The sequence below is a fragment of the Spodoptera frugiperda genome, chromosome 4, assembly GCF_023101765.2.
Source record: "Spodoptera frugiperda isolate SF20-4 chromosome 4, AGI-APGP_CSIRO_Sfru_2.0, whole genome shotgun sequence".
NCBI lineage: Eukaryota > Metazoa > Arthropoda > Insecta > Lepidoptera > Noctuidae > Spodoptera > Spodoptera frugiperda.
Window position 1 is genome coordinate 7620985 of NC_064215.1, and position 71160 is coordinate 7692144.

At 35.9% G+C, this 71160-nt stretch overlaps 9 protein-coding genes and 1 long non-coding RNA gene across 13 annotated transcripts in view; 5 read left to right on the forward strand and 5 right to left on the reverse strand.

The window, feature by feature from the left end:
* Positions 1–1177: 1177 nt before the first annotated feature.
* LOC126910647 (uncharacterized) lies at positions 1178–5860 on the reverse strand. Its single transcript, XR_007705282.1, has 3 exons — positions 5520–5860; positions 2797–2914; positions 1178–1684 (listed from the first exon to the last, which is right to left on the reverse strand). It is a non-coding gene; the product is annotated as an uncharacterized LOC126910647 (long non-coding RNA).
* LOC118272377 (juvenile hormone esterase-like) lies at positions 3461–25294 on the forward strand. 2 transcript variants are annotated; one of them, XM_050693308.1, is made up of 4 exons: positions 3461–3931; positions 21821–22006; positions 22640–23940; positions 24276–25294. In XM_050693308.1, exons 2-4 carry the CDS (start codon positions 21875–21877, stop codon positions 24439–24441), a joined length of 1599 nt encoding a protein of 532 aa, XP_050549265.1. In that variant the 5' UTR covers positions 3461–3931; positions 21821–21874; the 3' UTR covers positions 24442–25294. The 2 variants fall into 2 exon arrangements, with proteins under 2 accessions (XP_050549265.1, XP_050549264.1); XM_050693307.1 differs by lacking the exon at positions 3461–3931 and adding an exon at positions 17295–17582.
* LOC126910673 (uncharacterized) lies at positions 9422–10627 on the reverse strand. The gene is made up of 2 exons (XM_050693555.1): positions 9778–10627; positions 9422–9444 (listed from the first exon to the last, which is right to left on the reverse strand). The coding sequence occupies exons 1-2, from the start codon at positions 10625–10627 to the stop codon at positions 9422–9424; spliced, it is 873 nt and encodes a 290-aa protein (XP_050549512.1).
* Positions 15059–18194, reverse strand: LOC118272376 (juvenile hormone esterase). The gene is made up of 3 exons (XM_035588825.2): positions 17882–18194; positions 15607–16895; positions 15059–15331 (listed from the first exon to the last, which is right to left on the reverse strand). Exons 1-3 carry the CDS (start codon positions 18014–18016, stop codon positions 15157–15159), a joined length of 1599 nt encoding a protein of 532 aa, XP_035444718.2. The 5' UTR covers positions 18017–18194; the 3' UTR covers positions 15059–15156.
* Positions 25295–25476: 182 nt separating the features above from the next.
* LOC118272378 (juvenile hormone esterase) lies at positions 25477–28483 on the forward strand. The gene is made up of 3 exons (XM_035588827.2): positions 25477–25668; positions 26240–27546; positions 28177–28483. Exons 1-3 carry the CDS (start codon positions 25537–25539, stop codon positions 28340–28342), a joined length of 1605 nt encoding a protein of 534 aa, XP_035444720.2. The 5' UTR covers positions 25477–25536; the 3' UTR covers positions 28343–28483.
* Positions 28484–28863: 380 nt separating this feature from the next.
* LOC118272609 (10 kDa heat shock protein, mitochondrial) lies at positions 28864–29776 on the forward strand. Its single transcript, XM_050693312.1, has one exon. The coding sequence runs from the start codon at positions 29003–29005 to the stop codon at positions 29312–29314; it is 312 nt and encodes a 103-aa protein (XP_050549269.1). The 5' UTR covers positions 28864–29002; the 3' UTR covers positions 29315–29776.
* Positions 29777–29940: 164 nt separating this feature from the next.
* LOC118272379 (glucose-fructose oxidoreductase domain-containing protein 1) lies at positions 29941–32026 on the reverse strand. The gene has a single exon (XM_035588828.2). The coding sequence runs from the start codon at positions 31608–31610 to the stop codon at positions 30408–30410; it is 1203 nt and encodes a 400-aa protein (XP_035444721.2). The 5' UTR covers positions 31611–32026; the 3' UTR covers positions 29941–30407.
* Positions 32027–34834: 2808 nt separating this feature from the next.
* Positions 34835–40641, forward strand: LOC118272846 (neurogenic differentiation factor 1). Its single transcript, XM_050693311.1, has 4 exons — positions 34835–35162; positions 35454–35541; positions 36447–36594; positions 40009–40641. Exons 1-4 carry the CDS (start codon positions 35063–35065, stop codon positions 40327–40329), a joined length of 657 nt encoding a protein of 218 aa, XP_050549268.1. The 5' UTR covers positions 34835–35062; the 3' UTR covers positions 40330–40641.
* Positions 40642–45748: 5107 nt separating this feature from the next.
* LOC118272474 (arf-GAP with dual PH domain-containing protein 1) lies at positions 45749–67871 on the reverse strand. Of its 3 annotated transcripts, XM_050693309.1 has the most exons (9): positions 67657–67871; positions 62125–62270; positions 60507–60586; positions 58476–58649; positions 56307–56399; positions 54413–54589; positions 52080–52315; positions 50764–50958; positions 45749–46227 (listed from the first exon to the last, which is right to left on the reverse strand). In XM_050693309.1, the coding sequence occupies exons 1-9, from the start codon at positions 67736–67738 to the stop codon at positions 46163–46165; spliced, it is 1248 nt and encodes a 415-aa protein (XP_050549266.1). In that variant the 5' UTR covers positions 67739–67871; the 3' UTR covers positions 45749–46162. The 3 variants fall into 3 exon arrangements, with proteins under 3 accessions (XP_050549266.1, XP_035444903.1, XP_050549267.1); XM_035589010.2 differs by lacking the exon at positions 60507–60586 and having other exon boundaries at positions 62045–62270; positions 67657–67866; XM_050693310.1 differs by lacking the exons at positions 56307–56399; positions 60507–60586 and having other exon boundaries at positions 62045–62270; positions 67657–67859.
* Positions 67872–69466: 1595 nt separating this feature from the next.
* LOC118272806 (WW domain-binding protein 11) overlaps positions 69467–71160 on the forward strand; it is a 9207-nt gene continuing 7513 nt past the window's right edge. The window contains exons 1-3 of the mRNA XM_050708007.1: positions 69467–69678; positions 70145–70270; positions 70895–70992. Coding sequence (XP_050563964.1) covers positions 69615–69678; positions 70145–70270; positions 70895–70992 — 288 coding nt within the window. The 5' untranslated portion in view covers positions 69467–69614. The remainder of the gene's footprint in view (positions 69679–70144; positions 70271–70894; positions 70993–71160) is intronic.

The window sequence follows — 71160 nt, forward strand, 5'->3', positions numbered from 1 at the left end:
ATAATTATTTTAATACTATTTAAAACAATGTTATCTATATTATGTAAGTGGTTCCTAATACCTATAGTACCTAACAATTTATGACTAACAGTGAAGTGTTGCAAGTGATACGCAATAAGTGAGTGATACTCAAAAAGACTTACGAAAGTGCTGACCGTGCGCGCATACCGTTCTCATGGGACAATCGATCGAGAATCAATGGAGGATCTCGCTCGATCGCGTTGTTACGCAGTAAGCAACTCAAATGGTTTAAAAATATATTTATTACTTATTAACACAATTATAATTAATAATAATCTTACAATAGAACTAGTCTAAGATATATGGATTTACGATGATGTCGAGAGTTCGGAATAGAATGACTTCCAGTGCCACAGGCCGGGTTTATATATGGAACAATTCAAATAAACACTTGCAAGTCCGTGGGAACAAAGAAAGTTTGTAAATCAATCGTACATACTTATACAAAATTAAGGGTCTTAAGGATAGAGTAAACAATATAAATCAACTTACAAAATTAAGTGTTTTTAAGATAGGCTAAACAATATTGAAATCTGTGATTACTATTATGATTTATGACATAACAGCCGAAGCTTGAGGTCGTCTTTAGTTTAATTAGTCATAAGTACTTAATGTAACCTTTATTTTAATTAAATATATATAAAAGGACAAAATCGCCTTTTTTAAAAGCTCCCACCAACGGCCAGCAACGTAATTAAGTAGAGTACTTTTGTTTTAAGCGGGGAAACGGCGCTCCTGTCCCTCTCGCTTCGCATCATGGTCTGAACCAATGCCGGACGCGAGAGGTCGCCGTTCCCTACCATATCTTAGTGCTCGTAGTTGGAACATATTAGTGTATTATAATTTTATTGTAGACCACACTGTACACTATCCACCACCACACTGTATGCATCCCATCAAAGTGTAAACACTAATGTTAATTTAGGGAATAAAACAATGAGTAACTCTTAATCTTTTATTTCAATCAATACCTTATACGTTTTTATATTGGTGTCATATGAGAGCAATTAAGTAACTATTAGTGAAATCTTTACCTATTCATAAAATCAGTTTTACACTCATTTCGATTCATTATAAATATATACATATAATAAATCTGTAGAAGAGTCAATTCTGTACATTGAAAATATTGAAAAAATAAATAGCAGGGGATACCAAACCCAAATATGTGATTAAAAAAATTTTTGTTAACCTGGGCATAAAATAGGATACTTTTCATCACGCTACGATCAATAGGAGCCGAGCAGTGAAGGGAAATGTTGGAAAAACAGGAGAACTTACTTCATTTTTTAAGCTTCCGTCGCGTATGCAGCCTTAATGGTTAAAGCTACACAGAAATAATGTATGACAAAAATGTTAAACGATAGTCATGGTGTCTGATCATAGGCCGTTGGTCAGACACCATGACTATCGTGTGGCATATGGGTTTGCTTTTGCACGACATGAGAGGCACAATGTGTTTACCAGTATTAGACCCGGAAGATGAAATCGTAACATTAAATGATGACTAGAAGACTGAAATTGTCCGAGGATGAAGGTAGATCGTCAAATAGGTACCGAGGCCCCAGCACGGAGCAGGAGTTGGAACGAGGTGGTTTTCAGTCAGTAACGTTCTGGCATTCCCTCCCATTTCTCTCAGGTAATAGAGCGACTTGAGCTGTTCCTGCAAAATAATATTTTTCGCATTACAATCACAATTGCCTCAGATACTTTATTCTAGCAATATCGATCATTATTTTGCGTTTCCTAGCACCTTTAGAAAGCAATAAATGTATGAAAATGATGAATCTTCAAACTTGTATAGCTTCTACATCTTGGATCCTACAACTTTAGTGCCTTATTAACTATTGCTCCAAATGTAGTTCTATCAATACGTCCCACTTTTTTCCGTTGGGCGGCACTTTCAGAAAAGGCCCAAAAATGTATGGAGTCGTAATAATCTCCGTAACGAAACAATCATCACAATAACGCCAGCGGTGACGGTGCAGCTAGCGGGTGTTACCAGCTAGCTATGAGTACGAGACGGGCCCAGCACTTTACTCCATATTTTTTTTCAGCGCCTTTGATGTAAATCCTATGATTTCCCAATTTAATGGTGGTAAAAGTTCAAATCACATAATTGTTCGGCATTTAACTAATAAGGGTTGGTAAATCTTAGGTCTTACTGAAAAATATTAGAATTTACCGCAGTTCGCGCTTTTACAGCAACATATCCAAAACCAAATCCAAACTAATATTATAAATGCGAAAGTAACTCTGTCTGTCTGTCTATCTGTCTTTTCTTCACGCCTAAACTACTGAACCGATTTGTGTGAAATTTGGTACAGACATAGTTTGGAACTTGAGAAAGGACATAGGATACTTTTAGTTGCAAAAAAATAGGGGAGAGGGGTTAAAAATGGGAGATGAATGGTCACATTGAAATTCGTCATTTTTAAAGCTGTAACACACTTAATGGGGAACGAAAGACATAGGCTACTTTTTATTATATAGGAAATTAAAGGTTAGTAATATAGATAACCTTGGCTACTTTTCATCATGATTATAAAATAATGAATCAGCGGTCGTGGTTTCTATGGAATACATGTCTTCAAAATTGCTAACAGTATCATATTCTCAAGAAATTTACATTTTACATGACATGCGGCAGCACTTTGACCACCAACCACTGACACAACCACGCGGACGAAGTCGCGGGCAAAAGCTAGTACATATATATAAAAAAGTGTACACAGTTTCATGAGTGGCTCTTGGGAACTGCATTATATACATTACCTCGATCCCAAAGACAAGGATGAATCGGCACAAGCAAACATGCTACACTCGATTACTCGGCCTCCAACGATACTCTGAACGGCTAAACAACGCAGCGGGCTGCCATCACTTAAATTATCTGAAATCGTAAATATGTAAACTGTATTATTTATTATCCTTTTAAATATCATTCAAGTTCTAGCTCCGTTCTGTTGCATATTCGGTATCATGATATTAACATAAAGTACTAATGCAAAGAGGTTGACAGCAGTATAGAGCTAAAAAGAGAAATCCATGAAAAAATATTTACAGTTAACTTGAATTTTTATTTTTTAAGCTTCCGCCCGCGACTCCGTCCGCGCGGATGTCGGTCTCGCGTGGAAGTTTTATTTCTCCATTTTGAGTAACTCTGACAATGACATCTTATAAATATCTATTGATTGGACCCAAATACGGCGAAGCCCATAATAATTAAGGAGATCCCTCTATTGAGCTACTGCTGTTGAGCTCGCGTTCTGTAGAATAAAACTAAAAAATAAAGATTTTTAACTACGTATTTTTCAAGGATAAAAAGTGTTCTATTTTATGCCCAGGATAGTAAGGTATAATTTTCATCGAAATCGCACCGTTAATTTTCACGTGACGCCTGAACATACAGACAGACAAAAAGAATCACATATTTGGGTTTGGTATCGATCCAGTAACACCCCCTGCTATTTATTCTTTCAATATTTTCAATGTACAGAATTGACCCTTCTACAGATTTATTCTAATATGAATGAATGAATGAATGTGTTATAAACGTAAGAGTAGACAAATATTATCAGAAAGCTCCGAACTGCTAAGCTATCGGGAGTTATACCTACGTGTTATTGTGAGTCAACCATAAGAGATATACATTTGCTGTCGTGGAATATTTTTTAAACAATTTTAAGGAGAACATTTCCGTCATACATTATTTCTGTGTAGCTTTAACCTTTATATTGTTGTCTATGCACGATTGTTTTCTTCCGTTCACCGCGGGACGTGAATTGTGACAATGTCTCAACAGTTACGTTGTATTAATTGTGGTATAAATGTGTTCCGAATGCAACGGCATTTAGTTGAATCTGACGATGTCCGTTCATTGTTACGGCAATGGACTTCACTTTCTGAGGTAAAGTACGATTCATATTACCAGAATGTAAACATAACCTCCAATTAAAAATATTTGAATAACTTCTTTTGTAGATGTTCAATGTAAAAGTGGAAATCACAGAAATGCTTTTGACATTAAACAACACTAGGAAACGACGATAGGTTTGTTATTTACCTATTATCACAACAAAACATTACAGTTTTATACCAGTTGTAAGTAGGTACTTAACCACCACTCCGCCCGTGCCGTGCCCGTGCCGTGCTAGTTGTTGGCGTTTCCTAGGCTGACACCGACTCCAAAAATAACAATAATTGTACCTACTTACATTATAATGTGTGTGATGAGTTAGTAAAGTTAGTTGATCTATTAAGTTGTTGAAAAATACGCAATTATTTCTTTTACTTTTTAGTGCATATTAATTTGTTTTGGAATATTTATTTTTTGAAGGCGGTTTTTTTTTGTTAAAATTTTTTTTGTTGTTTTTTATTTCTTGATTTTTAGTGAATAACTTATTTGAGTATGGGTCGACCTATTAAACGCGCTGCTCATATGAGACAGCGCCGTATAAATGAATAATATTAATATCTATCCATATTGACGCATAATTACATTATTTTCAAATGTATATTAACCTGATACCCTTACTTATGATCTGCTGAGCCGACAGCTAACAGTAACCTGTTCATAAGCTACATACATAGTCAGTTGTCAAACACACAAACAGATTAGATACCCACATAGGTATACAGTCATGTAACTCAGACAGCACATCAAGCTACCCATCATTCTATACCAGATATGCTACTATCTGTCCTGAATTTTATGGCTACTGAGAAAGATAAGCTAGTATGCATCACTTCAACGTAAACGCAGAGCTCATTCTGCTCATTTTTAAGGAGTTCCCTGGATTATCTTCCACATTTATGGTCAGACTTTAAAAACAATTAATGGAACCACACTGCCATCGTACTCTTTCAAACACAAAAATAATTTCTCAAATCGGACTATAACTGCCAGAGATATGCATTTGTCAAACACAAATAGATTAGGTACCTACATACACATGTAAATCAGACAGCACATCAAGCTAACCATCATTCTATACCAGATATGCTACTATCTGTCCTGAATTGTATGGTTACTCAGAAAGATAAGCTAATATACATCACTTAAACTTAAACGCAGAGCACATTCTGTTCATTTTTGAGGAGTTCCCTGGATTATCTTCCACATTTATGGTCAGACTTTAAAAAAATTATATCGGACCACACTGACATCATACTCTTTCAAACACAAAAAGAATTTCTCAAATCGGTCTATAACTGCCGGAGATATCGATTAACAAACATAAAAAAAAATACGGTAGAATTGAGAACCTCCTCTTTTTTTTTGAAGTCGGTTAAAAAATGAAATAAGAAAGAAAAAGACTAGCTCTTTCTCTTTCTTATTTCTAGCGGCTAGCAGCCGAACCACCCTTTTGGAGGGGGGAAAGGAACGCTACGCGCCATACACACGAGTCGGTCTGGATCTGCTCGGGCGCCGAGCAACTCTATCCTATCCTGGATTGAGATACTACTGACGATATGGCTTCTGATGACTAACTTACGTACGATTTCAGACGGATTTCGGTGCGGCGGCCAATCACTTCAAGGACAACTAGTACCACAGGTGTAATTAAAACTTGAAACACGACTTTAAGTAATTCAATACTTTCAATAAATAACTATGAAATTAAAGAATGTACGCTATTAATATTATGTGATTACTAATTGCAAAGTGATTCTTTACATGATACAGCCGTGAATCGATAAGTGCAATGGCTAAAGATATGAATTTTGTTGATGATTAGGGGTTATCCTAATCACATACCTTAGAAATTATAAACAGCAGTATCGAAGAAACGATAACACAAAATAATATACCTACCTGTAGGGGAAAGTCCCCTAGTGCACTTAAGGTTTTTAGAAAATAAAATGAAAACTGCTTTGAGAATCGTAACTGTATTAATTTATGGATAAGTCAACAAATTATTAAATCAATATTAATTTCCTAATTAATCATTTATAACGATTTAAGTTATATATGTTCAAAGTAAATTATTATGATTACTTACATATTATTTACTTACTTAACTTAAAAATACCTAAAAAAAAATCTAAAAAAGTTTTGCTAACGAAAAACAGAATTGGCCAACACAGTCATTGGCCTCTAGTAGGGGTCAGATTAATATTTCAATATTCATCATTAAAACTTCGTGTATCGGTCAAATATGTATGTTTCTCCACATTCTGGTATGTCAGCACCTTCTTCCTCTTCCTGAGCCCACCCCTGGCAGCTGACACACTGTATTCAGTCTTCATCACGGTCTTCCAAACATATTACACATGAGGTTTTTTTCTAGATGTTTCAGTCAACGGATTATTACGCTTTGACAAAAAAATTAATAATTACAGGCATGCCAAATGTAGCATCCTGTTGCTACTCTATTAGTAATAACTAAAAACATGTTTAAAAAGCCTTTAGAACTTGCGATTTTTATCTAAATCTAAGAGCAATATATTACACTTAGGTTAGGTACTAGTTAAGGTTAATTACAGTTATAATGGTAGAAATAATTAAATTAAGTGCTTTATATTATTACAATGCTATCCTAGGGTGTTTAGCTATGAAAGAAAAGAATGTCAACGCCAATATCAACTTTAGTAATACCACTTTTAATTTAGGCCATAACGAAACAAACAACAATGTAAACAGAACAAAGCGAATGTCAAAGAATGACTTTTTGACATAACTGACCAAAGGGTATAATAAGAAACAAAAACAAAAACAAAAAACTCTATTTCCATAGGGAAATAGAGTTTTTTTTTCATTAATTGTCATTAAGCAAAAAGTATTTAGTTACATACCAGTATTAAAGTATTTAATTATTACCAAATAGTATGCATAGGTACTATTTTTACGAAAATAAAGGAAAAACAAAAATATTTTGTAAAAATTGTAATACAGTACTGGATTAATGTGTTTAATATTTTTTTACTATTTTAAAAAAAAATATTATTTTAAGAATAAATATTAAAATAATTTTGAACTGCGTGGCCAAAGAAAATGTTCATTTTGACAGCATTTATTAACGGTAAGGGGATTTACCTAGATGGAGTTACGGTAGACGGTACGATTTTGTTGTCATGCTAAGTGTTGTCTGTACGCAGTTGTCCCACTGGCAACGATGAACGAGTAACGAGTAGAGCTAGAACTAGAAACGAGTGAAAACGAGTGAAAACAAAAACAAACAAGTGAAGCGAGCACTCGCCGGCAGTGTGAACAGTCAGCGATCGACTATTTGTATATGCATCTCTTTTGTTTACACGGAAAGTATATCTATTGTACGTTTCTTGAGCGAGTAAATAGCCGATAGTTAGTCGTTTTCTCGCCGTTGGTGGGACAACTGCCTGACGGGCCAGTAACTGACGCACGCATGCCAATGACGTTTCATTACATCTGATTCTAATCCTATACTTATTATACTCTTTGATCTAATCACAAACGTTCAAACACGAAATTATAATTACAATATGCATTTATTATATAGGTAAATAGGCCCACCCCTTTGAGGATTAATGGGCATGACGTTATGTTTACGTTAAACTAGTTCTAAGTAAATTTAACCTTAAAGGCATTACAGACACATTATCAGACTTCCAACCAATCATAATTCTTTATCAGTTTGTAACACTTTATATTTATTTAAAATTCTCTAAATTTACATTTTTAAATACTATACATACAAAATAAAATAATATTTAAAAATATAAAAATAGGAGCCGACCAGTAGCGGGAGCATGGTCCAAGCCACCGGTGGTTAGGGCTCCAGAGACAGAAACCTCCTCACAATACGTGCCGTTTCGAGGAGTACTGCCTTCTGCATCAGGCCCTTGATCCATCCGCCCAACCTCAGCCTCCTAAGGTGGTTGTCGAGGCTGTTGGGTATTAATCCGTTGGCCGACACGACTATCGGCACAACAATAGCCGAATCCACATTCCACATGTCGACAACCTCGTGAGCCAAGTCAAGATATTTTATTTGTTTATCTTTTTCAGCTTTCACGAGGTTCTCGTCATGAGGGATGGTGATATCGATTATCATCGTGCGGCGCGCTTGTCGGTCTATCACCACTATATCAGGTTTATTGGCTACAATAGTCCTGTCAGTGATGATAGATCGATCCCAGTACAACGTGATCCCGATTTCCCGATCCCGTTTTCAAGAACTGGATCGGGCGCATACTTGTAGTATGGAACCTCGAACTCAACAACTTGGTAGTGCAAAGCAAGTTGCTGGTGGATAATCTTGGCCACCTGATTATGTCTATGCAAATATTCACCATTAGCCAAACGACCACAACCAGAAATTATATGTCTTATGAATTCACCAGGACTATGACATGCCCGACATATGTCAACGGTCCCATCCTTAATAATATATTTCCGGTAGTTATTCGTAAGGATAACTTCGTCCATAATTGCACAGACAAATCCTTCAGTTTCTCCAAAGAGATTACTGAATCGTATCCAAGATACGGACGCCAGAAAATCTACACTGGGTCCATGAAGGGCCCGGAAGAAGCGTCCGTGGAGCTCCTTGCGATGCCATACCTCCTTGCGGTCATTGATGCTTAATACCACAGGTTTGCGCCAGTTCTCTTTTGCTAAAGATAGTGGAGTGAATCCATTGTCCACTGCTGCTACTTCTCGATGCATACCCTCGTTTACTTTCAGGAAATATTCCCTGAAGTTGCACACCTCACGGTTATGAAGGGTCTTAGCATTTAATAAGCCTCGACCCCCTCACTTCCGCGGGATGTACAACCTCATGATCGATGAACGAGGGTGATGCATACGATTTGCAGTCAGCAGTGTTCGGACTCGCCTATCCAGGGTGTCAAGTTCAGTCTGAGTCCACTTGAGTATACCAAAAGAATACATCAGAACCGGCATGACCCAACCGTTATAGGCTCGCACCTTGTTTCCGCCTGATAATGAACTTTTCAGCACTTTATTCAGGCGGCCAAAGAAGCGTTCCCGTAACGATTGTTTCATGTCCGGTCCATTAATGCCTAATCCCTCTGACATACCCAGGTACTTGTAAGTATCATTTGCGGAGAGCGCTCTTAGTTTTGTGAAATCTGAGAGTTCTAAACCCTCAGATTCCACAATCCCTCCTCGCTTCACATGCATGACAGCACATTTATCTACTCCAATTTCCATTCTGATGGAACTACTAAATTTTTCAGTTATTTTCAGTAGTTCCATCAGTTGTTTGTTATTTGGAGCAGACCCCTTCTCCGCAAAGGATAGCCTAGCCCTGAAACCTCCAATAAAGTACTGAGAGGATTCAACGCCATGCAGAACCATAGTGGGCTCAGACTGTCACCCTGGAATATTCCTCGCACTATCCTTACAGGTTCTTCACTCCCTTGGATTTGTCTACATCCCGGTTAGCAAAGCACATTACTCCATTACCTCATACATGACTGCAAGAAGGCGCGTAGAGTTGCATCTATTTTATACAACTCCAGCACCCTCATGAGCCATGTATGTGGCACAGAGTCATATGCCTTTTTATAATCTATCCAGCATGTAGACAAATTCTTTCGGGACCGACGAACCTGTTGGCTTACAACCATATCAATGAGGAGTAGCTCCTTAGTTCCACGAGCCCCTTCCTACATCCATTTTGAGATATAATATAATGGAATGTTTTTCAATATGTTTTGTTATTTTTGTTCTCAAAATAGATGTAAGAAGTTTATAGACCGTTGGTAAACATGTAATTGGTCTATAATTTTTGGGTTCAGTGGAACTACCTGATTTATGGAGCAGATGGGTAACGCCTGTTGTTAGAAATTGGGGCAACGATCCAGCTTCTAAAGCTGCCTGGAACTGCGATGCTAAGCGAGCGTGTGAACTGGTGAACCATTTGAGCCAGAAGTTGTGCAGCCCGTCTGGCCCCGGTGATTTCCAATTTGGGACCGAACAGGCTGCACTGCTCACATCAGAGGAGGTGATTATCACCTCCTCCATCTCTGGCACAGTTTCACACCTTCGCTCAACATCACAGATCCAGTCATCCTCTGTGTGGCTAACAGGCACCGACCAGATGTTGCGCCAAAATGTGTTAGTGGCTTCATCATCCGGTCGCCGCCCATCAGTCACATCTTGGTTGGATCGTTCCCAATTTCTATATACCCATCTCTGATCTCTTTGGAACATGCGATTCTGAGTATATCGCTCAACTCGTTTTTCGTACCGCCTGATACGATTTGCCCATGCGTAGACTTTCTGCTTCAGGAAGTCGATCCGCTCTGTAACACGTGACATGTATTCATGAGGACTGGTTTCAGTACCCACAAATGCACGTCTTACAAAGCGCATCACTCTAGGACGAGTATTGCCCTCCCTGAAGCAGGATAGTTTGCCGATAAGCACCCTGGCCTCACTGATACGACGCTCAATCCTGCACTGCCAGGCTGGTACTGCTGGTTTTGGTCGGACTGCTGCGTCAAGATTCGAGAATCTGACGTTAGCCACTCGACAAGCTGCTACCGCCCCACAGTACAGGATCGAGTGTGTATCATAGAGGTTTTCGCTACTTTCAAAATATGTTTTAAGTAGCGAATCCAGGGCGCTTACCAGCGCCCTATTTCTTCCACACATGGGCAAACGTGGCAGTTTTGGTTTTAAAGGAGCAAATCTATACTCACAAATTGCATCCTCCAAAGCACTCCTCAGTCGTTCATTGCACTGAGTACTTACTTGTTCAACCCTGTCGTCCTCCACTCCAGCGGTAGGAGTGGTCGGTATCACATTTTGTGACACTTATCAGTTATCAGTTTTATCTTGTGTTGCTAACTGTACCGAACATTGATAAAGTTTAAAGATCCATACAAAAAAAGTGGGACGAGTTGACCACTAAAAACTTAATTTATTTTTAATTTCCCCAACTCGTCCCAAATGGGCCGTAGGTATGTGGTCCGAGTTGATTACTTACTTATTTTTGCACACGTTTTTTAATTAAAGCATTTTCTCATTTTATCGTTACAACGAGAATCATATCTGAACTTTATCGTTCCTCTGATAAGATTTGATTTGTTTTATCCATGGAATGAACTCATTCTTACTATGGAGGTTTCTGATTATTTTGTAGATAGTGGAAATTCGTGTGCAAAATGTAAGAATCTTTTTTTTTTGTTTCTGAACTGAAACCTCACTTCTTTTGGTGGAGAATGCAAACTTTAAAAATATATGACACGTAATTTATGTCGTTCAAATAAGCAGAACAAATCTGGATGTTTTTAATGATCCAGATAACATTTAAAGTGCATTTCACTATGTAATACACGTTTTTAAACTGACATGGTCACTAACACTAGGTATCTTTAGAACTTAAGACGGGTACTCATAGACACTCATAGACATAAATAAACATGGTAAATATCCAGTCTTAATCTTATGATAGTATGTAATACACATTAGGTATTATTATGAGACTCTTTTAATAGTGAGCGAGCCTACTAAAAATCATGCAAAGCCAAATAATATTCCATTTGATGGAATTCCCCTGAAGTTCCGGGCAACAGATCTACTAAAATAAAACACGAGACGTTTTTTATCCATACATATCTATAACTCAACTTACCTACACATATTTATATCATAAGTAAGATGACGATAGCTCTAAAGATTCGCTAGCGGTGTGCAAATTTGCACAAAAACCAGCTTGCTTTGCCCACGGCTTAGCGTTTGCACACGAGTTTTTGCGCGTAAAGCAAAAAAGATAACGATAACGAAAAAGTTCTATTCCGTGACGATAGCCGTTGTTAATGTAATGTTGTTGTTTAAACTGAGGTCAAGTGGACCTCTTGATAATATTGATCCTTTGGGACGACGGATCAATGTGTCCGTTACGTCATTGTGTGGATGTAAACAGATAATTTGGACTTAGACACTGCTGGTCTTTTGTCTTTTATCATCATCATTATCATCAGTCTATAAGTGACCACTGCTGACCAAAGGCCTCTTCTCACGGGGAAGGGTTGAGCTTTAATCACCACGCTTGCTCGCTTTTTACTGGGTAAGGTATCATGAATACGTGAGTGCAATCAACAGAACGAGTGGTCTAAGGTTTTACAGGTAACCACAATGAAATAAATAAATACTATCAACATAATACAAAAATATTAAACACATTTCTGACTTCGTATAAAAAATCGACATCTTCAGATAGAGAAAAAAAAAGTATTTTCACTTTTTTTATTGAAGACAAATGATATTGACATTTAAAAGACAACAATAAGTGGAACGCACGCCGAAAAGAAAAAGAGGCTAATGTTGGTCTCGCTCTGTGGGAATCAAATCACGACTCACGCGCACCGCACCGCACCGCTGTGAAAGGATACCGGGACCACGGGCCTCATACAGCGTGATCAATTTTGTTGTATTTAGAATCAACGAAAACTAATAAATTAAAGGAGTAAGAGATGAAGCATCAACAACACGACAAGGATTACGTAAATAATAATAAAATAATGGTTGATGGGGATTGCAGAATTTTGTACATGACAAAAGTCAGCAGATTTTTTTCTTGGAAACAACGTATGTTTTCGTCTGTTCAGATATGGTTCAGATAACCCACGTGTACGAAATTAAAAATTTTGAGTAAAGGGAATGCAAAATAAAAATGTACTAAAATCAGTACGTAGACACAGTAAAATCGGATAAATTTCATTGTATAAGAAATCTATGTAGAACAATCGAGTACAGCACAGATCTTAGACAACACAAGGCCTTAACAGCAAAATAATTAAAACCATCCATAAGAAGAAAGTTAACAAAACAAAGAGAACAGAACAAAACAAGAACACAGCTAGACTTGCTTTGCGCTGTCCTCGTACTCTGACCAATAAATTACGAACGGCCTATTTAGAACATAAAAAGAGCATGCTGTAGAAAATCCGTGGGCAGGTTCGGATGCACCTGAGTATTTCACACCGCGACTCACTGGCGCCGACGGCCAGTCTACTATAGTCTGTGACCCAGCCGCGTAGACACATGAACGCGTAGACGCTACAGGTAATTTCGACACCAATGATGATATAGAAATTGTTAAAGATAGTGAAGTCAGAGTTATGGATTTGAATATTAAACTAAAAACAACTGTTTTGGAAGTTATAGAAGAAGTATTATTATTAATTATGTCACGCCTTTTATCCCTGAGGTAGGCAGAGGTGCACATTAAGGCACGTAATGCCGCTATACAATGTACAAGCACTTTTCACCATTTGTATTACAAATACCTTGTAAGAAGGGGTGAGCCTAATGCCATATACTGAGCACAATTCCAGACTCCGTGCTACTACTGAGAAATTTTCGAAAAACCGAATAAAACCCAAAAATACTTTGCCCAACCCGGAAATCTAACCCATTTACGACCACTCGACCAACGAGGCAGTATTATTACTATATAGTATTAAAGATCTACATATTTTTACTATTGCAAATGACGCTAATGAAACAGTCAATACCAATGAAGTTCATAATAAGGAAAAACAAAACAGAAGTTATAAATAGCAACTGGTACTGGTTTACAGACAATTCGGAAACGAGCGCAATGTAAGAAGTTGAATACTTCCGAAACCTTGCTAAAGGTTGCTTGTTGTTTTTATATGTCATGTTTTGAACAGGCAGTTGTAAAAATGGCGTGAGGGTCAACATTTATAACTCTCTCATTACCAAAGATACTCAAGGAGTAATATATAATTAATTTAAGAAATCACTGACATAGTTACTCTAAACGAGGTTGTCTGGTCAAGCAATAAAATATTAGTAGCAGCTACATATACGCGTTATAATTAAAATCTGGTTACCAGATACCTACTATAAATCAGATTTTGGTCGTGCCGCAAAATCTGGTTAAACACTGAATCCAACTGTTTTCATGCATTTTACCAAGAGAATAGATTTAGCTTTAATAAGTTTCTCACTTAGAATTGCCCACACAACATTCACTCATAATTAATTTGAACGGTCAAACAGTTACTTACGTGAGTAAACATCTACATATTAATACGTGATGCAAAAACTTTGGACCACTTTTTATGAAAATTGCGCGGACGTAGGAGCATATTTGGTACACTTATAGTTTATGTGCAGGAGAAGTTGCGAACGCTAATATTTTTCAAAAATAATGCTTATAAAGTACATTAAATCAATAAATAAAACATTACACACACTACCATGCATAGTGTCTGATCGTATTTGACAAATCGACAGACATTGCGATGATATTCTCACGTTTCATATGAATAGATTTTTCCTGTTCATGATGCGCCGGAATATACGAGTATTATTTGAATTTTACAAAACTAATAGCAATTCGTTAAATAAAAATTATCCTTGAACGTATGTTAAATGGTATTGTAAATTAAATCGTATATGGTCGAATTTCGACCACTAGTAATAATAAATTTGAAAAGTTTTTTTAATCAATAAACACAACAACATAACTCTCTTATATTTAGAGATTTTTCTAAGGCCTTTGCATAGATCCATAGATTTTTTATTTTGAACCCGGGTCTAAACATTACGAAGCATAGCCACCCACTCACAGCGAGTGGTGTCGTGGTCCATAATGGTATTAGTGCATTCCGAGCGGCACTGTGGCTGCGATGAATGCTGGACCGAGCATTACTGCCCCCGCACCCGACTCCAGTTACATCCACTATATTACACAATAAATGGACACTGGAAATGATTTGATATTGCATCATGAAATACCTCTAAATTACATTTAAGCAACTAGTCACCATATTCTATGCGATTTATGTTTTCAATTGAAACTGCAATGTTTGTCTTATAAACTAAGAAATTAACTCTATAACTATGAAAATATCTTCAGTTACTTTAGTTTTAATATAGATTTCAGTAAATATTCGTCTTCATAATTTTTGTTGCTATCGGTATCGTCCCTCTCTCGTGTCATTTGATGTCTAAATATTTCATAATAACACAGGTATTTCCACTACACTAGGTGCAGTTCATCATGAAGAATCGCTACAAGATATATCGCCAAAAATAATTATACAAATATTGAATATACGTATAAAATATTTATCATTTATTCATTCAAGAACAACATTAAAATCTGATTCCAATATGAAGGTAACAATGATTTAATAATTACTGATTTAATTGTAAGTTTTGCGTTTCTTTTCATAGAGTTCTTCGTAAACTTTCATTCTCTGAGGATAGACTTCGTATTTCATTCTCATCTCCTTGTCTATCACGAGGCAGGCCATACCCGTGTCAGCAATAGGTTCCCACTTCGTCGTCAGCACAGAGTCCACACTTGGAGTTGGATCCCTGAAATCATATAAAAATTATATTAATTATGACTGCCTCGTTGGTCGAGTGGTCAAAAGTGTGACTGCCGGAGAAGGGGTCAAGGTTCGATTTCCCGGGTCGGGCAAAGTATTACTGGGCTTTTTTCGGTTTTTTGAAATTTTCTCAGTAGTAGCAAGGAATTGTGCCCAGTATATGGCAGACAACGCTCATATTTCTATTGAAATGGCATTTAAACTTATACTTTGCATTAGTTAACTTCTAACTTGATACATTTCGTAAACAAAGCAACTCACCCGTAACGTGCAAAGTTTGCCCACATTTGATTCATAGAGTTCCGGACAAGTACGTCTAAATCGGAGATGGGTCCATCCAATTTAGCGCTCTTTACAATATAACCGCCATCGTCGCCGTGACAAGCCCCCAGTCTATCAATATTGGAGGACTTTTTAATATAGTTTAAGTTTCCATCGTAAGCAAACTCGTAGAAAAAGACGGGTGCATTATTTTTGGAAATCAATTTAGCAGCGGTGTAAATACCAGCGATGAAGTCGACATCTGAAAAGAAATCTATTGCGTATTCGTCCTCATCTTGGTACTTTTTCTCAGCTTCCAGATAATTTCTCTTCAGCTTCAATTCTGTGTCAATTTTTTCCGAGACATCCAGTTCAAACGGTAAATAATCCACAAAAACTTTCTCCTGAATAAATTTATCTAAAGTCTGTTTGAAATGCGAAACCATTATGAGTCCTTCTCTTGAACAAAATCCAGACATGTATGGAACTTTATGGAAATCACCCCTTGCTAATAATTCATAGGGTGGTGTACTTAAAAATGGTTCCCAATCGCCAGGTTTTTCGACAGTGGGTACGAAACCGAAATGAAGGCCTCCTCGTGTCTTTTCCGTTGCCAAAACGGCCATAGATGCCTTAACCAGCTCATTCGTGGGCATATCTTTTAAGTACTGCAACAGTTGATCGTCGTCGGTGATTACTTTACCTTGCAGTACCGGTATCTTGTAAGCAAGTGTTTTAATGTCTACTTTATGAGCCCAATGCAATAAAGAAGACCCAGACTGGGCAATGGCTTTATGGAATAGACCTTTAGACAAAGGCGACAAGAGGAGTAATTCCACGCTCGAGGCACCGGCACTGATACCAAAGATAGTAACACTGTTGGGGTCTCCACCAAAATGAGAGATATTTTTCTGAATCCACTTTAGTGCTGCCACTTGATCCCTCAATCCCATGTTACCTGGAGCCTCCTTTCGGTCCAACGAGAGGAAACCGAGTATTCCCAGTCGGTAGTTAATACTGACAATGACGACTTCTTTTTGGATTAGGTAGTCGGGGCCATGCGCTGCATCATCCGTTCCATTGCCGAACAGAAAACCGCCTCCATGAAGGAAGACCATGACAGGATATTTCTTATTGCCATCAGTGAAAGATTTGGGCGTATAGACATTTAAGTACAAGCAATCTTCATGTCCCTTAACCCCTTGTAGTTCCCTGTCGAACTGTGCGCATATGTTACAGTCTTTGGTGCCATCTCTGATACCTTCCCAGGATTCCGGTGGTTGGGGTACCTAGAAACAACAATAACCTCTTATAACGTATATGATAAATAAGATATACAAAAAATCATTGGTTTACTTCTCAAAGCCTAATTTTGCTTATTCACTTATATCTAAACGACATGTCATCTTAGTTGAACAATTTTTAAAACATGGTAAGTGACATGCATATTTTTGTTTATGAGTATAAAGAAGAGTTAATTCTCTGATATTGACGATAAAATAATTGATTATTATAAATAATGACGAGACAATATACGTTATCAATGATAATAACGTACCTATATTGTGTTGTCATTTTCACACGACTGCGAAATACAAAGATAGATAGGTTTAAAAAATGCATGTCACTAAAATCAAGCATGACAACATTAAATTTGATACAGAAAAGTTCTAGAATCGACAAATTCGTCTCTAACTACCCCAATGAGAGACATGCGTGATGTGTTAGACAATGCATTGTAATCTCAGCGTTATGTTGTTCTACATAACGATCAGTTTTCATTCACCGATTTCATTGAAACTTAGGACCAAGGTAAGTTAGTTTCATTGACCCAAGATCCATTCCTAGGTACGTACCTAAGTATCTATTGTAGATGGAAGGCAAATATTATATTCAATACTTGCATTCACTTCGCCTTGGACGTGGAACTCATTTGTTTAAATAAGTTTTAAAGAAGTCTAGGACATATATCCTAGGTAAGAACCTATTACTTGAACATTTTATAACAAGATTACTAACTTGAACCTGAGTTCAGTAATTTCATACAATCGATGGTTACAAGGCTAATTGATCTAAGCAACATAATTTTTTGCGATATTATTTTCAATAGGTACATACCTATTAAGAATCACCGAATTTTTCTCCATCGAATATTGTACAATAACTCAATATCGCAAAAAAAAACTCTTAGACCAATTAGCCTCTCAACCATCGAATGGAAAATAAAAATGCGCTAGATAGATGTAATATCTAACATAAACTGTAGTATACTTACAGTAAATCTCAGTTCACCAATAGGCGGCTTCGCATACGGGATACCCTTGAAACTACAATACTCGAAGTTGTCAAAATTCTTTAGCACCTGCCCCTTTATTTTACCCTGTTCAATTTCCACAATCGTTTCACCCATGATTTTAAAAAGTAAATATACACAACAACTTATAAAACACTACTGTTTGCACAATATTGTTGCCGACAATAATAACCTAACCTCAAAAGTGACTTTTCACTGACACCGCAGCGATAACAGTGCTCCTTCACTTGCGAACTTGGAATAGTTGTAGTAGTTCGTCGTCTCCAAGGTAGATGGCGCGTGGCTAAAGTTTACGTCGATATTAAATACGAAAATTATGTCAAATCATGATCACATTTTATATTATAGCACATCACATTACAAGCTTTTTTTACATAAAGCTTGTAATCTTCAAGGACTACACATGATCACGCAAAATAAATTGTCATATCACACACAGATTCTATATAAATAAAAATGAATCGCCAAAATGTATCTTCCCGCTAATCTTCGGAACTATTGGTTCAAATTGAATAATTCTTTTTTGTGTTGGATGGCTCATTTATTGAGGAAGGTTTTTGGCAATAAATCATTGCGCTAAGATCAGAGCAGAGCGGGTGAAACCGCGCGGAAATAGCTAGTTTGTAATAAAGGGTAGATAATAATGTAGTTACTGCAGTTAACAGGTACGAAATTGTAATTTTATTTAACAAAAAATATGCTAGGACTCAGAAAAAATACCAACTATCCTCATGCATTTCCAAAAAATACTTATGAAAGGATTTTAAAGTTAATGAGATAAGTATACATACACATACAATTAACGTTTTATCTCAACTAGCTAACAGAGTCATTAGAAGGCGTATCATTAAACTAATTATTTTAAACCAGTTATCGGAGTCTTCCAACGAACATTTGCTCGAATCATTGATCTTTGTTTCGGCACTACAATTAGAACGCTTCACTAAACTGATTCGAATCCCGCGCAGGCGAGATAGCCGGATGCGCACCTGTGTTCCGTCGCCGTGTCGTGAGAACCGACCACGATCTCTGCCACAAACCTCTTCATAATCCTCATCTCAATCAAATCACTGTACTTTAAACCTTATCTCCTTGTAATAAGGATTTCACATTTTTCTTATCCGCAAATACATGATGGTTAAGTTCATATAAGGCCATACAGAGTTCCCTGTTGTGCCATGTTTGTTGTGTTATTTTGTACGCTTTTAACATCCGCGCTATTATCGCAACTTTTTATCGTAGATTAACCACGATTGAGGAAGAATTTCATAATTCATATTGTGTATACTCTATCTTATAAGCTATGGTAGAAAGAAATGCACTTTTATAAAGAAATTGTTGACTGTTATCTGGGGCCATGTGAGAATGTCCGTACTACTTCTATCCTTATACTTGTTAAGTAAAAAGTCGCATGACTTGCTAAAAACTTTAGGTAGAAGATCCGAAATTACTTTCTCAATCTAAATACTTTTTATGACAAGCAAAACACTGTTATAATAAGTAGTTACAGTTTAATACTATCCATATTATATTCCAATAAAATCTTATAAATTTCGACAAAGCAAGGCGGGACACCCTACACGCACACGTGAATAGTTTGCGAAATGCTGTGTTGTTCGTGTGAACCCGATCACGATCTTTTTACGGTTTTCCAGACCGACAAAAAGTATTTGAATTATAATTCATTGAATCAGCCTCCATGCCCGGATTCCTTTGAGCCAATTTTATCTATTTGTTGTCGATATCAATACAATTAATACGTGTGTGAAAATATCGGCGCCTTTTATATTTTTTTACAGAAAAATACGTAAAGAGTTGTAAACATCGTCCGATGAATTGAATAGAAAATTGAAGGGATTTGTTTACAGTTTACCTATGTTTACTAAAATGTCTATATGTATTATTCGAAACCAATCAAGTTTGGTTATTCTGACAAAAAGTAAGTACTTCGATGTAAACAAGATCTTTGTGTACTATTCCAACTACTGGTGATTTATTGTTACCTCTAATAAAGTTATGAGAACACGTCGTTATTATTTTAAAAACACATATGATGTTTTCCTATAATTAATAAAAAGGATCACTTCAGCCTATCGTTTTCATATTAAACATTTAGTTCTGGTCAACATTAGTGGTAAGGTATCAAGCAGACTGTAAACCCATGGCCGTATTCTGGGCATACAATTTACTCTGAGACATCGGCAAACATCAATTGGTATTGTTTCTGGCAAGTTAAGGTCAATGCGAGTTTCTTCAGTAATTCATACCGTATCGTACGTGTTGCGTGATTAAGTGTCAATTAAGTATTCAAGAGCCGTCAGGCTGTATTCGCGCTGGACAATGGTGGCTGGGCCGGTCTGCTTTCATGTGACCGCGCAAGTGCGGAGGCGGCCATAAATCGCGATGCGCGAGCGCAGCTCAGCTTCTTTTGTGTGGAGTAAGTTTGTTCGGTGTGCGGACAAGGAATAGTAGACGTGTGTGGGTGGTGCGGCGTACAATTGGTGCGCGCGCAGGTGTGTCCGAGACTGGCCGGCGCCGGCGCACATTCCTTCGGCGGTCACGGCGCCGCAGACCGAGTGCGTACTTGATGATTGCGGACACGACTCATACGCGTTCCCAAACGACACTAACGTCTAAAGTATTCAATATAAATTCTGTGCGTAATCGCTGAGACTCGTTGTCAATCAAACATGTCGTTCAATAAACATTAATATTAATTTTAATAAACAAATCAAATCTGTATTGTCGTCTTGATTTATTCATTTATTCTCTCTTTATAAGGCATTGCAGGTAGGTAACTCAAGTACATACTTGCATAGAAGGAAAGAAGAACATGCTCTGTATTTTAACGACTTAATGATTGCAAGATTGTTAGATAAACTGCATTTTCAGCAGTCTTTGGCAATCACGTCATAATATTTTAAATCGTCATATATAAATATTATTGCTGAAACACAAAAGAAAATAATTACCAATTTGACCATAGTAAAACTTAACTAAAGATACACCACAATTTTATTTACTAGTAACATAATTTTACTGAAAAAAGAATTTCAGGTAAATTCATAATATCATCAAGAACACAGAGTTCAAACAATAATACTACTAGAGCCACCTATGAAACCTAGAGTACACTACTCTCATTTGCTACAGTTTGTTAATAAACCCAGCTTACCAACATAGATGGCGTTAGCTGTCTTTATTTATATGTAACAATAACAATAATAAACTTACTACATTACTCTACATAATTTTTTATACGAGTTCCGTGTTTTTTGCACATACAATAGTAAAGCGTTACTCAAACTTAATAACCAATAGCTTTAAATAGTTACTAGTTTAAGAATAGAACTTACAAACTAGCTTTGAAGTACTTAATATTTAACTTAAATTATAACTTAAGTTTATTTAATATCGAAGTAAAGAGCTCAAATTAATTAAGAGCATGAAAAGACTGACTGTTAATGAAGCGATAGAGGTATGTACGAATCGTAGCAATTGGCGGTCTATTGTCTCTGCCTACCCCCATGAGAGACAAAGACAATAGGATGAAGAGCTTAAAGTAAAAAAATACCTACAAATTAGAACCGTAGGTATATAAAGAAACGTCACAGCATCATTTTGAACAATCCTAGAGGTTGGTTTAAAGTTAGTAGGTACCTCACTTAGGTACTACACGATCATCCACTGTTTTCTACGATTTACCACATATTACAACAACCCAAAAACATGTCCCAATCATACTGTACAAAAGACAAAATCACACAGTCATATCTCAAGGGTATTGTGTAAGTTGTGTAGAAAATAAATTAGATCAAAGTTTGAGTAAAGCTGAACAAGTTTTATATAAGGAACTTAAATCACTCACGAGACTAAGTACTCTTCCGTCTTTGACTGCAGACGTTGGTGAGGAAAGAATAATATAATTTTAATAATAAGTAATACAAAGTTGAAATGACAACAAGAGTGAGAACGAAACAAGGTGTGCTAGTTGGTGCAAGAAGAAAAACTCAAAATGGATTCGAATACGATGACTTTCTAAACATCCCATACGCTAAGCCTCCTGTTGGAGCGCTACGATTTAAGGTGAGAGTTTTATATTTACTTATTTATTTATTACTTACCAACTAAGATACATACAATCTTAAAAATATGGGGAAACAACAGTTAGTGTTTGCTCTTAAATTAAAGGTAGGCTCAACATTCATCTTATAACTAACGCTAGAATCTAATATGGTCTGTCACCGGACATCGGATTCGTGATATAACTGGCGAAACCTTGATGATTTAAATTGTATCATCAATAGCCTGACCACTGCTGACCAAAGGCCTCCCCTCACACAGAGAAGGATTTCGGATTAATCACCACGCTTGCTCATAATGGGTTGGCAATTTAAAACTTATATATAATTATTAGAGTTTATAAGCTCAGATTTCCTCACGATGTTTTCCTTCACCGTTTATGAATGATGACGATGATGATGATGTGATGTCTAAGTAATCTTAGAAAGTTCAAATAACTTGGAAAAAGTCACATTGATACTTGCCGTTGATAGGTTTCAATCCCGCACGTCCATGCAAGCACGAGAAGCAGGCGTCTTAAACCTTCGAGCCACCACGACAAGACCACTTTTTAATATGTTGAAGAAATATGTGACGTGATATTATGTTGTATGTTAAGAAATATGTTATACATAAATATTATTTTTTTTATTCCAGAGTCCTCAACCACCAGAGCCGTGGCTGGGAGAACGAGATGCCACAGTTTACAACGAATCGAATCTCTGTATACAGTACGACATATTTAAACAAAAAAATCGAGGCAGTGAGGATTGCCTTTACGTGAACGTCTCCACACCGAAGGTACCTGCAGCAGGACTACTAGCCTTACTTCCAGTAATGGTGTTCATTCATGGTGGAGGTTTTGTGTTCGGTAATGGACTTGCGAAATTTGAAAATGGACCAGATTACCTAATCGAGCAAAACGTTGTTGTCGTTACTATGAACTATAGACTCAACGCCTACGGATTCCTGTCTCTAGATATACCTGAAGCCTCAGGAAATATGGGACTCAAGGACCAAGTCATGGCATTGAAATGGGTTCAAGAAAATATCGAGCATTTTGGAGGTAACAAGAATGACGTCACAATTTTCGGCATCAGTGCTGGTGCGGCCTCCGTAGAATTTCTAATGATTTCTCCATTAGCTCGAGGTCTGTTTCATAAAGCTATCTTGCAATCTGGATCAGCTCTGAATCCCTGGGCATTAGACAGTCCAGAAAATATAAGGAATCACACTTTAAAACTGGCACAAGAGCTGCACTATCAAGGACCCTTAGATGACTACCAGGCTATACATAATCATTTGATGAATGTTCCTGCTGAGTACATAAAATTAGCAGCCAACAAAGCCACAAACCCTGCACAAGTAAAAGGAGTTTACTTTGGATTTGGACCAACGATTGAAAAAGATTTTGGAAACGGTGAAGCATTTTTGACAGAAAACCCATACGAATTATTGCAATCAGGAAGATTCGTTAAAGTGCCAGTAATGAGAGGATTCACTGATTCTGAGGGGTTCATTGAAGCTGGTACTAAGCCACAAGATGTTAAAGAAGTTACTACGTTTAAAAATTATATTGATTTTTGGAGGTATCCTTTAAATGCTAGCGATGCGGCCTACTACAATGAAAGATTACGACAAGTTTACGATAGTTATACAGGGGATGACATCGAAAGACCAGCTATCGACTTTTTTGGAGAATTTGACTTCGTTAGTGGTGTTATCGCTAGTTCGAAACTATTGGTGAAGCATGGTGTACCTCTCTACTTATACGAGTTTACGTACGACGGTAGCCTCAACTTGCTTAAAGCTTTGAATGGAGTAAATAAGACCGGTGCAGCACATGGCGATGATACAGCTTACACGATACAGATCGAGCCTGTCCCGATGTTGACACAGGATGATGTTATTGTTCGAGACAGAATCTCCAAGTTGTGGACTAACTTTGCTAAAACTGCGTAAGTTCCTATTCATATACTTACTTACTTACTTACTTAATTAACATAACATAACATAACATTTAATGAATAGGTTATTACATAATGTGAAGTAGTTTAATATCACATTAACTGATAAATAAATAAATAATTTATAACAGCTTGCCTATTGATCTGTATTGGGCCCTGAAGATATAGTTAGAGTTGCATGGTCCTTTGGGCCCATTTCACCATTCTTATGTTACAATATTTTTTCACTATTTTAATTAAGAATGCCTTCTACATAATGTATTAACTTCACGCATCGGGTAGAATTCCAGAAACTACGCTATTATTTGAAATTTGTATTTTTCTAGAAATCCAACTCCGAACACAAGTCCCTTGCTGCCGCTACTGTGGCCGCCGTACAGCAGCAGCGAACAATTCTACATGGTCATCGACAAGGATATGTCCATCAGAGCCAAATATGCTGACGACAGGATGCAGATCTTTGAAGAGATCTTGAACAAATACCATCGATAGACGAATAAAACTGGGATAAAATTGCAATGTAATTGACTCCAAGTTTGCTATTACTCGCAATAAAATTTCGTGTATTGAAAGGAAGAATCGTGAATATCCACCTTTTAATCTATAATTATTATCTTTAAGTAAATATATAACTTAGTTAAGCACCATACAACTCACACACGTATAAGAAAATCTAACTCACAATTTCAGTTTCTTAACTGTTCTGTGATACAAAGTAGTACTGCTACGTACGGTAGGTACAACTATTTGGTCAACGAGCTTGTCTTATTTTAAAGAGTCAATCGATCTTTAAGATAAATGATACATAGGTGTAAAAATATTATTTCATGATCTTTCCTTGTATTTAGGAATTAAGTCTAAATTATCAAGTGTTTGTTCAATTTGTAATAAGTAAATTTTAATAAACTACAAGTCATTGTCGGAAGTATGGGGCAATATCACACAAAAACCTATTTGCTTTATGTGTTTTTTATTAAGAAATCTAAGTACCTACGGATTTTACCAATATGTAATCCGTTGGCTATTGTATGTGTGTATAGAAAAACTTGGTCCATTATGTGTTACTCTGTGCCGACATAAGTTAGTTACATCATAACAATACCATTACAGCTGTGTTCTACTCATCTTTTTGTTACTTCACCGTTTCTCAAAGTTCTCATGAGAAGCGAGATTTATGTAGTTTTTCCTTGTACTTATAAGTTAGACAAAATCATTTTTTTATTAAACAAAATTATGTATAAATAAAACTGTGTTTATAATATGATGACGATCGAATCTGATGATGCTTTAACTTACTTTATTTAACTTTTTTATATTTTTACATAAATAAATCAAATTGATTTTATTTCTTTGTTTCATTCTTTAATTAGATTTAATAGATATCATTTTACTAATTAAAACACTAATGTTGTAAGTAGTAGCAATAGTACTTTACTTGACGTTTCTTACCTTACTCTGTGATGTCTATCAAAGCAAACTTTGAGAATTTCTGACCATGTTACACATAATATAAAGTCCAAATTCAAGCAGAGGCACATCACTTCGTCCATGGACTTATAAATAAATAGTGTGGCACAACAAAAACCCATGACGACCAAAGTAAAAACCAAACTAGGCGTCCTTGTGGGGGCAAAAAGAAAAACTCAAAACGGCTTCGAATATGATGACTTCCTCAATATACCTTACGCCAAACCTCCTGTTGGATACCTACGATTTAAGGTAAAAATAGTTAAAATTATAAATTATAATTATATGTACATAAATAATATTAACTTGACATTAACTAATTTGTATATTTTATTCAAAAGCTATTTGGTAAGCTTATCTTTTTGCATCTGACTACTCTAGTGGAACGGTTATAGTCTATGAAGAAAGATAACATTACGCTACGATATTCAGGAAATTAACTTGGCCTAGCAATAGAGGTATTTTCTATGTTGTGGTTGTATTTACAAACATACAAATTAACCTACACATCACACCTAGACCTGCAACAACAATTTACCGATCATACAAACAGTTTTTCCTTGCGGATATCAATCCAGCGCCATGTTGTACAGCAGCCAGTACCCTTAGTACGAGTTTCGGCGCTCTGATTGGCCGGTGCAAATGAACCAACCAATCAGAGCACTGAGCAATGAGCTTCGATTTCGTTAAACGTAAAAGAAACTCCTACTAAGGGAACAGATCATGCGATTTGAAACCAGGAAGGTATCTAAGTTACATAGTATAAAACAGTTTTAGCGAATAATGTATCTCTTTATTATTAATGATTTTAAATTAATTTCAGAGTCCTCAGCCACCAGATCCATGGCAAGGTGAAAGAAACAGCACGGTATACAATGAGTCCAACCTTTGCATACAGTATGATCTGTTTAAGAGAATACCTCGCGGCAGTGAGGACTGCCTTTACATAAATGTCTCCACACCGAAGGTCCCTACAGCAGGCCTGTTAATGCATCTCCTACCAGTCATGGTCTTCATCCACGGTGGAGGATTCTTCTTTGGAAACGGTCTGGCAAAATTCGAGAATGGTCCCGACTACCTGATAGAACATAATGTCGTTGTAGTCACTATGAATTACAGACTCAGTGCGTTAGGATTCCTTGCCTTAGACATACCTGAAGCTTCTGGTAACATGGGACTGAAAGACCAAGCGCTAGCATTGAAATGGGTTCAAGAGAACATAGCAGACTTTGGAGGAAACAAGGATGACGTCACAATTTTCGGTATTGGCGCTGGAGCGGCTTCCGTAGAGTATCACGTTATATCTCCTTTAAGTACGGGTCTGTTCCATAAAGCTATAATGCAATCAGGATCAGTTCTGAACCCGTGGGCTATAGAAACATCAAATAAAATCAAAGATCTTGCTTATAAATTGGCACAAAATTTAAACTATCAAGGGGCACATAACGATTATCACGCAATTTATGAACATCTGATGAGTACACCTGCTGAGCAAATAGTTGCAGCAACCTATCAAATCCAAGAACTTCTAACAGCAAAAGGACTGTACTACGGGTTTGTTCCAACAATAGAACAAGACTTTGGATACGGAGAAGCATTTTTGACAGAAATACCGTACGACTTATTGAGTTCTGGACGATTTAACAAAGTACCAGTTATGAGAGGCTTTACTGATTCAGAAGGATTCATTATCAGTGGTCTAAAACCTCAAGATATAAAAGAAATAACTATGCTTCAGAATTATGTTGATTATTGGAGATTTCCTTTTAATGCTACTGCTGATGCATACTACTATAATGAAAGACTACGAAATGTCTACAACAGTTATAATGGAAATGACACGGAGAGACCTGCTATAGATTTCTTTGGTGACTTTGAATTTGTCAGTGGTATCATAATCAGCTCGAAGTTAATGGTGAAGAACGCAGTGCCAGTATATTTATATGAGTTCTCGTATGATGGTACATTGAATCTTATAAAGGCAGCGAGCCGTGTCACCAAGAAAGGGGCGGGTCACGCAGACGACACCGCGTACACAATACTCATAGAACCGCGAAGGAATCTCACAGAGAGTGATGTTACGGTTCGAGATAGAATTTCGACTATGTGGACTAATTTTGCTAAATTCTCGTAAGTATAACAACAATAAGTAAACCTTTATTCAATAAAAATCACAGTTTACTCACGTAAATTAATGGAGAAAAGCTCTACTAGTTTTGAGTCACAGATGGACTTTTTATCATGAGCAGAGGACGCGGCGACGCTGATTAATTTACTTGAGTAAACCGTGATTTTTAGTTAACTTACTCGCGCACTCAGAATCATTTAATGGTTACTTAACCCAGTCCTTAGCAATTGTTTTCCATACAAAATCATTACTAAAGAATAGCTTAAGTAAGCATTAAATAACTCTGAGTGTGGTAGTTAGTATGTCTCACGATAGATATTGTAAAAATTAACCTTTATTCGTCAAAATCATGGACAGATTGATCTAGACATGGTAGATTGCATAGAAAAAAAATACCTGGGAACTTACTTCCACATTTTACTGTGAAGTTTACGTTTATTGTATCGTAGGTCGAGTGGGTGTAAAGTACAATTGAGCGAAGGATCTCGGGTTCGATTCCCTTGTCGAGCAAAGTAGGTATTACGAGACTTTATCCATTTCAATACCTATACTATGTTTACTCTACCTACCTTGTCAAGTATAAAAATGCGATATAATGTTATAAAATTAAATTAATTATCTTTTTATTCCAGGAATCCTACGCCGAACATTAGTAATTTAATACCCATCTACTGGCCGCCCTACAGCACCGGTGAACAATTCCTAATGGTGATCAACAAGGATCTCTCTACGTGTTCCAAGTACGCTGAAGAACGAATACAGATCTTCGAAGATATTATGAAGAAATATCATAGATAGTTAGGCTCAGTAATGACTTTCGACTTTTTTATTTTTGTTTTGTTATAGGTACCTTCCAAAGTATATAAGCGATATTGTATTGTAAACATAATTAAGGTTGTAAATAAATGAATTCAGTTATTGACACAGGTTAAGATGAAATGTTGTCTATATCGCCAGATAATTTCATTATACAATTTTACATTCTCAATAATTGCAAAACCGTAAATATTGTTATATTCTGCGTGAACAAGTTTATTAGTAGCGACACCTATTTTCAGAATGAGTATTCTTTTCAAATTCGTATTGCTACTCACTGCTAGATGGCGTTATAATATACACTTTCAGTAGATTTTTTAATTAATGAAATTTTGAACCATGGCTTCTAAAAATATATTTTTATTGAAATATATTATGTATAAATAATACCTAATGTTTGTTATGGCAATTGACTTATCCTAGTTATTAAGAAAAGTAAAATCAATCGAAATTCAAAAATGATGCTGAAACCAGGCAACACCATAAACACATGGGTAAAATGAGATGAATGAACAATTGTCAAAATCGTACAATTGCCGGTCGGTACGGAGCTCGAATATTCTAGACAGACTTCTAGATTAAAAAATCGGCTCACAGTCAGTTTCTTCACTTGTTTCGAGGAAAACTTTGACAAAAGACAACATGTCCAACGTAGTGAAGCGCCTTATTCCCCTGCTCGACCGAGTTCTCATCAAAAGGGCTGAAGCAGTAACCAAAACTGCTGGAGGCATCGTAATCCCTGAGAAGGCTCAGGGCAAAGTCCTGCACGGAGAAGTTGTGGCCGTAGGACCTGGTTCGAGAAAAGACAACGGTGACTTCATTCCTGTACTAGTGAAAGTTGGCGACAAAGTTCTCCTTCCTGAATACGGAGGTACCAAAGTGTCACTAGAAAACGACGAGAAGGAGTACCACCTATTCCGAGAGAGCGACATCCTGGCGAAGATCGACAACTGAATTGTGCTAGTTTTAGTTTTATTGATTCTGATTCTGTTTAGTTTAAATTAGTACATATTGTAGTGAATGAACATTTGTGATTGTGTAATACGCTGCTATGTTGTGAGATGGGGTTACTGATGTTAGCTATGCATTTCTTATTATAAATTTGTTACAGAAAAATTGTGTTCTTCATTTATAAATCCCAGTTTTGTTCAAATATTTCATCATTCACACATAACCTAAAAATGTCACTATGCTGTGCTTGTTCTCTTTAACATAACCTATTTTCATATCTAAAACCATTTGACACAGTTATATACCAGGAACAATGTAGAAATTACCTCATACTGAATAACTGATATGTACCTAATTAGAATCTGATAAGCAATAGTTAACATCAAGTGATAACCTTGGAATCCAATTGGAATTCATTTTACTAAGTTCATTAACCTCTTGATTGAGTAAAATTACTTAACTGCACTTTTTGTGTATTATTTTATAGAACACAGGCTTCAATGAATTGAGTTTTTATTCATTTCAGTTTGATGGCCACGCCCAGCCAAAAATGTTTGTGATAACTTACATAACTTGGTTTTTTACTACTGGTGCCTCACTCAATGTCTTGATAAGAAATAAAATAAATATTATTAGGCAGTACATAATTAAATATATTTCAAACAAGTCACATCTTTTGTACAACCTGAATACATTCATTAAACTTAAATCACAGTAAATACAGTATCTTTAGAGATACGGCCGGTTTACATATAAAAATTATTCATATACATATTTTCTGTAAATAGTATTCATATTCATTTGATGTATAAATCCATGTGCAGCATGAGAACTTTGAGTGAAAACATACATTTACATAATCATGGCAAGCTTTAAAATAAAATAAAAAAATTAAGTACATTGCTAAGCATACTAACATTGTTTCCTAATTGTTTTTGTGACTAAACTTTACTGAGAATATTAACATTTAATACTGAGTTAATTTCAGTTATCAAAACTTATGAGCTAGGTACTTATGACTTATTTATATGCATCATAGCATGCTTACAACATATAAAGGTACATAATAATGGCATACATCATTAAAATGCATAGTCTATTGTAAAGATATGGCAGTGCGTCTCACTGCGGCAGACAATGCCGGGTTGGGGTCTGGTGGTTCAGTAAGCAGCTGTACCGTTGTCCAACAACCATCCTCATTGGACTGCCGCAGAGCCTCCATAGTAGCTTGAACCCTCTGACCATCCTCAAATGTTGCTGCAGCCTTCACAGGCTCTTTCACCCAATCCATTTGCTCTTTGACTGGTAGGAATGCTTCTTTCAAAGCACTTATCATTTTACAGAGTCCCTTTATGTATGGTTTAGGGACAACACTAGAGGCACAACTCAAATCCTCAACATCAACATATATGACCTCTTCCTTATCATGTGGCCTCTTTCCTTCCTCCTCTATGGACTTAGCATTAGGCTTGTGTAGTTTACCATGAAGGTCTCCACCCTTTACAACCAAGTATCCTTTCTTGCTACAAACATATATTTCTTGATTAAAGCAAGGTCCTGGCAAATGGTTGTTCAGTGTTGCTGTAACAAGCAAACCTTTGTCCATTTGTAATTGGAATGTACAGAAATCTGGTGCAGTAATCTTCCTTATACCATTCACTTTACTTGTTTCTTCTACAAAAGTCCTCAGAACTCCATGTACTTTGACAACCTTCTGGCCAGTCAAGAAGGACACTAGATCTATAACATGACTACCAACTAATGTAAGCGTTCCTCCTCCCATAGTGTCATCACAGAGCCAGTTGTATGTGTCACCGATCAGTGGACCCATCTGAACCCTAACATCTACTAAAGTCAGTTCATCCGGATTGCCCAAGTAGCCATCATTGATACACTTCTTCATATGACTGAAAGCTGGCAAGAACCGTAAGGAATGATTGACTATGGATATCAGTGTTGGGTAGTACTGAGCGGCACGCACCATTTTCAAGGCTTCTGCCTGACAGAGCCCAGCAGGTTTGTCACAAACAACATGTTTCCCAATACCTAACGCCTTCACTGATATCTGAGCATGTAAGTTAGGCGCACATACAATAAATACTAAACTGACATTCTTCTTCAGCAAAACATCATCGATTTTGTTCGTGAAAAATGGTATCTTCAGTTCTTTGGCAGCTATTTCTGCTTCTTGTAGAGTTACACCCCATATCGCTTCAACTGGAAATCCTTTTTCTCTTAAAAATGGCACCAAAACCTTCGCAATAGCTCCAGTTCCAAAAACCCCAATTCCCGGTAACATTTTTATTCAGGCACACAGCACAGGCCGGTGGCTGTGTAGAAACTCGAACTAGCAAAGCTTCACTGTCTCTAATTTCCCACACAGCATAATAGCAGTCTCAAGAATGTTGTTTAATAATATAAACACAATTACACAAAAACTTCAATAGAAATAGGACAAACTAAAGTTCGTATTCGTATTCAATGAAAATGAGAGCTAGTAATGTATACTCGTCAATATTATCGATATTCAAACCAGTGTCAGATATTTTTGCGAATACCGTTAATATTTCCGTTACAAAACATCATTATCTGTCACAAGTTACTACATATAATTTTGCTTTGATTTATTTCAGTTTAAGACAAATTTTAACTTAAATTGTATAACAAAATCTATTAAAATATTGGGAGCCTTCAATATTATCGATATCGACAACTGTTATAGTTTACTACCTTATCTGTCAAAAGTATTTTGCTATTGTTGATAGCTGTCAAAATTTGACGTTTTCACAGGTGTTGCATGTTACTCTTTGATTTATTTTTACATGTAGTATTTCAAACTATTTGCGTAGTCGTCAAAACTATTTGAAATTCTCACATCCGTGCTTGATAAATAAGATTTATTTTTACAAGGAGACATATTTTACATATTCCTGGTCAAAATATAGAAGGTTTGCCAATTACGTTTTGTTGCCTCAACATAATAACGTCACTGTTGCGTCGCATGTGTGTTGAGCACACTAACGGTGCCGCAGCATATATCTACAGTCTTACATTAAATAAATAATTATTCATCTCCATTGGGTAGCATATCCCTAGCTAATTTACAAAAACTGAGTATGTTAACTGGGTATGCAACACAAAAAGTTTATGAAGTCACAAACCGCGAAGGTCAAAATCCATAGAAATTCGTCCCCTTAAATCCGGCAAGGCACTCGTCAAGCTAGGGGTGCGGGTGAGCGCTGCCCATGGACCCCATCCATGGGCACCGCTGATGATTAAACATTAAAATCAAGTGATCCAAAAAACTCGCAAAAAAAGTCATCTCCATTCAAGGAACATGTTCATGTTTAAAGTTCTTATCATCATCATCTTAATCATCATATTAGCCACAAAATTTGCATTGCTGAATATCGGCCAACCCGGCTTTTCTCAGCGTCGAGTGACTTCCAGATAGTTCGGTTGGAAGTGCCAATACGAATAACTACATGTAGGTACCTACATAATTATTATGATAAATCTTTGTAACTCATAAATTATTTATACCTACATATTCTTTTAGAGATGTCCATCGCAATTAATTGTACGCGTGTAAGTGGAACAAAGAATAATATTAGTTGAGTAAACAGTAGCGCAGTAAGTCACTGTATGGCGCTTAAAACGAATCACTTTTCGTCGGAGCGGTTAAATTCAATGCTTTGATACCAGCCACCTGGATTGCTAGGGTTGCTACTGCGCGCGTAGAATAAGTCGGTGTTCAGAAATAACAATTACTCCCGAATCGTGAAAAAGAACTTTGATTATGTTAATAAATTGATATGTTTGTATATACTAAAGCTAAGTTAGTTTCGCTGAGTTTGCATTACACACGCAGTTTTCCTATGGGAACTACGCTATGTGACTATGGTAATTCGCATTTTTCTAACTTAGCTTAGCTCTTGGTCCGCAACTGCTTTAAGGGCCGTCTGACAGTAAACGGTCACCGAAACCAGCGCATATTGGTAACCGTGGAGAAACTTGCAGATACATGAGGCAGATATTGTAGATATTGGAAAATATTTGTATGAAAAAATATGTATTCGGAATTAAATACAGTTTCTAAGTTTTTATACTTACCAAACATTTATTTTTATTATTATTCATCTAGTCATTTTATTATGAGTAGTTAGATTCTATGGTTCTGAGCGTTTTTCTTCGTGAGACGTGAGGGTTAGTAGCAACCCTAGTTGGATCCTATTTGCAGCAATCGTCTAACACCTCACAGTTGGAAGCCGACGCCGATCATCTCCACAATTAGGGCTGGCTGACGAGCTAATATTAAATACAACCCTCAATTTTATTGTACAAAACAAATAATTTGTCATTAACTAACACACCTTGTTAAGGTAGGTACTACCTAAATTAATAAGACAGCTTTTTATTCGTCTTGAATTTAATTTTATCTTTATTTTGAAACCGAATCCGAGACCTTTTGCTCAGCAGTCATAATTGCGGCTAGTAGACTAAGGAAGCAGTTAATTTTTTATGGTAATAGCCGGTAAATGAGCAGACCAGAGGCGTTGCCGGTCTTTTGGGGGCTAGGAATTTAAGGGTTGTTTGGGAATTGCGATTAGGTATGGGGGAATTGGGCCTCCAGTAACCTCACTCACACAACAAAACACAACGCAAGCGTTATTTTACATCCGTTTCCTTGTGAGGTCGTGGTATCACTCCGGTCGAGTTGGCCCATTCGTGACGAAGCATGGCTCTTCCACACTTAATTCTCTCACTCATTCTCAATTTATAAAAAAAAACTTTGCAGAAACTAAGAGAACTTCTATTCTAAAGTGACGCAAGGGTTCACGCGGGGTGCGTAGCACGTGTGCCAGGGAATTATTCAAAAAGTATTGTATGTCGCGGAAGTGTGACCCGCGCGACTCTCTGTCAACTTTTTGTGAGACACTTCGACGGCGCTAATTGCTTCACACTTTCTTGGGATTGATTTCATAGACCATTTAGGAAGGAGATTTTTGTGAAATAAGATTGGTTTGGTTTTTGGTGAAGTCGGACTAAAATTCACGATCGGATAAATCAGTATGTTGATAATACATAGCATACATAATTATATACCTATCCCATGCATCTTTTTACCTGACTTCAAATTATAATAGGTATAGGATAAGTCACTTACCTATAAGTATTAAAATGTATGGACCATTTATCGCAGTAGGTACCTATGTTATGCAGAAACATCATACCTTGATCTTCCTACATTTCAGCTTTAAGCAAGTAGGTACACAAACATCATAAGTAGCTAGGTATATCTAACTGATTTGCGGTTTTCAAAAGTTGATAAAATCCTAAAACACAATACAACAAAATTATAAAAACATTGACATCACTAAGTCAACCTAGACATAAAATAATTAAGGACTTGATAAAAAGAGCTAAACGTTTTGTAAAGATTTTTCACAACCATGGGCTATTTAGTTTATACTATAGCGGGTAGGTATATGAACAAACAAAAACGAAGAGGTTATATATGTTCCTGTGTAAAGCATCGTTCATTAGTCGAACAGTAATCCTGAAGTTTGTACGGGAGGGGCGAGATTTAGCGCCGCCCAGCGGGCCCGGCCGCCCGCCTTGCGTGCGCGCAGCTCAAATGATGAACGTCACGCTGTAAGACAAGAGCCACCCACCCCTAAAATTGTGCAAGTTTAAAATGTGCTAGTGCAGTGTTAGTGATATAATTAATTAATTTAGTGCAATACAAAAATGCCCAGAAAACGTGTGAACCGATCCCCGCCGGTTGAGAAACGGACAGACGATGCGGATGACGACGATTTCTTCTTTGATGATACTCAGTCAAATTCAGGTGAGTTAATTTTTCAGTTTTTTTGCATTTTTTTTGCTATTTTATTGAAATGTGTTTTTTTCTCAATGGTAGCTCTCTTGCTTGAGTTATCAATTAGATCTCTACCTACTTAATCTTAATGCTATGGGTTAGTTAGGTACTGCTGTTAATTACATTGGATTCATCGAAAAAATAATGAGATGATAAAAAAATTTACCACTTCGTAATACGTAATTTGTTGTCTAAGTAATGTACCTACTTACTTCCAATCTTATAATACTTAACAACTGAAATAAATCGCTAACCACACAGGTCGGAGTTCCCAAGAACCACAACACAGAAACGCCGCCAACGCACGGGAGCGAGCCCGAATGAGAGTTCTCTCGAAAGCATTTTGCAGGTAATTGTAAAAAATTAAGTATTTTAAAATTCTGAGTAATTTATTTATTAAATTATGGTAAATCTTGCCAAAAACAAATTGTTGGAGACAAATTGTTGGAGACAAATTGATGAGTTCACAAACTTCATGATGACGTTTTTTTTTATGAAACAAGCCAGTAATCGAGCTGACGTATTACCTGATGATAAGCAATCGCCGCCGCCCATGGACACTTGAAACACCAGAGGCGTTACAAGTGCGTTGCCGGCTTTTTGAGAGTTAGGAATTTAAGGGTTGTTGTTCGGGAATCGGGGATTGGGAAGATTGGGAAGGGGGATATTGGGCCTTCGGTAACCTCACTCAAACGACAAAACACAACGCAAACGTTGTTTCACGTCGGTTTTCTGTGTGTCGCAGTAAGATAGATAAAGTCCTGAAATTACTATATCCCTCCCTAAGGATATAAGTATATTACTCGTATATGCATGAGTAGGCACCTAATACTTATTTTTATAAAGACCATGAAGTACAACGTGTTTATCTAGAAATGAAAATATTATGAACGCATGTAACTTTTTTTTTGATTTTTCACTGCATTTCCTAAAGGTTAGGCATGCATTAAAGAAAATAAAATTGTGTATAGGTTTTTTTTTTAATTCTGATAAAGCACTATTATATCTGACTGATTGCTGAAATATAGCTGGCTTGATGAAATTAGCAGAATTAGAGATGGCTTTTTGAAATTATTACTCATATTACCTACTTAAATAACTTTGTTTTCTGGAAACTATTTATGAAAATGCATAGACGGATCACCTTATAATACCTAATTACATGATAAGCGCTGCCTGCGCTGCGTAGCCAAAGTGCATTGCCGGTCTTTTGGGGGTACCTAATTCCTACTCACCTTCCTATTTATTCTTTAGACTGAAGACCACATTACCCTGGGTACCAGCAGACACGAAGCTCTCCAAACTAGACACACTACGGCTGGCAGCATCCTACATAGCACACCTACGAGCTCTGCTACACGAGCCGAGATCTGCGCACACGCCACCGCATCCTCTTAGCTTGGTAAGTGAGAAAATTCAACTCTATTTGTATAAGACCTTGGTTTATTTTTATTTAAGCCTTATTAAGTACTAGCGGTGCAATGGTGATATATTATGTAGGTATTATACATATAAACATTCCTCTTGAATCACTCTTAAAAAAACGCATTAAAATCCGTTGCGTAGTTTTAGATTTAAGCGTATAAAGGGAAATAGGGACAGAGAAAGCGACTTTGTTTTATACTATGTAGTGAATTAGGAGTAATTACATGCAGCTGGTAAAATAAGGCAGTTGTTAAAATGGGTTTTACAAAGAATATGTACTAATAAATATGTACTGTAACTTTGCCAAAACCCTTTGGGGAATATACGGCGTGATGTTACCTATATATGTATATGCATAAGGTTTCTAGTTACTTAATGTATTTATTTTTTTAAAAGCAATCAAAATTTACATGAATTAAATTATAAATTAGGCACTTAAAACAAAAGTAAATTCTCGTAGTCTTCGTAGCGCATCTACGCCTACGCTGTGGGTTGCTACGTGCCTTGCTAAGATACCTACGGTCATATTCCTTGGATTATTTTAATTGTATCTTTATTCCCTATTATTCATTAATTGATTAGTTGATAGTAATAACTAGTAACAAAACAAAAGTGTTCTTATGTTATAAATGCCGTAGACTGTAGGGCCTCTTCCCTACTTCGTCATGACATATAGGTATACTTACCGCAATCGTAATTCGTAAACATTTTTAAGATTATTAACATATATGGAAAATCAGCTTAAAATATTTATACTAGCGTGAGTAAAGTTACACCATCTTGCGTCACGCAGGTACTTCAACATACCTACTTAAGTTTTCTTTTATATATTATAGTTAAGTACATAGATATATCATTTTAACGATTCTCACTTCTTTCAAAGTGATAATATTTTAACAGCAAACCACTACAACATCCATCAGCGTTGTTGTTGCGACAAGTTGAAAGTTTGAAACCACGAAAAGTTAGCACCAGCCCATTAATTAGAGAGCCGTGAATCTCCTGATTGTTCTCGATTTATTCCCTGTCGTAACTGTCATCCCTTTAATCGTTCGAGGCACGAGACTCGCCGGCAATGAATTAGTGGCGGGAAAGACGACATTTGCTAAACGCCACGCATGCGCTGTCGTCGCAGGATTAGTGAACACGTTCCACGAAGGTCGCCATACTTGATCGATGGCCGGATTAACAATTTGTGAACGCATCGTTAAAGAAACCATATTTTTTTCTAAATAAGTTATTAGTTTTGGTTTGTAGTGGTTGGAATTATGTGTTAAATCTTAAAATTAAGTGATGAAGTCTGGATACATAATATAGGTAAATAACAATAAATACCTAGGAAGCTAGGCACTTGTGTGTGACATAAACCACATCACATGAATATTTTTTTCTATCACTTCATTGCACCGACCACATTCTCTCTGCATCACCTAAAGGTTGGCTAGCAAGAATGCCTATGCCATAGAGTGGCCATAGGCATTTTTGCTCTATGGCATTAAGCCCACCCTTGTACAATAAAGTTGCAAAACGTTTAAAAAATAATGTTTATTTAACAATATTTAAAAAAAATGGAAAACATTCGGATTTGTAACGGTACAATCATCGTGTGTGTTCGTTTAAAGGACTGGAAAAATAAATATTTCGTAAAAAATCAAGAGTCACTTTCCCGACCCTTCCGTTCGGATACAGACAAAAAAGTAAATCGGTACAATACAAGTGGAACGGAGAAACATAGAAACAAAAAGGTTATAACAATAAACAAGAGCATTTTACAGTGCGCACACGATCTGACCAAAAGTTTGCAGCTGTTACGAGTATAAATAAAGTTTATCTCCGGACGTTAAAGAGATGCTCCAGTTTTATTGTTCTTTAGCTGTTCCTTTGTCTTATTTACTGCTTCATTACCGATGTTAGGAGGTTGTGTTTTACGTACATTCTAAAATTACTAGAAGTAAATATGTATAGACAACGATGAAAAATTTCAATTGTCCGGTTTGCGTTGTGACTAGGCAACCGGCTGCCGTGCAATGTGTAGCAGGTTCGATTCCTGCACGGAGAAACTCTTTGATAGGTAATTCCACAAATTGTTGTTTCGAGTCTGGGTATCATATGCATTTGAAATTGTATTTTTTTTATGGTAAGCAATGGCCACCGCCCATGGACACATAAACCACCAAAGGCGATACAAGTGCGTTGCCCGCCTTTTAGGGTTAGGAATTTAAGGGTTGTTGGGGAATCGGGGTTTGGGAAGATTGGGAAAGGGGGAATTGCGCTTCTGTATGTTTGTAAACGAACCCACGATACAGGAGAAAATCACCCGTAATAAGCTCACCCCTTATTACATGGGCCTTATAACATAAATGGTGAGAAGTGGGTGTACATTGTACACTGGCATAACATGCCGCCGTATATATGTGCAGGGGTAGACAGAGACCCCTTCGGTGATAAAAGGCATGACAATATTATATAATACGAAGAAATCCTTTAACTTAGATTAATGCGTCTAGCTATCTCTTTTTGATTTCAAAAGTAAAAACTCCCATTTATTATTAATTTTATTCCATTTTACTGTTATTTTTATTTTATATTTACACCTAATAATTCTGTCCCACATTTTGTTTATTCAACATATGTTTGTTCGTCAAAAACCCGACGATGTTTGTTTGAACATAAAAAGTGCGGTCAAGTTATGATGTCGCAATAAACGCATCAACATTCATATGATATTCAGCTAATTGGGTGGTCTCTCACACATATTGTACGCAATTTTTACATTTTGATGTTTTTGATTACCTAGCTTAACTAAGCAGTTATAAATACCTGCTATATAAGTTCCCATTAATATCTGATAGAAATAAAACAAAGTAAAAGTAAAAGTCAAAATTATTTATCAAATTTAAATAGACCTAGGTATACCTCGGGACTTTTGAACGTCAAAGCAAATATTATAATTAAATACTTACGTCTGTCAATCCTAATAGTGAAGATAGATGCTCGTTCCGAAATGTAGAATCCAATGGTGAAGAATGAGCAAGAAATACAACATACCTACTCATCCATGTAACAGTGGAAGGATGAGCAGTAATATCCTCAGTTTTTCCGAGCCCAACAATTGTTGATTCCTAAGCTATCAGGAGCTGCGGACTACTTAGCCGCTACTGGGTTTACCGGGGCATTTTGGAAAGCAGGGGTAGGAACGGTGTAGTTTTTAGCCAGTAAAAGTGTGACACTCCTTCTCGCCTCGCCCAAGGCGGTAGAAGTCATTATATGATATTGCCTCCTTAAAAATAAGATTACGTGCAATGAAAAATGGAACTTTTGAGTCCTTAGTTTACTTCATTTGTAGGCGACATGATTTCGGATTTAATCTAACTCCTAACCTTCTTTTCAGGCGTGGCCATTTGCTTTCCAGCACGGAGGAACACTGAGCTGCGCGATATCACAACGATGGAACATAAACCCACCAAACAACGACTCTTCAAGCAGAAACGTCCAGCCTCCAAGAGAAAGCACCCAAGACAGTCATACACACTGCGACGGCTACCAAGAATACCCTGAAAATGATTACGAAGAACGTTGCTATGAAGAAATGAACACGAACGAATCTTGCGCAGCAACTATGCAGTATTGTAACTATGGTTATAAAGATAATTATTATGAAATGAGAAGTGATATGCGGAATTCTTACGCGTCTGATAGCATGATGAATTAATAAATGGGGCCCTTGCAAAATTGTAAGCCCCCTTGACCTATTTTGTTAGTCCCCCTTTGGTAATGACCAGTTTGTTGTCTCCTATGATTGTGACCTTTTCAAGATCGGGCTCTTTAGTTCATGTTACTTGTCCATACTTTTATACACCACTAGACTTAAAGACTTAACCAAAGATTATAAACCAACCAAAGAGAGTGATTTTACATAGTGCCTAGGTACGCTGTATAATATTGGTAAGCGATTATTATTTAATTGGTTTCTTCTTATATTTTAAATTAATTATTTAATAAATATATTTCTACGTGCGATTGAGTTTTTTGTCTTATTTTAATGATCTTTGTTTATTGAACTAAATATGTTTTTGAGTATTTTCAACATAGATAAATAAGTAGGTAGGTACCTACCTCAATATTTATTTACCCATTTGATAGACAATACTTAAGTAGGTAACTACTCATCATGCCTATAAGTAAGTGGTATTTTGTCATTTAAATACATTTGAAACCTTGAAGTCATGATGTAATTTATCAACTTAATAATAAAACAAAGCGTTAAATAAGACGCGTTCTTGGAAATCGTAAAATTAATTAATGATGTTAAATTAAGATTCAACACACTGCAAACTTCAAAGAGCATTTTAAGGGATAATGTATCACAGACGTATCTGCTTACATCTTGCGAAATATTTAAATATCTACTCAACTTTGAGAGAGAAGTAGTAGTAGTAGGTAGGTAGGTAGTACCTACTTAGGTGAGTATCTTAAGACATGAGTAAGGTACCTAAGTGCCTACGTAATTATTTAGAATCACCTTTCTGTGATTGCCGTTGTCATTAATCACATTACACTCGAGTAATTGCGTAATTGTCAACAGAGAAACGTCATAAGAAATATTGGGATTTATTTGGTGGCCAAGAACCAGTTGGTGATGCGACCAGAGGGCCTAATTCGAGTTTGTATTACGTTTAACGCGATTGACAGGATTATAACGTTCGGCGCTCTGATTGGCCTGCTTCAATTAACTAACCAATCAGAGGGCTAAACGTAGTAATATTTCAATCGAATTGACGTAAAAAAGTCTAAAGCAAGCTGACTAGGGTCCTAAAAATGAAGTAGGGCTCCACTATTATTCCCTCTAATTGTATTTAGGAAATATTGCCATATTCAAATTTCAAATCATCGATGGATCGGAACTCCCGAAGTAACACGAACTATTCTATTCCGGAACGTGTTCGTTAGTCATCTGAGGTAAAGTGGTAACTCGATACCTAACTAAGTAGACGTCGAGTCGCGTCAACTCGCGTCGGGAACGACATCGCTTCGAACCTGACAAAACAAACACGAAAATAGTTGCCGCCAGAAAAAATAATGCGGAAACCGAATGACGATTTTTCTTTCTTTTTTTTTTATAGGTATGTAGGAAATAGATAGTGGAGCTGCGGACTACCTAGCGTAGGAGTCCACCTTCTACCTAGCCTAGTGATAAATCAGGAGTAGGAACGGGGTGGCTTTTTGTCAGTAAGAATTTGACAATCCCTTTCGCCTCGCCCAAGGCGGGGTTTTTTTAAAGTGATCTAACTAAAGGTTATCAATGAAATACCAACTTTAATTGAAGGATTTAACCTATAGATTAATTTTTTCGCAGGTTTAAGCAAGTATTTAATAAATGGTTAGACCTACTAAGTTTTATATAGTATCTGAGGTATTTATTTAGGTATCAAAGCTGCAAATTAACTAGATCACATAATAAACTTAGCCCGAAGTATGCTGAACGCAGATCTACGCGAGCCACAATGTGTTCTAGTACTAAGGGGTGGGACACAGGGTATTTTATATTGTGTCTCGTATACCGACAGACGAGACGTTAAAGCACAATGCTTTTATTTTTAAGGTAAGGTAAGGAGAAGTAAGGGAAAGTCATGTTGTAGCAGGTGAAAAGTTTATTTTGTAAGTATTCATAGGTATGTATTATGCCAGAGCACACTACAAAATTATCGTTTTATTTACAACAAAATAAATGTAAAACTTAAGCGAGGCATGTTTTGGTAAAATTTGTTGAAATAATAATTATACTAAATTTACAACTAAAGCGAACAATACATGTTAATCGATATTAAATGATGTTCAAACGATCATAACTTACGTACACAGGTAAGCGGCAGTAACACATCGATTAGCTTACAAAGCTAAAACATATTAAAATAAAAATTGTACATTATCTAGGAAACATTCAAATTGCTTTTTTGTGGCTTATTATTCGCTAATCTTTCCATTTACTATATAAATTATATTATTACTAAAACTACGGCTATCCTGATAAGAAAATTGTAATACGGTACATAGTATAATTACATACAATTCAGTATTGTAGTCTAACCGCCGTACTCAGAGACATTCAATTATAACTTCAACTATTCCTTAGTAACAATTTTGTTCCGAAAACAATAATTGCTTTGGACTGAGTTAAGTAGCTAAATGACTCTGAGTACGACAGTAAGTTATTTGCAGATTAAATTAATGTTTTGGACATTAGCTTACGTGTCGATTCGGTGAGACACGGGTTCATGATAGATCCGATGGTTCCTTAAACTTAAGTCTCTAGTCACACTCGCACTGCACTCGCACGCCACACGCATGAAGATGAATCATATTCATTCCTCGCACTAACTATACTAAAGCATTTTCGCCTGTAATGATAGTCAGATATAGTATACATTCCAATAAAATATTATCTCTACCACATTTTTGGTAGCCTCCTAGCTTTCAATTCACTCTAATTTAAACTAAAACTTTTCAAGTTCCATTCTCATAACACTCCGTTCGGTGTGTTCCGAATTACCATCCCTCAATCATATATGCCTAATTTTCTTTTAAAAAATATTTATATTTATCCAATTTTTTTTTAGATACTCTTACCAAACAGTTTAGCTAGACTTTGGAAAAGGTCCCTTAACAATATGAGTATGATTTCTAAGAACCAAGATTTTTCTAGAAAGCCAGTAGTTAACACTGACTTTTTTTACTAATTTGATTTTAAATGATTCTCTTTATTTGAATTAAACTATTTTCTTGTATAACTGTAAAAATCCTTCGCATCGCATTCCAAACGACCCATTCATAACGCCCGTCCATTACTAATTAGAAATAATATTTTATCAGTAAAATCGATTACCTCGCTATCCTTCATCTAAAGCCGGGTCCACGAGTGTAACGTGTAATGTAATCCACCGTGTAATGTAACACGAATTCTTCAGCGCGAGTGTTACATGTAATGCTCGTACTGCCGTCCACACGTAGAATATCGTGTTACATTACACGGTGGATTACATTACACGTTACCTCGTCTATCCGGCATCTAAGCGGCTGCATTTTCTAATTCTTCTATTGAGATATGTCCACACCTACATTTAAGTCGAAATTAACTAGTCTCATTATGAAACGATCAAATTATTACTATCTTACGTGCTCCGTTTACTTTCAAACTGTGAACCCCCGTTTAGTACGAAACGAGTCGGGCTAACCGTAAGACATTAAACATAAAAATACGATTATAACTATGAATGCGTCTCATGAACAGATACATGATCATTCCATAACACAACCAGTATTTTTCCTGCAAATAATATTATGTTTTTAAAACAGCATTGCTTACATAGGTAATTATACCATTCACTTCACACAAGTACAAACTTCACTAACACATTCACAACTCCGCTCAAAGCCTATCCGATCTGAGACTACCATTATAGAAAAATATATATAAGAACATACATCAGAGTATTTGTTAAGCCTACGCTACACTTTCTCAAGTTATTGCATTGCTAGTTGCATACACTATAATATTGTTGCATGTTTATCGCTATTTGATTAATACATTTACATATTTAAATAGTACACAATAAGGTTCATATTACTGTAACTCCCAGTAAACGAACACTAATAATAAAATATTACATAGAATTTCGCGACACAATTCGTTTTGATGGATGTATCTGTACATTGCTATTCAAAAATGAGCTTCGAAAATCAATTCTATGCTTAAGAAAATACAGTGGAGATTTTCCTACAAACTTTTAGCGCAATTAACGTCTATATTGAGCAAATCGTTTACAAACTGCACAACTTGTAGAGAAATTAATATTTAGTCTTAAGAAATAAAATATCATCGTCTGTCTATCAATAGAACAATAATATTTTTGAGGGCTCAAAGCATAATTTTTAAACCTACGTTTTCGATATACCAAGACATTATTCCGTAGTAATTTTTCGAGATCACAATAATCGTATTTATCATTTATTAGAAGACTTATTTTGTAAATTCAGTCACATTACCAATTTATCGTGATCTCCATTCATAATTACACAAAAACTATGCTTCGAGCCTAACCACCGAATACTCAAACAAACTAACTGTATTGACAACTGGCAACACTAGAATCTCTCTTTAAAAAAAGGATTAAAAATTAAAAAAGTACCACAATTATCATTAGAACTTGAGACGGGATATTTACCATGTTTATTCATGTCTATGAGTTTCCGATATTTCGGAATGGCAATGTCGCCATGATCAATCGGATTCTAATATCCCCTCAAATTCTAATGATAGTATTTATGATACCATCCATTCCATATACAGGACGTCCCATAACGACACATGGAGAGAAAGTAAAATGCTGAAACTAGACAATCTCATGCATATTTAATTTTTTTTATCTTTAGATATCTTTCAAAACTATAAAACGTATCTAAAATGTTGTTTGAGAATACGGCAGTCTTTTTTACAGTACATTCAACATACAGTGTCCATACTCATCGCTTGTGTCGCGTACAGCATATCATACTTTACCACGCCTGTATATAACGACGATTATACCAAGTACATAAAGTACCAAGTATATAAACTTATACATAAATGCGATATACGATGCAAGTCATATATACGTTCCTTACAAAGTCTATGTGATGGGAATACCACAAGAAAACATTGTTACTTTTTTTTAAATACTATTTTTTTCAATGTTAAGGCTAGTACTTCAATGTTCTATTAGATAAAGATGGCGTTGGTGTCGTTTTTAGTCTTGTATGCTATTTTGTAATACAAAAGTTACTGCTTTGTGATATATTTTTACTAAATTCTTATTTTTTTACTATGGACGATTTATTGTAGATTTAGAATTTAGTTTATTGTGGTATTCCATTCCAGTACTTGTTTACACTTATACACCATATAGAAAGTCCCTGTAGAATGTCTTTTACCATGATTAAGAGAGCTTTGTTGTGATTTTCAACGTTACACTAAAGTGAATTACAAATGTATTGATATATTTAGTTATATTACAAGCTACAAGTTATACAAACTATATTATTGGTTATTACATTGATATTTTGTGCGTACCGCCATGATATAAAAGAACGTCAAATGAACAAACACACTTTATTAACCTTACAAAATTAACATAAATTATGTATAATTTAATTAATATTCCTTAAATTATCGATTCAAATCCATCATTGCATTAAATACAATAAATTATTTTTAGATTACACCGATCAAGTCCTAAGTGATAAAACTAAACGCAAACGCAGCATTACGTAATTAAATAATGGATAAACCGATTAAAATCATTTAATCAAAAATAATTGTATTTACAAGAGTCGTCGTAAAATAAGTCCTAATTATTAAAATATAAGTCTAGAGGGTTTTTTAATAATAATTTAATAATAATTATTTGCAGTCGGTATGACGTATCGTAACGCAGGGTGTAAAGCGGGCGATGACGTAGTACATCTGACTTACTTCAGAAGTAGGGGTTGCAAGCTGCGCGGCTCACCGACTACCTGCCCGAGAATATGCTGATGGAGTTGGACGCCGTGCGCTTGCGCACCAACGTGGCTTCAACTGGAATAATACAATACACATTTTAGACAATAACACAACAAACAGCTTTCGTTATTGAGGGCTACCGTTTCTGTTTACCAAATGGCGCTAGTGTAGCCTGAAAAATTGAACATTCAGCAAACACTATAAACAATAATAGGATAGATGATAATTTTTATTTTAATGTCCGTCTTGTAGATTAATTTAAAACATTAGACATTTATTTTTATTTTCTTACGGAAATAAAATAATACTTTGGAAAATATATCGATTTGAAATATCGCGCGACGTCATCGTGACGGTAAATTGTGTACGTAGAAATGACGAATTTGCTCCCATCCCAAAACTTTGATTAGTTTAATCAAAGTATTGGTATCTTATATGACAAAAAAATATGTGTCTAATATTTTTTCATTGCCTAACTGACGAACTAAATATATTTTTAATTTGAATACCCTGTCATCATCCCTATTCTCTATTGGACTTCTCACGAATGCATTAGGGGCGACTGGTGAGCCAAAAAAAAGGGGATCACGTGACCAAAAGTTATAGCGAGTTATTTCATCGATTAGAAATTCAGTACTCTGAGATGTTTTGGTGTTTTGAATTTAGTTCATCACATAACTGTATTTCCATGAGGCTGCCCCCTTTTCATACAATTACATTGTCACAAACTTACTCTAACATATTATCTTCTAATAATATGACTCCATTGCTGCTTGTTGTGGTTGTAATAAGCGTCTAGGTGAGGACAAATTTTTGGACCAGAGATTGCGCCTAGGCCCCGTCTGCATAAAGCCTGTCAAATTTTATGATTATGAAATAGATGGCGCCTGACTCGTTTATTTCTTATAGGGGATATAAAACGCTACTTAGTAGCTGAAAATTCTAAAATTTACTTTTGGGGTTTGAAGTTTCTAGGGAGTATGAACTTTAAGTTCTTAGATTTAATTAATAAAACTAAAGATTAAGCCAGTCGTAGCTTTATATATAATTCCTAAGGAGTTATAAATTATAGTGTGGACTGTTTGTCGTTGTATGACTGATGATACATAAAGATTCAAATAATAATTGTTGCTGGTTCCTAATTTTCCTAGCAGTACCTATAGTACGAGTTTGCTTTACGTAACGAAATCGAAGCGTGTTGGGTGCTCTGATTGGCCGACTCGAATGAACCAACCAATCAGAGCACTGAACGCTCTCTCTTTTCGAACTCATCAAGTCGTACTAAGCCTGGATCATAAGAAATTTCGAGAATAGGTACATCAGCTGTGCCAATGACGTCACTATTGACACTGGCTATGGAAGGTGTGTACAAAACAGTACAAGTTAATAGACCACACATGATCCGTCATGATTGTAGGTCACGTTCAGCAGTGACGTAGAAACTACGTAACAATTACCAGCGAGTAGAGTTCGGTAACTATGGGGCAATGATATAGAAAACTAACTATTATTATTATGACGCGATATTTACCGTATCTAATCGTGAACTTGGGATTACCCTGTATATTAGGTAGTTAGTGGTAAAAACAATATTTTCCCTATATTTCCTGTGGTTTTTACATCGAAATATTTACGGTTTTGGTTAGATAAGAATTCTGATTTTAAATTAATTGTATTGTTTGTTTGTTTTTATCGCATTTTAACAAAAGACGTTAGCTTCATCATCATGGTGAATAACTCGTGACACTCTGATAGAATAAAGATTTCCTCACTCTTTGAGTTTCCTCAAGAGCTAGAGAGTTTGCCATTAATCTCCAAGATTCCTTATTTCATGAAAAATGCTAACATTATACCTTTTACTACCAACAAGGATCTATCTATAGAAGATATCTGTTAAATATTAAATACTAATTGACAGGTAGCTGATGTACTAAGGAGTAACTTAGGCTACTTTTATATTAGAAAAAATATTGTATTTTGTAGATTAGTTACAAAACCTGTAATCTACATGAGCGAAGCTTTTTATGGGGCAAACGAGCAGGCGGGTCACCTGCTGGTAAGCGATCAGCGTCGCCCATGGACATCCGTAACACCAGAGGAGTCACAGGTGCGTTGCTGGCCTTAATTTCTTCAGTAAATTATTGTAGATATCTCAACGCAATAATAGAAACAAACAACAAATGTACGTGATATCTATAAAAGCAAACAGTAAACTGCTTCTTCATCATAGTACGTCAAGAATGACGAATTTTATTTGTCTAGATGTACCTACGTGTTCTATATCAGAATGTTGCACAACTAACTAGGTGTTATCGTCATTTCAGGGGACGAAAGACCTTGGCAATACATTGCTTTCGAAAAACATGAAATTAAATTCATAAAACTATCCTTTTACAAGCGTGCTGGCATGGAATAGGGATGATGATGGGGTATGAAAATTAAAAATTTATTTAGTCCGTCATTAAGGTGATGAAAAAATATTACACGTATTTTTTTTTATTTTCTCCTATAAGATAAAATAATGCTTAGTTAAAACGAATTAAAGTTTAGAAATGGGACCAAATACGTCATTTCTACGTAAAAAATGTACTTAGAAGTGACGTCACGCGATATTTCAAATCGATATATCTTTGAAAGTATTTGTTTCCGTAAGAAGATAAAAAATACGTGTCTAATGTTTTAAAATAATCTACAAGACGGACATTACAATAAAAATTAGTCATCCCCTATTTGTGACTAAAGTGAATGTTTTCTATTCTATCTTACACATAAACATGTGTGTCATTAGGTAAGAATTCTAGTATCTTATCTATTACCGATGAGTTTGTTTTTTCCTATGATTTGACACATGTTTGTTACTAGTTACCAGTTAACCACAATACGCAATTTGAATTGTGAACACACACTGAGTATTATGTTTGGTATGTGGTTTTTAGTTCGTCAACCTGATCGTGATCGTTCTAATGGAAGTTGGCGCCTTCAATATCAATGAATAACGAAAAAATGACACATTTTATTAAGGATTCCTATGTCTAGTACGAGTTTGCATTACGTCGAACGAATGATTTGGCCAGCTCCATTCAAGCCCGCCAATTCATCAACCATCCAGTCATAGCGCCGAACGCGCTCTAGTTTCATTTTCAATCTCGTCAATCGTAAAACAAGCTCGTCATAAAGGTAGGTATTGACGTAGGCATCTACTCGATCTGGAGCTGCGGACTACCTAGCGGGTTTACCGGGGCACCGGTTAGAAAAGCAGGAGTAGGAACGGGGTGGTTTTTAGTCAGTAAGAGTCTGATACTCCCTCTCTCCTCGCCCAAGGCGGGAGAAGTCATTGGATGATTTCGGGAAATGGAAAATCGAAGCCTCGACAGGAGACCAGACTTAGCTTGTATGCTCAAATGAAGTTCATTAAAAGATAATTTAGCACCCGCACGGTAGAATGGCTATAGCAACCGCTTCTCATGTATGATGTTACAGGTTTACAACTTAACAAGCAGCAAGGGCAATTTATATAGCTAAATAATCGTATTTAGCTATATAAAAATGAAATCTTGACATATTACCTACTTTTAAACTTGACACCTAATTCATAAGCTATGAGGAAATCAATACTTATTCCTTCAGAGGGTTTTATTCAATAATGTAAGTATGTATAGTTATGAACTAATTTTAAACGATGTTGGTTACAGTGAATTCATATTTTATTAATAAATCCAGTATCTTGTAGTAAGAAACTGTCAGAGAGAGTATATTCGTACTATCAGCATATCAGGCTATTTCTGTATTATCTCGTAGTTAGGTATAAACAATTCCAGAATCGGAGCAAAATAAACTTTGCACTGAACTAAAATTAGATGAGAGTTCAAAGTACTGAGGTATAAAGCGGAACAAGTTTTTACTATGTGTTCTAAAAATAGTGTCAAGCCAATTACCTTTAATAAGCTAACTTTGGAGTCTATTACATGTTATTGTTTGAAATTACTTTATCTACTAACAATCGTTATTTTTTTATTCATTTCATGAAAACGTGCTATCAACGCTCTCTGAGTCACTGATAGATAGATTTTTAGTTAAATGAAATGTTATAAACGAACTTTTATAATAAGTAGGTTAGATGTTCGTTCTACTATTTTTTCCCTTTAGCATTTGGTTCGACTTTCCTTATCGTTTTTTTCTACAGTTGACATATTATTTTAATTGAATATCATTCTCAAAAATAATTTAGATGTTATAACGCAATTTCCCTGTAAGATATTAAGTTATAATGTTTATGTTACATAATGGGAAATCGTGTCCACTAAGTTCCATCAAAGAGCCATGCTCGGTTACAAATTGAAGTTTCGTTGAATAGGCACATCAAAATCTTGATCTATGTTGTATAGATAATCTTTTGTTTTTTTAGAAACCTAGCATTTTCGGAGAAAGTTTTGAATGCGGAGTTTTTGTCTCACTAAACCAACTCCGGTCACCATCATATAACTATGTAAGTACTAAGGGGGCACCGAATCCTCTAATTAAATAGTTTCTGCACCTCTGTTACACCACACCTCTATAGTTCTTTTGCAGTCTATCAAGTGTAACATTTAGAACTACATTAACAATACTCACTGGTAGAATCCTGTGGTGTGAGCGGCCTCTTGATAGTCTGCTGTATAACAGCGAGCCAACCGTCGCGGTCCTCGTGGGTGGTGGCGGCGAGGCAGTACGTCCGGTCGGGAGTCACCAGCTGGAAGGGAAACCGCGCGTCCTTGCAACCGTTGCCCGTGTTCGATACCTTGATGCAGTAGCCGTTGGACTCGTGACCTGCGGATAGCGTGTTAAAAGGGTTTAATAGAAAGTTACGTCTTTGTTAAACTGGTCCTTTAGTTCTCTACAAACTGGTCCTTTAGTACAGAGGGCTTAGTAGCCAGTATGTTTTACGTTTATGGAAAACGGAATGAGAGCGCGTTCGGCGCTGATTGGTTGGTTCATTCTCACCGACCAATCCAAGTTTTTTTAATTGAACTGTTTGCTATAACAAACTGCGATAATGAAGATATGGGACACCTTAAAAATAAAAGAAAGAACTTCGAGAAAGTTCGAAAGTCTAATGTGTAAACAAGTAAATTGAGCTCAACTAAATTGAACACATCCAAATGACCTTGAAAAAAGCTTTCCGAGTGACACACAAACGCGTAAACCACCCAACATAAACAACACCAATTTTGCGACAACAGCCGAGTCTTGTGCGATCTCGTCATCAATTAGCATCAGTAGACGTCTCAGTTTATTCAATTAAACAAACTGGGGTTTTTTGCTTGATGTTTTTAACGCCCATGTTATTATGACCATATCACATACAGACATAATGGATTTTTTGTAGCATGTACGAGTAGACTTGTTATCTAAAACTTTATAGTCTCTGTTGCCACTGTCGTTAGGAAGTATTGATTTAAGATAAATATGTCATTATGGTTGTTTTTCTCAGTAGGACTTGTTAGAGTTCGTTGTAAAGGGTGAAGGAATATTACCAACAAACAAACAAGTATTATTTAGACTTTTCTAATCGAACATCTGTTACTCGGGTAAAGTGCAAAGGTGATATTTAAAGTTGGAACGTGATCAGGATCATGTAGGCTATTTTGTAATTGTCACTTTGAAACTTTGGAAGTGAGCTTCGTCGCATTCTGGCCTATCATTGGTCGAGATTATTCTCACAACCAATGACATAGTGGACTCTGATAGCAGACCGCGATCAAGCTGTCTTCGAATGTTACGAATTGACAATTACAGAATAGCCTAGCAGGAGTGCGCTTACAACAATGCTTAGTTTTAACTATTATTTTTAAATAGCTTTTGTTTCTAAAGTGGTTGCCCAAATGAAAAAAACTGTTTCAATTATTTCCCTTGTCGAATTTTCAAGCCTGATTATTACTATTACTTACCAACAAAGATCTCTCCCTTGGGATAAGCATCAAGAGGCTCATCGTGGTACATGAGCTTCCTATTATCTAAGGTGAACCATCGGCGGCGGTGAGCGTCCGAAGGTCTTGGCCCAGTCTTCCACAGCCAGCCTTCACGGGCGAAGTCCTTGGGGAGACGGAGTACCAGGTCCGATTGTGGCATTGATGGGAACGCGACCTGAAGTAGGTGCAGTTGGGCGCAGCGGATTGCTGTGTACCTAGAGGGAAAAGAACATAATTCATCATCAATATACCATGAGAGTTTACATCTCAACTATTGACCTCATCTACAACAGGGGTTTACCAATTCTCCACGCTTGGCACTAGGCTGGTTGGCAATCGAGCTGCGGACTACTTAGCTGGTTTACCAGAACTCTGGCTCAAAAAGCAGTAGTAGGAACAAAGTAGCTTTTAGTCAGTAAGAGTCTGTTACTACCTCTCACCTCACAAGGATGGAGAATGAATCATTCGGTCATTGGATGAATTCCTCCCCTTGTTTGGAATTTAAACGCAGTTTAAAAGGTGATCCTTTGAGTGGTTTAATAGAGGACCCTGTTGGCTACCCAGTCTATTATAATATGTAGTATTGTAGTCCCTTAGTCCCCTCCCTCTTACGATAACCGCGAAGAAGAGCGAAGAGAATCTTTTATAACCGGTGAAAACTGGATTTAACATTTAGTAAGTGCATATTAATTTGTGATATTTGACCGGGGTATCAAAAACATTTGTATATCTTAGATTTTTTGGGTGTCTTTATAGTCAATAAAAGAGTAATAAAATTAAAACATCAGTAAAAATACAAAAGCTTTTGTCTACATTAGCAGATTTTTATTCGAATATAACGGTACGAAGTAGGTTATGTAGTCAGACAGAGAACTTATTTATTTTTATATTGCTTGTATTATTAAATTGTGCTCTACATTTTAATTTATTTTTGGACCATAATTTGTCTACAGCAGGTGTGTCGATGTCGGTGAAACATGGCCATTTAATATTATTAAAAACAAACAACATTAATATATGCGTGTAGCCATTTAATATGTTAATATACTTTCATTAATACGATCTCTGTGTGTTCGATTTCAAATGTTACATAGGTGTTATTACTATATGTATGTATACATGTAGGCGTACACGCGCATCCTCCTTCCCCCATTTGGTAGTCGCGCAAAAAGGGTAATTTATGGTAACTATTCGTTACGTTTACTCTATTAACATATCAAGATCATAAAAATTTATGGGAATTCCTTGAAGTACTCTCTCAAGGCTGGGGCGCATTTCCATAATTATTTAAATATACGAATTTAGGTTTCGACTTTTTTTTGTTTTATGGATAGGCAGAAGTCACTGTCAACTCGTTAATCCAGATTTAGTGTGTATTTAGTCACGCTCGCATTTAATTTGGATGCGTTATCTCTTCGTTTAATGACATATTCGGTGAGAAGCGTCGCTAATGTTCCTATTTTATTGTTTGTTGATTCAATATCTACATTTCTCTGATTTAAGTGGCAACTTTCGAGTATAAACTCCCGGATCCGATCGACTTGATAGCACCAGGGCGTGTTTTTTTTAATACATAGCTTTTTGTTGTGATTAATATTAACTTATTAGAGAGTTTATGTCTCCAGCCGTAGACTGGAGGACTGGTTGACGATAATGGTAATTTATGAACATTACACAAAAGTCAGGGGGAGGTATTGTTCAACATTGGAAATCTGGATGATGTTGAAGAGATAAGAGTATCTGTTGCAATATCCAAATACTTAAGTACAGATACACCCAAGCACGAGATCAACAGCGCTATTTACTTTCACCATTCATTAGGGAATAAGAGGCGTCGACAACGTTTATTTGAATCTCATTCATAAGTGTATGAGACATCACAACTCGTTTGATATAAGTCCCATTTAAATTATAATTAAATAGAAGTGTGAATTAAATTGGAATGATGGAATTTACCGGCTAATATTTTATGTTAAGCCGTTGGCGCCAGTACCCATAAGATGTTTATCAGAATCGTCAAACTTCACATTTTTAATTATAAAAATCTAGGTGTAAAGTAAATGAGACTTATCTGTGGAATAGTACGAAGAATAGAGGGTCTACAAATAAGATTGGTCGGTTCCCAAAAGATACCTAAGGAATACACACTGTAGTTATGTCACATCCACTTTTAACCAGTTATTTTATTCACAGAAGAAGAATAGAAGGTATAACTATTTATGAACGATATGCCAAGTTACCAAAGGGAAACCTGTCTTATGCTTTATAAAACACATATAATCATAATCAAAAAGCAAATAAACCAAACTTACCAATTGCTAATAACCTCAGGATCCTCGTGGTACACGTAGATATGCCTGGTGGACCCATCCTTCATGAACGTCAGTTGCATGGAGTTCATGTGGCCGATCTTTGAAGGAGCAAACGCCACGTTCAGTTCCGACAGTTTGAGCACACCCTTAGGTTCCTTATTCTCCCTGACATGGTATCTGAAGATAAGAAAACCCTTTATATAAACAATAGTTTCCTACACCAAAATCCCCCTTAAAATAAAACACAGGTGCTTTAAGATATTACCTAAAATATACCTAATTATCCCACATCCCTAACCCTATACATACAATACTTAAAACCCTTTTACCTTCTAAAAGACAGGGTGCAAAAGAAAACCTTGAACTATTATACACAAGGTTGAAAATCTTTTGAAGTTTAGTCACATCTCCATTCACCTGTGAAACTTCTACATCAAGAAAAGGCGGGAACATATTCGGCATGCCTACATTACGTTACACCACAACCATACCACTTTTAACAATATTAAAACAATACGTAGGTAAGTATTTTATAATAACTATTGTGAGACATACTAAATTAACTAAAAAATCACGGTTTACTCCCGTAAATTAATTGAGAAATGCTCTACTAGTTTCGAGCCACAGAGGGACTCTTCATCATGCGCAGATGCGGCGATGTCACGCAGCCTACGTACCTACTTTTTTAGTTAATGTAGTAAGTAATAATACTTTTCTATGTTCAATAATAAAGACTCAAAACCTTTAAGAGTTTGAATGTTCACGAAATCAATCAAGTATTATAATGGAAGTCTTCTCATAGACTAGACTCTAAAAATATCTCTTAACCTAATTAGTTCCATAGTAACACTTGATCTTTACCGTAAACATTATCACTCTTAAATAGCTTTTCAATTTAACCACAACCCAAACCCATAAACCTTTCATGCAATGAATAAATATTTGTGGTAGGTAAGTACATCGGCCAAGATATCGTGAGCGGCCAAGAATGTAACAATCAATTAATTAATTGTTTACAAATATATCGGCGTCCGCGCATCAACCTAATGAACTTTGTAACCAAACGTGCAGTGACGTTTGATTGTAATCTACACTTGTTTACCATCTTATCCGCCTACACTAAGCTAATCCATTTATTACTTATCCGAACATTTACAATACGAATACGTCACGTAATCTAAACATTGATTCTTTAGTAAAAAAATACCGACAATATAAAATGACGTCATTACAGAAACACAACGTGGTGCAATATACCTTTGCCGAATATTTTCTCGCCTTGAACTCTCCCAACCCTGCAACTACAGCCGAATTTTTCCATTTTTCGGCGACCGAATAATTCCTTATTTTTTCGGAATAGTCGACAAGACAAACATGAATGTTTTGCAACAAGCACACATAGTTAATGACACATAGATTGCAGGCATTACACATAAAAGAATACTATCAAATACAGAGTGGAAGGGATAGACTGTCTCGAAAGAAATTATAGCCTCAATGCATGCAGGATTCCAGACGAACAAAATTGTGTTTTGAAGTAATAAGAATTGAGTCTAGAATCACGTACTAAAGCTAAAATTTCCGTTCGACGTAGGCTATCCCTCCAACTCTTTAGATACTATCCAAGTGCACATAGACGTATCTTAATTTCATAGAAAAAATACATACATTATGACGCCGCATTAACTTGATAGCATCTCCAGCTATGAAAGTACAATATGACTACATGCAACATAGATGGCACTGAATTTGATGGTAATTCTGCACATGAAAAATGACCTTAACATGGGGTGATAGAGACGTTTGTTCAACAACTCTTTACCTACTCGAGATAGACGTAAACTGTTCAATAATATTATTGGAATTTTCGTTTAAATTTCGCATTCGTTCTTACCTCAAAGGACCAAAGTTTTTGACGCGGAGACGATCGATTAACCGATCGAGACAACCAGTTGTACGGCCGCAGCCGTCAGTAGCGGGATGATACCTAAGAACCAGTCCGGATATGTTTAAGCTAAACTACTTCGAAAAAAACTAGCTTTAGTGCTCGTTATTATAAGGGGCAAACTCCTATAAACCTCAAAATGATTCAATCTTAAAGATTACAACCGTTTTCATGCTTAACCTGCAAGAATTCTGTTTGTTGTTTTCGTTCGTTTTTGCAGTTATTGCAAATACTTATAATTAATTTACCTATTTCCACATTTTTGATAAAAACATATTTACTAATTAGAGTTTAGTGCTATAAATAACACTTTTCAGTGTAAACATGCGTCAGGGAATTACCCATTGGCGATTGTAACCAAGGAATGCGATTTGTCAGCACAAAACCGATCGAACAACGAGGTAAATTGTACTAGTGTGGCATACTTTATGTCGATATTTTATTCGATTTTATAGGTGTTTTCCTATAACAATCGTATCATCATATTCTCGTACATTATTTATTTTATCTATTATTCAATCTTAAAGGTCTTCTAGTAATAAATTGTTAGAATCTACATGAATTGATTTAATTTTCTCCACCGATTGAGTTAAGAAGTTATATTTAATTTATTCATCGCCTAATTATGCCTCTAATTTATTATCGCCATATAATGTACAAATCGTTTGTGTAAACAGACGCTAACAAACAACATAGCGAAGTCGAATAACCTAATAACGCAAGGTGAAGGATATCTCTCCACACAATGTCAACGTTCAGTGACGTGTTCTGATCATGGCATAGTAACTGGCCATTAAATAAGGCACAGCTTAATTAGGAACTACGTCACACACATTTTGAGACTGCTCAAAACTTAAATCATAACGCTGTTTGCCTCAAAATTTTTAACTGGAGTGTGAAAACACAAGAGAGTAGTGACTGTGGCAAACAATTTTTTGAGTCCATAATTACGTAGTATGTCAACATTTGTTTAAGACTTGACGTAGGATAGCAATAAGAGGTGTGGAACTTTTCGTGTACGTCACACAAGTACCAACTGTTTTCAACGAAAACGATTTTATCTCACTTTATCAGGAGATAAACGGAGCGCCGTCACAGAGTTGGGACATTTTCTTTAAGTATTTCATCAACCAGTGACAGTTTTATTATGTGGTTTCATATGTAACAACTTAACACATTTACAAATAACGTACTGTGCATAGCAAGTACAGAAATAGCTCATTATTTCATTACTGTGTAATTTAGATTTTGCGTCATTAGAGTGTCGAAGCAAATATCTATTTATGAAAATGACTATTGTCCTGAAACCGCTTTATTTGGAAGTGGTTTATCAGCTTTGTCTGCCTATTAATAACAAATGTCATGTCTACGTTATGTCTATTTGCCGAAAATAATAGCACTACTCCGTATTTAAACAAATTCTATAATTATATAGTTAAATACTCGTCTATTTGTATATAGAGGTCTGCGTCAGTAAAAGCCTAAAATACATAGAACGGTTCGGCACCTTTATAAATATTAACATTTTTGCGGTCCAGCCTAACGACTCTACGTCCATTCGTTTTCCTGTTTTGATAATTTGTTGTGACGATATTCCAGTGAAGACACACCTAATACTGTTCGAGAATTGTGATTACCTATGTCATTACGTCGACCGTTGAACGTTTAATGAGGTGGGTACAGGTGTTAATTCTCTTTATGAACGACAAATTTTGAATCTGACAATGATTTAAAGCCAATGTAAGCTGATGTATGAAAAACAATATTTATAGAAATATAAACAGGCAGACATAAGTAATCGAACAAAAACATTGCTAGGACGAGTGATAATGACGTTCACGAGCTTTATATTAGTAACAAAATGCGACGTAACTTGTTATCGTACACAGAAAGCTTTTATAATAAACATGGCGATTGCATTTGGTCATTTCCACCGCATTCTTTAGACTGGATTATGGGTTTGTATGCGCGTGTGTACGCGTCCTTATTCGAGGCGAGCGCGAGCGACTACGTTAGCACGAGCAGGGTTAAGTGTTTCGGCGAATCGATGTTTGAATGCGGCCAACGACCAAATGTAATTGTGTCATTATGTTCAGTTAACGATACATTTTGACTCACTTAAGGGTGTCCTCATTCTCACTTAAGACGAACTTCCTCAGCTGGTAACGGCTATCCTCCTTGCCTCTCTTCATGAGGAATCCCTCCATGGTACCTGAGAGGTAGCTCTGACGTTCTGGATGACAAAATTCTTCTCGTTCATACTTTGCACGGATCCACTGCTCTATCAGTACTCTGAAAATTGTTATTTCTTCTTTTTGTAATAGTTCAACTAGGAAAGAACAAATGTAAATTATTACTAAACAAACAAATGTACAACATATATTTAAAAGTATGACTCGATGAATAGGAAAAAAGATCAGTTTCCTTATGGCAGCGGACATTTAACACAACTTTCTAAATAAAATATCAGTTTTAAACACCGAAACATATTTCGAAGCCGGCGTAAACATTTTGTAAACAGTTTATTTCCGGCCTATCGTTTTACGCTATGGGAGAGATAAAACTAATGTAGGTCAAGTTTTGATATTATTGACAAGTCGTGTTATGATTTACGAGTCTTGGCACTAGTATCAACTACTTTTGTGTACAACTAAATAAATAGAATACAGCTAACTACAGATATTAGGTTCTGGCCGAAATTATATATGAAACCATAATGTGAAGCTCTTTTCTGGACGTTATTATGTCTATCGATTTTGTTTTGTCTATCAGATACTATTGTGTGTGTAATGTTTTATTTATTGATTTAATGTACTTTATAAGCATTATTTTTGAAAAATATTAGCGCTATGCACTTCTCCTACACATAAACTATAAGGAACTACGTCCGTAAACGAAACAGCTTCACGTATTAATATATGAGGTTCCTATGTAGCTGGATTTTATAATCGTGCTTTTTATGGCGTCGAAACGTCCTACTTAAGAATTAAGCAAGGGTTGTTAGCTGGAATCGGGGTTATTGGGAAGATTGGGAAAATTGGGAAGGGGGGAATTGGCCTCCGGTAACCTCACTCACACAATGAAATACAACGCAAGCGTTGTTTCACGTCGGTTTTCGGTGAGGCCGTGGTATCAGCCCGGTCGAGCCGGCCCATTCGTGCCGAAGCATGGCTCTCCCACACTTTAGTCTATTATAGTTGGTATTATGATTAGCACTTATAATTATTTTCACAGGCTTGCCCCTCTAGGGATTAAATAACATAATCCCCTAATTAGGTCTATAGGTAATGTTTTCCAGGCATTAACCTCTCATAATTAGAAATACTAATTCACGCCGGCGTTATTTACTTAACGAATTAGCTTTTAATTAAATAGAATGGAAATACATAGTCATAGTCATTACTCTTATTTATTTAATACGTTTATGACTAATTCTTGTGGGTTTTTTAAAGACTAATTAAGGCATTATGCCGTCAACGTGAATTTATTTAGGTTACTTAGTTAGTTATAAATAAATTAAATGAACATAGTTTATTCTAGCGTAAGTCATTTGATATCTAGACTATTTTTAGCTAAACCGCAATAACTACATAAAGGATTCTATTTCAAGATAATACTTTGTATTCTACACTTACTGATTAAACTAGATGTCTTACGCACTAAAGATATATAATTATTATTTAGCAAAATAGATAAAATATTTTTTCAAAACCAATTTTGAAGTTACGTCAGTTAGATTAAAAATACAGATTTTTATATCAAAAAGGGTCATGGTTAATAAGCAAAATAAGATAAGCAGTAATCTAATTTTTGAATTCATAGGCTATTTTGTTCTATTGACATTTGGTACGGCCAGAGTTCGTGGTTAACTGACAACTGCGTAGACCAACTTCCATGGTCACAATACGTACGTAAACTACGATCGGATTTCGGGTTTTCGAAATTAGTCATTGAAACACAAATCTTCAACCCTCGAAAAACACGCAAAGCTGATTCACCAGACAAATCGGACAACGGGTCCAATATTGTCGTGTCATCGCTAAGGGTGTCTGAAAGGGGGACGGCAGAGACGCCACATTTGACAATGACTAAGCTGAATCTGGCTATTTAGTGGCTACCCCAGCCCAAAAAGATTTTGTCTATACTTACTGTGGATCGTTCTTATTCGGTCGTCTGTAACACGGTGGGACTCTTTCCTCATATTTGTTCTTCGCTGCGTTATTACCAACCTCCTTCATTCTTTGAACTTGAGAATCCTCCCAGCGATCAAGCTTGAGGTGTTTCACTTTGCTTACATGCCACGGTGGATACTGGCACAACGCATGCATATGAATATACCAAGGTTGTAGGACGCCCAATCAGGGTCTGAAGAAAAAGAAATTTTTGAAATTGAAAATCCCGCCAAATGCATATCAACGATGTTTACAGTCTTTGAACGCTTGCATGTTTGTTAATAACAAGATAATAATAAATCGATAAGATTACGGTCAGGTATTACGTAATTTACACTTCTTAGTACATTTATACTTATCTCGACTTGAGATCTTTAATGTTTGGGTTTAATTACAAGAATTTATTTCCCCAATTAGCTATAGCCGGGACAGCTCCGTTTGGACAACAAAGTCATAACGTAAAACAAAATTTAACTGCATTGACGGACCATGAGTCACAAGAATATTATTTCTAGTCATTAAATAATCGTTTAACAGTTTAGTTTTCCAAAGCATTCCTCCAGAACTTTATCAAATGTCCAGAGTCCATTACGAAAGACCAGACCAATTTGGTCCATAAAACCCCTCAGTTTTCACTCGTCGACATCATAAAGCAACATCATGTGTGTACCACATCATCGAATAAAAATAATCTATAAACCAAACTATTTATAAAGGAGGAAAATATTTAAATAGATTTCGAAATACATGGAAACAGCTAAAACTGTTTCACATTGTTTGTCTGTTTGTAAACGTCACAGTTTTAAACTACTGTATGGTTGCGGGTGAATGACTTTCTCTGTTACAGTTCTTATAGGTAAACAAACAGAGTACCCATTTGTTTTAATGTACTTTTATGTATATTGACTGTGCTGGTGGGTATGCTTACTAATAAAAAATGTACCTAACTACCTTAGTATTAAGGTTGTTTTAACTAAGTATGATGAAAATCAGATCTTTTTTCTATCGATAGTCCTTCTCCTTCATGAACTACTAACCTATATTTTTTAGATTCCAATGTATCTAACGTTATTTTGATTGCATTTAATAATCAGACTGTTTTCATTTACACGGGTTTTTACATGGGTATCCCCAGCAACGATTCGTTTCAAAGCAAATGTTTACGTCTAAATATCCCCTTTGGCCTAACTAACTAGTTACTATAGTTTTAAATTACCAAGCCAAGTATCTCATGATTACCCCGGTCACCAAGGTGTGTGGAACTTCCATGGTCACAATATTACGTACGTAAACTACGATCAGTTCGGGTTTTCGAAATTAGTCATTGAAACACAAATCTTCAACCCTCGAAAAACACGCAAAGCTCAAGACAACGGGTCCAATATTGTCGTGTCATCGCTAAGGGTGTCTGAAAGGGGGACGGCAGAGACGCCACATTTGACAATGACTAAGCGGAATCTGGCTATTTAGTGGCTACTGGCTACCCCAGCCCAAAAAGATTTTGTCTATACTTACTGTGGATCGTTCTTATTCGGTCGTCTGTAACACGGTGGGACTCTTTCCTCGTATTTGTTCTTCGCTGCGTTATTACCAACCTCCTTCATTCTTTGAACTTGAGAATCCTCCCAGCGATCAAGCTTGAGGTGTTTCACTTTGCTTATGTGGGCGCCCATGCCACGGTGGATACTGGCACAACGCATGCATATGAATATACCAAGGTTGTAGGACGCCCAATCAGGGTCTGAAGAAAAAAAAATTTTTGAAATTAGAACCGCAAAAATCCCGCCAAATGCATGTCGACGATGTTTACAGTCTTTGAACGGCTTGCATGTTTGTTAATAACAAGATAATAATAAATCGATAAGATTACGGTCAGGTATTACGTAATTTACACTTCTTAGTACATTTACACTTATCTCGACTTGAGATCTTTAATGTTTGGGTTTAATTACAAGAATTTATTTCCCCAATTAGCTATAGCCGGGACAGCTCCGTTTGGACAACAAAGTCATAACGTAAAACAAATTTTAACTGCATTGACGGACCATGACTCACACGAATATTATTCCTAGTCATTAAATAATCGTTTAACAGTTTAGTTTTCCTCATTCCTCCAGAAGGCTTATCAAATGTCCAGAGTCCAGACGAAAGACCAGACCAATTTAGTCCATAAAACCCCTCAGTTTTCACTCGTCGACATCATAAAGCAACATCATGTGTGTACCACATCATCGAATAAAAATAATCTATAAACCAAACTATTTATAAAGGAGGAAAATATTTAAATAGATTTCGAAATACATGGAAACAGCTAAAACTGTTTCACATTGTTTGTCTGTTTGTAAACGTCACACTTTTAAACTACTGTATGGTTGCGGGTGAATGACTTTCTCTGTTACAGTTCTTATAGGTAAACAAACAGAGTACCCATTTGTTTTACTATGTACTTTTATGTATATTAACTGTGCTAGTAAGGTATGCTTTCTAATAAAAAATAAACCTAACTACCTTTTATTAAGGTTGTCTTTAACTAAGTATGACAGAAAATCAGATCTTTTTTTCTATCGATAGTCCTGCATGAACTAGTAACCTATTTCTTTTAGAAAACCCAATGTATCTAACGTTATTTTGATTGCATTTAATAATCATACTGTTCTCATTTACACGGGTTTTTTTCATGGGTTTTATCCCCAGCAAAGATTTGTTTAAAAACGAATGTTTACGTCTAAATATCCCCTTTGGCCTAACTAACTAGTTACTATAGTTTTAAATTACCAAGCCAAGTATCTCATGATGAATGTTCATGATATTTTATGCGTTTGGTTGATTTTTGATGTTGATATCAGACACAGTACCTAGTTAGTTAACAGACAGAGCTCAAAGAAGACACGATAGTCCAATAGAGAATAGAGACCATGAAATACAAAACCTAGTTTTTTCTATTCCATGATGGAGACGGGCTGATAATAATGAGTCTTTTTTAAGGGGGAATATCTTCCAATATCTTCTACCGCCTTAGGCGAGGCGTGAGGGAGTGTCAGACTCTTACTGACTAATAAACCCCATTCCTACTCCTGCTTTTCGAGCCGGAGCCCCGGTAACACGCTAGGTAGTCCGCAGCTCCGGATAATGATGAGTCTACTGTGTTGTTATGGTCAAGTTAGTAATGTTGTTTAGATTGTAAGAATGAACACAAGTAAGTAATCTTATTTTAGTATAGTTTTAATCAAAACTTATTCAAGTGATTAAGGGGACATGACTATACATAGAAGAGCATGCGAGCAGGAAGATTATTCTTACGATTCCTTGTTATTGTTTCCAAAATGTCGAGTATTAAATTATGACTGATTGATATCATGTCGTATCAACCGACATCATCAGTATCAACTGGGTTCCTGAATAGAAAGAGAAGCCCCAAAAACGGGGTGGTTTTTAGTCAGTAAAAGTCTGACACTCCCTCTAGCTTCGACCAAGGCGGAAGAAGTAATTGAAAGATTTTCCTCCCTCAAAAAAAGGTGTAAGTACCTACTACGTAGGTGGTTCTTTATATTGACGTAAGAAATAGTTTTGTGTGCCAAGTTAAACGTGTTTACACTGTTTTGATGGAATTTACGATATAACTAGGTAAGTACCTAAATTACTAGAAAAAACTGTACTTATCATAACAATGTGCGTAAGTGTCGAATTGCCGATTGTTCCGATAAGAAAATTCTGCAAATCGTCACACCATAGATTAAATAAAATAATACCCTGACTGAATGACGTCTGCGTTGTGCACAACATGGTTATTAAATTAGCTAGTGACGTGAAAAATCGAGAAATTACTCAATGTACGTGTACGTGGTACTCAATAGGCACCTAGTCCGTGCGTATTTAACTAGGTATGCAAATAGGTAACAGGTAACTATTTGTTTTTTATTGTGCAGCAGTTACAATAAAAAGGTGGGTAGCTAGAGGTACGTCGTAATAACTATTAGTCATTTACCACCACGACATTTGGCAATATGCGCCTATTCACCTATGAATGAATTGATTACGTGTCGTGCACCTCTCTCTGCGAAGTCCCCACCACTAAAACCGTACTTCGCGATGGTCCAACTTAAAATAGAACTTGAACCCCGCAAAGTTGATGAGCTGTCTGCGCTATAAAATTTACTTTCGAATACCTATTTATTTGAAAAGCATTTTTTGGTGTAAATAGGCGTTTCCACATTTTCGTTTCTCATCATATCCGTGTTTATAAGCATACACAACACACCGACACGACGTCACACGGCCGCACGCACACACTCACATTTGGCCTCTGCGCCACACGTAAATAACATAACGCTATGTCACAAGACTTGGGATACCTGTTAGAAGCCAATCACCATTGTTTCAATACTTGGACACGACTAATAGACTGGCAGACTTTCCTATTTCATAATGCCAAAAAACCTGGAACTTTTTATAACTCACTATAACTAAATACGCAGTTCAGTTACAGTAGGTCCTTCCCATACCTGAGAAAAGTGCGTAGAACGCATGCTACTATGTTTACAGCTGTGGACGCTCGTTAATCAATCAAGGTTATCTTTATATTGCTTAAGTAATTTATTTAACTACAGTTATGTTTTACTAAGCGCATCAGTGCCCAATTTGTTATTATCTTTATTGTAACAAATGATGAAACCTACTTCAAGAGCTTTGACACCTCATAAATACGCATTATCAACTCCTAACTATCAAATAACAAGCTAGTTTATTCAAAGTAGGGCCCATAATTAAATTAGGCACGGCCCGAATGAAATTCGTTCATTTTAATTCTGTTTGTTTTTGTTTCATTACATTCGGTTCATAATTAGTCAATGGCCAAAAATTTAATATTCCCCCTCGGTTTCTTGTAATTTGAATTCGTAAAAACCGGTCTCATTAATTAAGCATTTATTATGGAGCCCCTTCTTCCCGCCCAAGTACATTCTGTATCCGTAAAAACAGGATTAAAATTGGTTGTAATGTACCATAAAGTAAGTATAATTTTTATAGGTACAGACGATAGGCAAATTGATGTGAATTATTAGTGAAATAAGCAACCATATACATACAGTCACACACAATCAACTGTTCCCAATAAATACTATAGATACTTAATTTGACGAAACAAAATAGCCTAATCTTTGAGTATTAATGAATAGGTATTTCGATGAAAATATACGTACCAAGCTCATAATATTATGAGACCTAGGTACCTGACGTGATGCGTGAGTCATAATTCCACTAAAATAACAGTCAGGTTGAAACCATATAGTATAGGTTTGTTGGAGATGAACAAATAGGTAATAATACAGTTTGAAAAACAATATTTTATTTTCCTCCAATATAAAATGCCGTAACTAGTTATGAAGGAAATATTGTGTCAACAACGTTATGTTGGTAATTAACGATGACACAATGCTCATATTTAGGTAATCATTTATTTATGTTATTCGTACTTATTGGGGAACAAGAGAGATTATCTCTAGTTATAGCAATTTTTAATAGATACCCGTTGATTTTAAAGTTCCTAATGTTCTATTATGTGTATAAATTTACCCACGTCTCTTGTTGATATCTAGCTAGATAAACGAGGGTAGATTCAGGTATGCATATAAATTATTGTGGCTTTTTTTTTATTTGATTTTTCTTTACTATGTAAGCGGGTGATTCTTCAAAAAAAGTCACAAAAAGTTAACGGCGTCATTATCCTCACCCAAAAGTTAACAATTCTGGCGATTGAAACACAAAATTTGGTTTCAATAAATTAAGCTGTGACACTGCTCTCAACCAATCAAATATAAATAAGGATGACAATAAGCTACCATGATGCTTAATAACGCGGGAGAATAATGATTTGTTAAATAAAAGTTAAAGTTTTTTGAAGAATCACCCAAGCACCATAATAAATGCTTATTTTCATGTAATGATACATCTAGTAAAAGTATCGAAAATAACTAAACGACTTCATAGGCACTTCGACACAGAGTAGGCAAAGCATAGGCAGGTTTTCTAGATAGATATCTTGTCGAAAAGATTAAACTAGGCACCTGAGACCTACGGGCTGTTTACTTTCATGTAGGTACTTAAGTAGGCATTAATCATATCAAACATCTGTGACCCAATTGCCATTACCGCATTTATTCGGATTAGATAACTTCCGAAGTTCCTACCTAGGTATATACTAGGTAAATCCGGAATATCCATAGTAATTCAAGCATTGCCAAAACCATACGATCTCAGAGCAATTTGCAAGTCTGAATAGAGGAGTTTGAACATACGCCGCGCAGTATAGACAGACATTGAAATGTAAAATTAGGTCACACTCACACGAACGCGGACGCTCACATCCTAATTTCTTAGGATACATTTATAGGTAGTACTATAATGATAAACCACTAGGTACTTCACTAAAGGGAAATCGTTGCGATAGCTACAACACAAATATCAAGGAAAAGTTGTGCAAAAGTCGGAGAAATTGCATTGCATGTCAAGGATACAGACCTACCTAGGGCAGAACCTATGACTCATACCACACAGCCAGTCATATACCTGCATAAGTACCTATTTATTATAAAACATTCGTCCACATTCTACGAAGATACTGATATCTTTTTATTAAACAAGTGAATGTGCATGCAGATAACTTATTCTCAATTAATGTTGATTACTTTTACTCTTTGCCAATTTGTGCAGAAATACACACTGCTGCGATTTCAACATTATACAGTCTATGGCAAATATTGGTTTGTTTTCGATAAACTAAGCACAGTAAAGCATTTTGCAACACAGAATAGCGCATTATTGGCTGCCATTGGTGGTCACATGAAATTAATTTTCAATTAGCATTGAAACATTTCATACGTGTGTGATAGCCATAATCGCACAAACATCACTGATTGTATCCTTACTACTGACTTATCTGCATGTTTTGTATCATCATAAAATGCGCTGGTCGATGATTTGTTTTCATTGAATGCATTTTACGTCGAGGTCACTGAACTCCAAAGCATGGACGCATTTACGCCCCCCGCCTATTCACCACCCCATGAAAATACCACGCACACGGAAAACACTATCACTAAAATTGTTATGAATCACTAATAACAACATACCCAGATTTCCACAATCGGCACAAACATTATTTCCACTTTTCTTTTGCAACTCCTGTAACAATTTCTGGTTATGATCTACCATCGTGGAACTTTTGCATCAATAATGAAGACATACACGCTAGCGTACGTCGCCGCTCGAAAGTCGAACGCCTCGAACGAACGCGTTCTCTGCCACTGCGCGAGGGAGCGAGCGAGACTTCGACCGACGCGCGGCGAATCGGTTCAACAAACGCCATTTCGTAGGTGAGGAATGCCATTGCATTCACACACATTTACGTTCGCTTAGCATGAATGAGATAGAAAGAGATGTCTAGTTTCGGTATATGAATGAAACCAGTGTGTAGTGGATGGTAGTGGATACTCGTAAAATCCATTTGTGTGTGTGTATAGCGTAGTAGGTACGTGATGCGATCATGCGACGCGAATACAAGCAAGCGCCCGTCTCGCGTAAATACGTGTAAATACTGGGTAGGCATCTAGGTAATACGAGTCTGTCTATAAATTACTCTTCGCATAACTAAATACGAAGGTACGATACGCTAGGTACTCGTAGCGTAGCTGTAGTCTGTGTCATTATGCTGCTCGGTCATTGCTTCGAGAAACGGGCCGATAACATTCGAACTTTAATTAAATTCTTTTACAATTTTGCACTTACAATCGGTAGGTAGAACCATTCATAGATGATAATGTGAATGGTTGGATAGGTATGCCGCTTAATTTCCGGTTAGGTCACGTTAGTTCTTTTGAAAAAGTTGTTAAAAATAGAAAATATCTAGTTTCAGTGTGTTCTTTTTACAAAGTCAGGATTCACTTCGTGCTGTTGTTAAAATTATTTTTTATGGACTGCATAAGATATGTATAGATAGACACTAGTCCAGGTAATTTTTTAACAGCAAATTATCTAATTATACCTAGATAAATTGGTTTATAATTCGTAGGTAACTAACATGTAATAGGTAACGATCTAGATCTACAAGTAAATAATATTTGACTTGTAATAATTATTATTAAATCTTTATTGCACGAGATCTATAAAACTATAAAAATAAATTCTACACATTACAGAACTCATATAAAAAATATCACATATTTTAACCTGTAACTTGAAGAGACTCGAAACTATGTATATGTATACAATATTCTAATGATTTAACTTTAATAAAGTTAAATCATTATAATATTAGAACATTCTGTTAAAAATAAAATTTTATGTTTGTCAAGATTTCATTTTGAGAAAAAATTACTTAATATTTGACACATTCTCATTTTGTAATTAGATATCGAATGAATAGCAACAATTTATTAATGCATTTAATTTATAAATTGTTAATTTATAATGACTTGATTTTTAATATTAGATTGTAGAACCAATAGATAAAATTGCAATTACCCAAATACACAGAGTATTTAAAAGTTCATTACGTCAAATTTTTACTGTTTCGGGGATACCACAAACTTGAGAATACCCCTAAATGGAGTATTCTTTTTGAACCTTAGACACATAAAATATAATATTAATTATTAATAAAAATACATCTATCAATAATTGTTTTAAATGTGCTTATTGTTTTGCGTTTAGCATACGGTATTTTAATTAAAAATGTCGTACAGTTTTTTATAGATCTTATATTTGTTTTTATTATCTTATACTTAGATTAAACGTTGAATTTTATTTTATACAATTATATTATTAATCCAGTTAAAACGAAAACATAATATGATGCCATAAATACACAGAATTTTGTGGATAATGGGAACTGATTTTTAATATCTGGGAGATACTTTACTTTCTAATGTATGGTAACCCAGATATCTGTTATGTCAAAAATATCGACAAAGCGTTTGACTGACTCGTTCTCGTTTGCGTTGTATTTTTAAACAATTTCATTTGTTCAATAATAACTTTATGTAAAGCAATATTATTTTATTTAGTTTATAGGTAAATAACAACAGCCAAGATGGGGCGCCGATCAATAAATACCACTAAAAGTGGTAAATATATGAATCCCACGGATCAAGCAAGTAAGTATTGGTTATATTTTCGTATATTTTTTTTAGAAATACAGGTTTATTTAGTTTCCGACCTTATTGGTTGAAATTGATATAAAGTGTAAAGTCTACAATACATACATACCTACATAACAATCTATAAATAAAACAAAAATCAATCGATCAGTTTCTATGTATTGTACAGAAAATCCTGCATCTACTTTTATTCAAATAACTGTGTATGCAATATTGACCCTAAAGTATATTAGCAATTATGATAATAATCAGGTATCAGTCCTACTATAAAGCTCCATACAATAAATTGTTGGTAAATCTTAATCGGAAGAAGTTATTGTCAGAATTATTTTTTATTACATTTTTAAACGGTTATTGTTGATTAACAACTGTTTGTGAAATAAGTAGGATTTACTAGTCTTCTTAAAACTCTGATTAAAATAAAATAAATGGCACTAAAAGTTTTTATTTTTTTAATAATTAGGAAAAGAGGCGAGGAAAAAGGAATTAAAAAAGAACAAGCGGCAGAGACAGATGGTGAGGGCAGCTGTACTTAAGATGAAAGATCCGACACAGATCTTAGAGGAGCTGCAGAAAATTGATGAAATGGGTAAGTTGTTTGAACAGTTTTAAAGGATACATTTGTTACTTCTTTGATGCCGTCATTAAGCAATTTCTTTGTCCGTTTACCTACTTATCATATCCACATATTATAACAAAAACACGGATAATCATGCATGCAGATAATATTCATTTAATAGGTTTATTAAAGTTTTTACTTTATCTGCTGCACTCCAGAGACATTACACAACAATTACTTAAACTATTCCTTAGTGTCGATTTTGTTCTGAAAACAATGACTAAAGACAACTGGGTTAACTGACTCTGAGTATAGCGGATAAGTTATTATGTTTACTTAATTAACCTTTAAACAATTTTGGACATTGAATTATTTTTGATCATTCTCTGGTGTCCTTACCGATGACATGAACATGGGCTTTGTTCCCGAGTTTACAAACACAAATAGTTATTCTGAAATTATGTTTTTAATATATTTAATATGTATTAAGAATATTATAGGAGAGTGATTATTGTGAAATCTTCTCAACTGCAATTGTGGAATTGACAATATTAGTATTGTTAAAGAGGCTGAAGAGATATAATTATTTATTGTCATATTTAATGCTAACTTTATTATATTTTATTAATATGCAAATTGTTTTGTTTCTTTTAGAATACAATGTGTTGCAACCGTCACCTTTGAATGAAAAAGTGTTAAAAGAGAAAAGAAAGAAATTGCGAGAAACATTTGATAGAGTTCTCAAGATGTATGTAAGTATAGTATTCTTTTAAATGGTTATGGTTGGATAGATTGGATTATATCTATCAATAAATAATTATAGACTTCATTATTATGACTTAACTAGCTTCTGTCAGCGGCTTTTCCCTCGTTCCCGTGGGATAAAAAGTATCCTATCACCCAAATCAGCTCATACGCTG

What these genes read in the sequence shown, in the direction of transcription:
- LOC126910673 (XM_050693555.1), bottom strand. Translation starts at nt 10,627, where the DNA reads ATGTGTGGAAGAAATAGGGCGCTGGTAAGCGCCCTGGATTCGCTACTT. An exon ending in CCATCTGCTCCATAAATCAG is followed by an intron (nt 9,445 to 9,777) that starts GTAGTTCCACTG and finishes GCCTTCTTGCAG; the next exon opens with TCATGTATGAGGTAATGGAG.
- LOC118272376 (XM_035588825.2), bottom strand. Translation starts at nt 18,016, where the DNA reads ATGGGTGAAACGATTGTGGAAATTGAACAGGGTAAAATAAAGGGGCAG. An exon ending in TTGGTGAACTGAGATTTACT is followed by an intron (nt 16,896 to 17,881) that starts GTAAGTATACTA and finishes TGTTGTTTCTAG; the next exon opens with GTACCCCAACCACCGGAATC. An exon ending in GCAAACTTTGCACGTTACGG is followed by an intron (nt 15,332 to 15,606) that starts GTGAGTTGCTTT and finishes ATATGATTTCAG; the next exon opens with GGATCCAACTCCAAGTGTGG.
- LOC118272377 (XM_050693308.1), top strand. Translation starts at nt 21,875, where the DNA reads ATGACAACAAGAGTGAGAACGAAACAAGGTGTGCTAGTTGGTGCAAGA. An exon ending in TTGGAGCGCTACGATTTAAG is followed by an intron (nt 22,007 to 22,639) that starts GTGAGAGTTTTA and finishes TTTTTATTCCAG; the next exon opens with AGTCCTCAACCACCAGAGCC. An exon ending in ACTAACTTTGCTAAAACTGC is followed by an intron (nt 23,941 to 24,275) that starts GTAAGTTCCTAT and finishes GTATTTTTCTAG; the next exon opens with AAATCCAACTCCGAACACAA.
- LOC118272378 (XM_035588827.2), top strand. Translation starts at nt 25,537, where the DNA reads ATGACGACCAAAGTAAAAACCAAACTAGGCGTCCTTGTGGGGGCAAAA. An exon ending in TTGGATACCTACGATTTAAG is followed by an intron (nt 25,669 to 26,239) that starts GTAAAAATAGTT and finishes AATTAATTTCAG; the next exon opens with AGTCCTCAGCCACCAGATCC. An exon ending in ACTAATTTTGCTAAATTCTC is followed by an intron (nt 27,547 to 28,176) that starts GTAAGTATAACA and finishes TTTTTATTCCAG; the next exon opens with GAATCCTACGCCGAACATTA.
- LOC118272609 (XM_050693312.1), top strand. Translation starts at nt 29,003, where the DNA reads ATGTCCAACGTAGTGAAGCGCCTTATTCCCCTGCTCGACCGAGTTCTC.
- LOC118272379 (XM_035588828.2), bottom strand. Translation starts at nt 31,610, where the DNA reads ATGTTACCGGGAATTGGGGTTTTTGGAACTGGAGCTATTGCGAAGGTT.
- LOC118272846 (XM_050693311.1), top strand. Translation starts at nt 35,063, where the DNA reads ATGCCCAGAAAACGTGTGAACCGATCCCCGCCGGTTGAGAAACGGACA. An exon ending in TGATACTCAGTCAAATTCAG is followed by an intron (nt 35,163 to 35,453) that starts GTGAGTTAATTT and finishes CTAACCACACAG; the next exon opens with GTCGGAGTTCCCAAGAACCA. An exon ending in CTCTCGAAAGCATTTTGCAG is followed by an intron (nt 35,542 to 36,446) that starts GTAATTGTAAAA and finishes TTTATTCTTTAG; the next exon opens with ACTGAAGACCACATTACCCT.
- LOC118272474 (XM_050693309.1), bottom strand. Translation starts at nt 67,738, where the DNA reads ATGGTAGATCATAACCAGAAATTGTTACAGGAGTTGCAAAAGAAAAGT. An exon ending in AAGTTCAAAGAATGAAGGAG is followed by an intron (nt 60,587 to 62,124) that starts GTTGGTAATAAC and finishes AGAATGAAGGAG; the next exon opens with GTTGGTAATAACGCAGCGAA. An exon ending in CCTGAGGTTATTAGCAATTG is followed by an intron (nt 52,316 to 54,412) that starts GTAAGTTTGGTT and finishes TTTTCCCTCTAG; the next exon opens with GTACACAGCAATCCGCTGCG.